This window comes from Amblyomma maculatum, chromosome 4, assembly GCF_055883805.1.
Source record: "Amblyomma maculatum isolate TAMU_Amacu chromosome 4, ASM5588380v1, whole genome shotgun sequence".
In the NCBI taxonomy this organism is placed as follows: domain Eukaryota; kingdom Metazoa; phylum Arthropoda; class Arachnida; order Ixodida; family Ixodidae; genus Amblyomma; species Amblyomma maculatum.
Genome location: NC_139347.1, coordinates 195,971,021 through 196,043,109, shown reverse-complemented (window position 1 = coordinate 196,043,109; position 72,089 = coordinate 195,971,021). Strand labels below are relative to the sequence as shown.

At 45.1% G+C, this 72,089-nt stretch overlaps 1 protein-coding gene, 1 long non-coding RNA gene and 1 pseudogene across 7 annotated transcripts; 2 read left to right on the top strand and 1 right to left on the bottom strand.

Annotated features, from left to right (window-relative positions):
* Window positions 1-399, top strand: part of LOC146193950 (uncharacterized) — a 2,349-nt pseudogene extending 1,950 nt beyond the window's left edge.
* Window positions 400-34,505: 34,106 nt separating this feature from the next.
* Window positions 34,506-52,056, bottom strand: LOC146193949 (uncharacterized). 5 transcript variants are annotated; one of them, XR_014706890.1, is made up of 6 exons: window positions 51,778-52,056; window positions 50,545-50,633; window positions 49,781-49,835; window positions 45,875-45,966; window positions 38,126-38,311; window positions 34,506-35,710 (listed from the first exon to the last, which is right to left on the bottom strand). It is a non-coding gene; the product is annotated as an uncharacterized LOC146193949 (long non-coding RNA). The 5 variants fall into 5 exon arrangements; XR_014706891.1 differs by having other exon boundaries at window positions 45,898-45,966; XR_014706889.1 differs by lacking the exon at window positions 38,126-38,311 and having other exon boundaries at window positions 51,778-52,055.
* Window positions 52,057-53,730: 1,674 nt separating this feature from the next.
* Window positions 53,731-63,548, top strand: LOC146193948 (uncharacterized). Of its 2 annotated transcripts, none has more exons than XM_084602905.1 (4): window positions 53,731-54,542; window positions 55,866-55,922; window positions 59,456-59,530; window positions 59,884-63,548. In XM_084602905.1, exons 1-4 carry the CDS (start codon window positions 54,331-54,333, stop codon window positions 59,888-59,890), a joined length of 351 nt encoding a protein of 116 aa, XP_084459031.1. In that variant the 5' UTR covers window positions 53,731-54,330; the 3' UTR covers window positions 59,891-63,548. The 2 variants fall into 2 exon arrangements, with proteins under 2 accessions (XP_084459031.1, XP_084459030.1); XM_084602904.1 differs by having other exon boundaries at window positions 53,752-54,542; window positions 59,453-59,530.
* Window positions 63,549-72,089: the final 8,541 nt, after the last annotated feature.

Below are 72,089 nucleotides of genomic sequence, written 5' to 3'. Positions count from 1 at the left end.
CCGGCTATAGACCTATTTTGCCTACATCTCCTGCTTCCTCTCGAGTAGCCTTTTTAGTTAGTCGCTCTGTCACCACCATCACACATCCCTTGGCGATTCCAGACATTGATAACCTTTTAATTGAACTTTTGCCAGAACACACTCGAGCGAAAAGTGTTTTTAGATTAAATGTGTACAGTCATCCTAAGTGCCATAAAAACAACTATGAACGGCTATTTACGCTTGCGAAGCGCGTAGCTAACAGGTGCCCGTTACTTATTGTTGGAGATATTAACGCTCCACATACAACCCGCATGACACACCGAAAGGACGTGGCGTGTGGTTATCCGCGCAACAAACCGGTCTCTCCCTTCTTACTGACCTTACCTTTCCTACCCGCACAGGAACCAGTGTCTGTAGAGATACTACACCAGACCTTACTTTTGCACATCGTCTTCCTCACGCGTCTTGGTGCAATACACACGAGAATCTAGGAAGTGATCACTTCATCATAGAAATTCTTCTAAACATTCAACTGCCCTGTAGGCCTCACAGAAGTTCAACGTTCACGAAGTGGGATTCTTTCCGAACGTGTAGAGCAGCCCGCGTCTACGCCCCCATTAATGATATCACCGAATGGACCAAACAAGTACAAATTGATGTCCAATCAGAATCTTGTCCCCTACCTGATGACTGCCCAAACGACATGGTCGACTCCCGCCTCCTACATTTATGGGAGGCTAAAGGCGGCCTAGAACGACGCTGGAAACGGCAGCGTTGGAATCGGACACTTGGACACCGCCTAGCCCGTCTTAACAAAGGGATAGAGACGCATGCAGCGGCTCTTTCACGACAGAATTAGGAATCTCTATATAACAATTTAGAGGGAAATTGAGTGTATCTCAGACTTGGAACCTTTTTAGGCACTTAATAGGACTATGCAACGAGACACCCTCACTAGACTAATACATGCTTGCGATACACCTCCACTGGAACGTCTCCAAGAACTACGAGATCACTACTTCCCCAAGTACCCTTCTATAACACACCCCGACTATTCAGGGCTCCTAACGACTTCTTCGACCAACCCATCACGTTTTCAGAGGTGCAGGCTGAGCTTCAGAGGCTAAACACATCTCCAGTCCTCGGTCCAGACGGAGTACATAATAAGGCACTCCGGAATCTCGATTCCCAATTTATTGCCGCCCTTACCGAATACTTTAACGAGTGCTGGCAACGGGGAACTCTCCCGCCGCATTGGAAAGAGGCCAAAGTTGTGTTTATACGGAAACCTGGGAAACCTCTGCTAATTTCAAACCTTAGGCCCATTTCTTCCACCTCTTCTGCCAAGAACTTAATGGAGCATGTACTCCAGACCAGAATTTGTCAATATCTAGAAGGCAAAAATCTCATGCCCACCTGCATGTTTGGATTTCGTCCTGGCCTTTCCACACAGGATGCCTTCTTACAGCTGAAATATCACATTCTCGACAGTCAAACCTATGACACCAAAGCCATCCTAGGCGTGGATCTGACCAAAGCATTTGATAATCAGCAATCCTTCAGAACCTTACAACCCTGGGAGTCGGCGTCAGGTTGTATAATTACGTCCGAGACTTCCTTAGGCAGCGCACAGCCACACTTACCTTTGGCGACCACTGCCTTTCGGAGATCATGCTAGGTGCACGAGGTCCGCCTCAGGGCGCCGTCCTCTCTCCTATACTATTCAACGTAGCACTTTTTCACCTACCCAAAAAATTGGCACAAATCACCGACATTCATTTCAGCATCTACGCCGACACCACTGTTCGGGCTAACCGCGGCAGGAACACATGCAAATGGCACTAAACACCATCGGCACCTATGTAAGGGAACGTGGCCTGACTTGTTCCCCTTCAAAATCAAAACTGTTTCTCTACCGCCCCAAGCAATACGATTCAGGCAGTCCGCCTATTTCCCACAAGCTGGACACCCATTCGATACCACTAATATCCAAAATCCGTGTACTGGGTCTAGTTCTTCACTCCCATGGTGCACACGGAGAAGTCATAAAGACTCTCCATACATAATATCAACAGACCACCTGACCGATTCGCCGCATAGCCAACCACCGGGCAGGCTCTCGCGAGCGAAACACAATTCGCCAGGCTTACGCGAGCGAAACACAATTCGCCTCACCCAGGCTTACGTTATAAGCCGCGCCACATATGCCCTCCCATACCTTCCCCTCAAACAAAAGGAGAGAGGCCGGGTGAATGCGCTCCTACGAAGTTGCACGGAAACGGCTCTACGACTTCCCCCAGCACATCTAATGCCCGACGCCTTAAACTCGGTGTACACAACACTTTCGAGGAACTTAGAGAGGCTACATTAACGGCACAAATATCCCGCCTATCCAACTCGGCGGCTGGCCGCACTTTATTATCCCACTTAAACCTTATCCCAGTTACACACCCCATTGACGTGTCCCCCTTTTTCCTAACCTCCGCTCTAAACTCATCATACCTCCCATCCCTAAAAACATGCACCCTGAGCGAGACCAGGGCCGCAGAATAGTCAGGGCTCACGCCCTTCACATATAATACAGCGACACCCAAGAGGTGGTCCACGTGGGCGCAGCGGAATATACGCCATGCTCCCGTATGGTCCTGGCTGTAGCCGACAAATAAGAAAAACTGCTTACTTCCAGCTCTATAATCCCCAATTCCACCACAGAGGCAGAGGAAGTAGCCATTGCGATTGCTCTCATCTCTACATCTGCCACAAAAATTATCTCTGACTCCAAATCTGCGATTCTAAATTATGCCAACGGCTATATGTCCCGCACCGTTGCTCGCATATTACGCTTCTGGCAGCCCCGGCACCCCATAACCCTCCTCTGGACGCCAGCACATGCTGGCCTCCCTGACAACGAGGAGGTTAATTCCCTAGCCCGTGGTCTTACTTTCCGGGCTAGAAGAATGGAGCCCCCTCTACAGGCCGAGGAGCGCCTGCTCTCCTTCCGCGACATTCTCTTGTACTACCAAGACAAACGAAGGGAATATACACCCCCAGCCCCCTATCTCACCATAGCGCAGGCCGTACACTGGCGAAGCTTGCAAACTTGGACGGCTCCATACCCTACACTTCTACATGCCAGATACCCAGACCAGTTTTCCTCATCATGCAGAGTCTGTGGCAAACCAGGACACTTCCTACACATCCTTCTTACATGCCACACCTTTCCTCATCCCCCATCACCGAACTTAGCAGAGTCCTACTGGGAGTCTCTCATGAAGTGCACCTCAAGTAAAGACCAAAGGAAGATCATTTCCAGTGCTATGAGGAGGATTGCTCTTCAAGGACTTTCTTTTGCCTTATGAGGGTGTCTCCCATGTAGTAAGGGAGCACCCAAGTGCCATGCAGGGGGCTTCGCCCCCAATATTTGTTCCAAATGGCAATAAAATGTTTCTACCACCACCACCTCCTTCAAAATGTAGAATAAATATTTTTTCACCACCGCCTCTCTGTTGAAGTTAGGTGAGTGGACGCCACTGAATCGTGGTCACCAGGTCGAGGTCATGTTTTGACATTTTTTCTTGTATAATGTATATTGGCTCGTGAGAAAGAAAGCGCAGAATCTGCCTTTGATCTTCATGGTTGTTCAAGGTAACATCGCACCCCCCCCCCCCCCCAAGCCAGGCCTGCCTCTCCATTTAAGTTAGGTGTTGGGAAAAGCATGGCGCGGTATACCTTTCGGTAAACACCACGAAATCGTGAACGCCCACGCTTAATTAGCTCAAGGTCACTTGAAGGACAAATTTAGCGTAGACTGTAATACCTAGGGTAGGGAGGGTTTCGCTCCCATTATAAATTGGTTTATAAGAAAGGAAAGGCGCTGTATCTCTTAAGGTCACCTGGAGGTGAGAACCAGGCATAGCCGAAGGCTGCAACTACCTGGCGTAGTGAAGCTTTCGCTTGAACAAATGAACAGCGATCGAAGCGCAGTGGCCGAACACTGTTCGAGACAGTGGTTCAGAAGATTGACTTCCACGGAACTATTGTACAGGACACCGAACAGCCCCCCCCCCCCCCTCCTGCACCGAAGGAGACTGTCCGCACACGTTCAGCAGACACGGGGGAACATTTGCGGTCTTTTAATTTTGTTTTGGGTTTGCAACTAAACTTCCTCTACCCACAAGAAAGACATGCGTCGAAAGTTTCCTTTTGAACCTCAACGAGCCTATTACGGAGGCAGCATGCGCTCCCCGCTCCCCCTTCATTTGTGCTCTCCCACCCTTTTCGCACTGTGCACTTTTCTCTTTCAGGCAATCAGATGAGTTACAGCTTGCACATGGAATGTGCGGTCCTCGTCGCACTTCCGCAGTTTTCGTCGCAATATATCCAACCTTTTCATGGCGTCCAAAATATGGCGGTAAGAGCATAGGAACATGCCTAATCCGCTTATCGTCAGGTGGTTATTGCGTACATAGGCACTGAAGATGGAGCCAGTGACATCATAAGTCGAAATGACTTCCCGACTGACTCTCCGCACATGTAATTAACATTTTGAAGTAGCGCAGGTACGCATGCGCGGTCTCCTCGGCCATCATTTTCGCCGTGATGTGACTCGAAAAGGGGGGGGGGGGGAGTTCACTGCAACTGCTTTTCCACGTAACAACGTCCTTCGCTTCATCGTTGCGAAGAACTGCTGTACAGACATTTCGTGCAGTGATAGCATCTTCTAGGCCTTCGGAATCTATGCATACAATGTCTCTGCCACATTAGTTACCTTGTCGAAGCGAGTAAATGTCACCACGCAGTAGCCTGAACAAACAAGGCTGTACATGTGTAGTTCGCGTAATCAATGCTGCCAGTCGCGCTGTAAAGGCTGTTGTTGTACCCTTTGATAAGGGCATGAACCACGTTGAGGATTGGCCGCCCATGTAATTCTCAGAAATAGGCATTATACTGTGTTTATATATATATGGTTTGGTTTGTTGGGGTTTAACGTCCCAAAGCAACTCAGGCTATGATAGACGCCGTAGTTGAGGACCCCGGAAATTTCGACCACCTGGGGTTCTTTAACGTGCGCTGACATCGCAGAGCACACGGACGCCACTTCGTTTCGCCTCCATCGAAACGCAGCCGCCGAGGTCGGGATTCGACCCCAGGAACTCCAGCACAGTAGTCGGGCGTCTTACCACTGCACCCCCCCCCCGGCGGAACTTATATATATATATATATATATATATATATATATATATTGTAAGGGTGCGTTGAAGCTCAGGTCGGTGTTCAGGTCGACCGTTTACCTAGCGCGTCAGTCTCTTGCGTCTTCGTCTTTTGTCTGCCGTCTTCTTTCTTTTGCACGCGCCTTTCGACGTACGCTCGTCGTCTTTGTCATCGTCGACAATCACCGAGCGTTGGTGTGACACTACATTATCCCCGGGAGAAAAAAGAGGCATCCTGCCGACTCATGGTGTGGACACAACAGGCGGGTCGTAACAGGGCTTGAGGCGGTCAACGTGCACTGTTTCACGCCCGCGGCGACGCATATCCGGTGTCGGTACAAGCGGTTCTATAACGTAGTTCACCGGAGAGGTCTGGCAAATAATCCGATATGGGCCATGATATTTGGAAGCAAGTTTGGTAGAGAGGCCGGAAGGGGTGGCAGGAACCCAAAGCCACACGAGGGAGTCTGCGGTGTATGAAGGAGCTGGACAAGACGGTGCGCGAAGGAACTGCTGGTGACCTTGGTTCTGGGTTGTAAATGAGCGGGCCAACTGGCGACATTCTTCTGCATATGCTGCTGCTTGAGAGACGGTGGTCGCTTCGGAGGTGTCAGGGCGATAAGGAAGTATCGTGTCCATAGTTGAGGTGGGTTCACGGCCGTATAGAAGAAAAAAGGGGGAGAAGCCGGTCGTGCTTTGTATGGCAGTATTATAAGCGTACGTGACGAATGGGAGAAGCCGGTCCCAGTTTGAGTGGTCGGACGCGACATACATGGCCAGCATGTCACTTAAGGTGCGGTTAAAACGTTCTGTCATGCCATTTGTCTGCGGATGGTAGGCCGAGGTAGAACGGTGGACAATGCGGCACTGCTGAAGAAGGGCTTCAATGGTCTCAGAAAGAAAAACACGGCCACGGTCACTGAGCAATTCTTTAGGTGAACCATGGCGCAGAACGAGATGATGCAGGACGAAAGACGCAACGTCTGGCGCCGACGCAGAAGGTAAGGAAGATGTTTCTGCGTAGCGGGTAAGGTGGTCAACAGCCACGATGACCCAACGGTTACCAGCTGGAGTGACTGGTAGTGGCCCGTAAAGATCAATACCAACACGATCGAATGGTCGGCTGGGGCAGGGCAAGGGCTGCATCGGAACGGTGGAGTGGTGTGGAGGGTTTTTGCGGCGTTGGCATTCCTGGCATGCGCGAACGTAATGACGCACGAAGCGGTACATACCCTGCCAGTAATAGCGGAGGCGAAGACGAGTGTAAGTTTTCAACACTCCGGCGTGGGCACACTGAGGATCGGCGTGAAAAGCGGCGCATATTTCCGAACGGAGATGCCGAGGAATGACAAGGAGCCACTTGCGTCCGTCGGAAAGGTAGTTTCGGCGGTAAAGCATGCCGTCGCGGATTGAAAAGTGACGAGCTTGGCGGTGAAGCGTTCGTGAAGCTGGGCGCAGAGAAGGTGTAGATAAAAGCGTGAGAAGAGAAGCGATCCAAGGGTCTTGCCTTTGTTCATTGGGCATGTCGGCAATTTCTAGCGAAAATGAGTCACTTATGGTGATAGCTGTCGAGTCAGAGCTACATTGAAGAGGTGACCTAGACAGGGCGTCGGCATCAGAATGCTTACGGCCTGACCGGTAGGTAACCTGAATGTCGTACTCTTGTAAGCGGAGGGCCCAACGAGCAAGACGGCCGGATGGGTCTTTAAGGGTGGACAACCAGCAGAGTGCGTGATGGTCCGTAACAACAGAAAAGGGACGACCGTAGAGATATGGGCGGAACTTCCCAATGGCCCAAATGATGGCCAAGCACTCCTTTTCGGTTACAGAATAATTCTTTTCGGCCTTTGTTAAGGTACGGCTGGCATAAGCAACAACGTACTCTGGGTTGCCGGGCTTTCGTTGTGCAAGGACAGCGCCGAGACCTACACCGCTGGCATCAGTGTGAATTTCGGTAGGCGCCGTAGGGTCAAAATGGCGGAGAATCGGAGGCGACACTAGAAGGCGCCGAAGTGTCGAAAAGGCCTCATCACAGTCGGATGTCCAAGACGAAAGAATGGCGTCACCGGCAAGGAGATCAGTCAGCGGCGAGATGATCGAAGCGAAATTGTGTACGAAGCGACGAAAATACGAGCACAGCCCGATAAAACTACGCAGCTCCTTTAGGGAAGTTGGGCGTGGAAACTCAGCTACTGCACGGAGTTTCGCAGGATCTGGACGAACACCGTCTTTCGAAACAACGTGTCCCAATATAGGAAGCTGGCGAGCCCCGAAGCAGCACTTTTTCAAATTTAGTTGCAGGCTGGCATCAGTCAAACACTTTAGCACACGCTCGAGACGGTCCAAATGTGACGTAAAATCTTTTGAAAACACGACAACATCGTCTAGGTAACAAAGACAGTCATGCCACTTGAGTCCGCACAGGATTGTGTCCATCATGCGCTCGAAGGTGGCCGGCGCGTTGCACAATCCAAACGGCATGACGTTAAATTCATAGAGACCATCAGGTGTCACAAAGGCGGTTTTTGGTCGATCGTCAGCTGCCATGGGTACTTGCCAGTAGCCCGAGCGAAGATCCAGAGATGAAAAGAATTCGGCACCTTGAAGGCAATCCAGAGCATCATCAATACGTGGAAGGGGGTAAACGTCTTTTCGCGTTATCTTGTTCAAACGCCTGTAATCAACACAGAACCGTATAGAGCCATCCTTTTTCCTCACGAGAACAACTGGAGAAGCCCAAGGGCTGTGCGAAGGCTGGATGACGCCACGCTGAAGCATGTCATTAACGTGCTCGGTGATGACTTGACGTTCAGCAGCCGATACCCGATAAGGGCGCTGGCGTACCGGGGCGTGCGTACCGGTGTCGATGCAGTGAGTGACTACGGATGTGCGCCCCAAAGATGTCCGAGGAAGGTCGAATGAGGAACGGAAGCGCTGCAGCAAGCTGACGAGCTGGTCGCGTTGATCTGCTGAAAGGCTGGCATCCAGACAGCCAGAAAAAGCTGCAGTGGAGTCGTCGTTCGGTACAGAAGCGGGCAAGTCAATAGTATCGAGTTGCAGTGGGGTTGGGTCTTCTGAGACGGCAGATGTCATAGCGTCATTAAAGGACTCGACATGACCAAGACGTTCTCCCCGAAGAAGCGTTGACGGACAAGGCGACGGGTTAGAGACGTATATGGCGCTGTAGCCACCACAGAAAGTCAGAAGGGCGAAAGGCAGGACTAAGCAATGGCGACGATTAGCTGCGTGAGTCGGAGTGAACAGAACTGTCGAATCAGAAAAGCCGGCGCAGGAAACGGGCACGAGGACGGTAGAGCAGGCGGGGATGTCAGTATCTTCGGCCACAGTTATCTTATCGATGTAGAGCGGTGTATCAGACGAGGCGGCCGGTGAAAGCGGAGACAATTCGATGCTGGCTCGGGCACAATCAATAATGGCATGATGACTAGTGAGAAAGTCGCAACCCAGAATCAGTTCGTGAGAGCAGTGAGGCAGCACAAAAAATTCGGCGACGTACAAAACACCCTGAATGACAATTCGAGCTGTGCACGCCGCAAGCGGTTGAATGCGATGTGAGGTGGCAGTTCGGAGAAAAAATTTCGAAACAGTCGTCGTAACTTTACGAAGTCGGCGGCAAAGGTTGGCACTTATAACAGACACAGCGGCGCCAGTGTCCACAAGAGCGAGAACTGCGACGCCATCAACAAACACTTCGATAACGTTGGTCGGGGAAGACGGAGGACTTTCACAAGTTGAGGAAAACGCAGTTCTTGCCTCCGGAACTGCGGCTGTTAGTTTTCCTCCGGGCCAGCAGGAGAGCGACGGCGCAGCGGCGAGAGGGAACGACGGCGGGGAGACGGCGATCGACGGGAGGAGTGGGAGGAGCGGTCAGGATAAGATGAGTCCGTAGAAGTGCCGGCAGGGACAGGGGGAGGGGAAGGTTCAAAGTTTGAACTGTAGTTGTAACTGTACAGGCGGGGGCCATTGCGGTATGACTGCGTGCGCTGGCGACAAAGCCGGGCGACGTGGCCAGGAACGCCACATGAATAACAGATTGGGCGGTTGTCGGAGGTCCGCCATGGATTGTTGACCGGACGTCGAGGAGGCAGATAAGGGCGGGGCGGAGGTGGTGGCGGTGGTAACGGCGCAGCATACGCGACAGGGCAGGGTGGTGGTCTGGCGGCGACAGCGGCGTACGTTAACGGGGCTGTCACAGGCGCAATTTGAGAACTTGGCGGTAAAACTTCTGCAACTTGCTCCTGGATGGTGCGTCGAAGTGCAGAATCTATCGATGGGGTGGTTGCGGCAGAAGCAGGGAGGAGCGATAGTTGACGAGCCACTTCCTCCCGTATAAAGGCCTTGATCTCAGGAAGGAGGGAAGGTGGTTCAGAAGTGAGACTGCATGCTGTCGGAGGTACGAATAACCGATCGTTCACGAGAGAACGCCGGGTAGAAGCTCGTTGCCTTTTGAGGACGTCGTAACTCTGACAGAGCTGAACTACCTCGACGACGGTTTGGGGGTTTCTGGCCGTCAACATGTGAAATGCATCGTCGGAGATTCCCTTCACGATTTTGGTGATCTTGTCAGCTTCGGACATGCAAGGATCAACACGTCTACAAAGATCCACAATGTCCTCTATGTAGCTGGTGAACGATTCATCGGGATTCTGGGCGCGGGCTTCGAGGCGTTGTTCGGCGCGCAGTTTGCGCACAGCGGGGCGGCCGAACACCTCGGAAAAGCTCGTTTTGAAGGCCGACCAGGTGGGTAGGTCGGGTTCGTGGTTGCGGAACCATAAATTTGCTACATCGGTCAGGTAAAAGAGGACGTTGGCTAACTTCGTGGTGTCGTCCCACTTGTTGTAGGCGCTTACGCGTTCGTAGGAGGATAGCCAGTCGTCTACATCTTGGTCGTCGGCGCCACTGAAAAAGCTGGGGTCACGCTGGCGAAGCCCACCGGAGCACAGGATGGTAGGGGAACCGGTGGGATCAGTCGAGTGTGGAGTGGCGGTCTGGCTTGTTGCCTCAGGCATAGCGGATGGCCGAGCTAGTGTGCGGCTGCGAAGCTCCAGCTTGAGAGGAGGGAACGAAGAGCAGCCTCCACCAAATGTAAGGGTGCGTTGAAGCTCAGGTCGGTGTTCAGGTCGACCGTTTACCTAGCGCGTCAGTCTCTTGCGTCTTCGTCTTTTGTCTGCCGTCTTCTTTCTTTTGCACGCGCCTTTCGACGTACGCTCGTCGTCTTTGTCATCGTCGACAATCACCGAGCGTTGGTGTGACACTACAATATATATATATATCCGGAGTCCTCCACTATGGCGTCTCTCATAGCCTGAGTTGCTTTGGGACGTTACACCCCAACAAACCGAACCATATATATATATATAAACACAGTATAATGCCTATTTCTGAGAATTGCATGGGCGGCCAAGCCTCAACGTAGATACATGTTGAGGATTGGCTGCCCATGTAATTCTCAGAAATAGGTATTATATATATATATATATATATATATATATATATATATATATATATATATATATATATATATATATATATATATATATATATATATATATATATATATATATATATATATATATAATATTCACACATATACAGGGTGGCCAAGATAACTTCAGCCAAAGGTTAAAATAACATATAGACCAGAGAAACAACTTGTATACAGCTGCCAGCCATCTGGCGCACCACGGGAAATTTTTATTTCGCAATTAGCTAATTACTAATTAGGCTTTTTTTCTAATTTACTAACCATTGCCTTTAGACAATAAATGTGATTCGCAAAGTTTGAAAGCACCTTCAGAAACTCCAATTTCATTTATTTCCGATAAAGAAAGACTCACGTGTACATTTTTTCCAAGCTCTAAAGGAAGCGTGCGAAGTACAAAATACAAAGTACAAAGTACAAAGGAAGCGCAAGAGCGGAGCGGAATGACACAGAAAACCGAGGGTCAGCGTAAGAAAGACCCCGAAAGGGGGGAACAGCGGAAGTGCCGTCGCAGTCGGGAAAACAGCAACATGTGGTTGCAATAAATTCTGCTGAACGTGAACAGAGAGGCCGATGAAGGCGTAAGAAAGAAATGACAGGAAGAAAGACAAGTACCTACAGTGGCGGTGGGAACTGAAGTTTTCTTTCACAAAGCGCAATGTGTGTTCCATGAAGCCGTTAACGCTTTTCGGTGAGAGTTAAGGCACACTCGCAAAGTAGAGCGACAAAAGAAAGGCGACGTATGAACTACGAACACGCAACCGGGACCGGGCGTTCCTGGACGCGCTTTCCTCTCATGCTCCTGGTTTTCGTCCCTGTTGCGCTGCCGAACTGACAAACTTTGCACACTAGGCGGTTCGTATGTCGGCTTCACTTTGAGTCAACGATGCGGCCTTGACAAGGTCTGAGCCCGTCGTAGTCGGCTAGCCGTCGTTCTAAACTGTACTTCAGCTTGCAGTGTTTGTTTTATGGGAATACATAAAAACGGCGCTAAGAAGATGGGCTGTTCGATAGCCCTCTGCATAGCAGCTTGCCAACTTGACTCCCTTGGTTCCTTACAGAAACAGTACAAGGCAAAAAAAGAAAGAATCAAAACGGAAAGGCAGAAAGGTTAACTAGACAAAAAAGTGCATAGCATCAGGAGCCTGTAGCCCCCAACTTGAGTCTGGCTTTTGGCAAGGCGGGAGTTAAACGGAAAAGAACAGAGCTGAACGTAGACGCGAAGAAATCTGTGAATACAAGCGGCAAAAGCCATCTCAGTCAATCCAAGCTGCGAGGGACTAGTATCGACAGCTCAGCTGTTTTCTCGCCTCAGGATAATCTCAAGCAGCTACTTAGCGGCTACTTTGCTCAGTGAAGAGGCCATTTTGAAAGTGGCGGTGAGTAGAGAATCAGACGCTGATTCATCGGCCAGTGAGGAGTTCGTGCTCGAAAGTTCGGCCAACACAAAGCCCAACATCACGGGTGTCATAGTAAGCGAGTCGCTTCAGACTGCACTAATATTTTTTAAGACTCAATGACAAGGATAATGCACTCAAAATTGCCGGTGTTCTGTGGAAGTTTGAGTCCAGTGCACACCGTTATGTACAAAAGCAGTCGTTAATTACAATCCTCTTTTCTCAATAAAATCTTTTTTGTTTTTATTCATGACTGGTTATTATGGATGACTCGCTTTATGGACAGTTTTGGTCGGAAACCAAAGTGTCCATATTAACGAGGCACGACTGTATATATATATATATATATATATATATATATATATATATATATATATATATATATATATATATATATATATATATATATATATATATATATATATATATATATATATATATATATATATATATGCCAGTGCGCGTGAGTTTGTTCGGGGCAAGAGAACGGGACGGACGTTCCTGAGCGTCGCTGGCGGTTGAGTTCATCGTTCTGGGCTTGGCGTACAAGGCCGGCTCGCCAGCACCTGCCGGGGTCTGGTGCCGCACAGCACGTCGCCAGCCTGTGAACAACTCCCGGAGGCAGCTCGACTGCTCCATCGTGCCTGCCCGCCGCACTGGAGTCGTTGCAGTACCCGGCATGACACACCGCAGTACCTGGTACCGATCACTGGTACGTCGTACGTGGCCTGTCGCGCGACCGTTTGCTCGGACGCCTGGGCGTGAACAGGGCCCGCGTCACACCCCCGCGGCCGCCGGTCTCTCCTCAACCGGACTCCGAGCATCATCGGACTCGCATGCACCGGTGCTGAGTCCACGAGCGGGCTACACAGAAGCAGGACGTTTTTTTGGACATGTCCCATTAGGTATTAGGCCAGGCTGTGTGCATGTGTGTTGCCCGTGATATGTAATGGTCAAGAAAAGAAAAGCGTGCGTGTGTCCGCATGCTGATCAGCGTGTGCTGATCTGTTACCTGCCCAGAGCTCCTGGACGGAGCTGGGCCCATAACATATCATCACATATATATTGCCACGTACCTAGCGCCGCAAGCCACGGGGAGCCGTGGCTTGCGTACACAGTAGCGTGAAGGTAAGACCCGATAGTAAGGTCGGCTTCTAGCTCTGATGACAGTGTCCAGCACCAGCGCGCCTCTCGAGCCAACAACCGCTTCCTAGTCGTCGGCACCAAGCACGGCGACCGCGCGGCGCTAGGCACGTGGCAATATATAGCTATCCTGAGAAAAACTCCGACCGGGCTTATTCGAGCGTACAAAGGAAAATTCCTACGAAAAAGATCACTATAGCGGAGCGGAATCCACTTCCTGTCTGCGAGCGCACAGGAAAAGCCTACACGCGAAGCATGGCTCCAATTCGCGCTGAACCTTTTTACGTGCGTCGCGTGTTTAGAAAAATCTTTATTGAACACTATACTTTGACATGTGTGATGACAAATGACCAAAATTGAAAACGTACATGGTTAATAACAGGAGACACTGCACATAACATACTTCATGTCGAGGAAATACATCAAAATTTACTATTTACATTCCGAAAAAAATAATTGGCTGCTCGTTATGATGGTATATACAGTTTTGAATGACAATGTAAATACAATTATTTTCCTCTGCAAGCGCAACTCGCTGCTGCGCAGGAAAAAACGAGGATGCTTATTCGCCTTTAATGCTGACATGATAGCGTGCGTTGTTACCTTTTTGGAGCAACGACGGAGCACAAGGGAAAGACTTGGCTCTTATTTGTATTTGTTATATATATTTGTAATGTATTGAAATGCTTTATTGTTGTTTAATTTACATTTTTGTACTTATTCTTTTATTATTTCTTTATTGTATTGATCAATTATATTTTCAATTTGCACCACCAGTCACCCAGCAGCTGCCGTTCAACTACAGGTCTCTGCTTTTGCTCCCAGTTTCCGAGCACTTCCGGCAATACCTATAAGCTCCCGAGCCGATTCTGGGGTACGACGTCGACGTTTAAACCGAAAGTGCTCTGGCGATCAGCTGGAGGCTTTTCAGCGCACGCAGAATGGTGTTGCCAAAAATTGTTAGAAAACAGAAATTTTGTTTGATTTAGGCTGCATTTCATGTTCCTTTTTTTACGAGCTGTATATGCCTCACGTAATATTGCCCGATGAGTAAGCTATTTTAAGGTGAAAGCCATTCTAGGCTCATGGAATGAAATCAAGTGCGCGAGAGTTGTGCGTGGGATCTGTGTGTCGGATCTGTGAGCTGATGTGTCACTTCCTAATAATTGATGTATGAGGAGGGATATTGGGAAATAAAACCATTGATGGTGATTGGCAATGAATACATATTATACGATAGGTATCAATAGAGTTATTGAATAGCCCCGCCGGGGTGGCGCAGTGGTTACGGCGCTCGACTACTGTTCCCAAGGACGCGGGATCGAATCCCGGCCTCGGCGGCCGCTTTTCGATGGAGGCGAAAAGCAAGGCGCCCGTGTGCTGTGCGATGTCAGTGCACGTTAAAGAACCCCAGGTGGTCGAAATTTCCGGAGTCCTCCACTACGGCGTCTCTCATAGCCTGAGTCGCTTTGGGACGTTAAACCTCACAAACCAACCAAACCAGAGTTATTGAATAATGATATTGACTAATAAATTATCTTAAAATGAATGCGGAATGACAATTATTTCAAGACATAACTGTAATGACCGCGACTGACTGAAAATGAGAGTAAACATGATTTTGTTTATGGGGTTTAACGTCCCCCCCAAAAAAAACTCAGGCTATGAGAGATGCCGTAGTGGAGGGCTCCGTTAATTTCAATCACCTGGGTTTTTTTTTTTAACGCGCACTGACATCGCATAGCACACGGGCGCCTTGCTTTTCGCTTGAATAGCAAAGCGGCCGCCACGGCCGGGATTCGATCCCGCGCTTTTGGGAACAGGAGTCGAGAGCCGTTAACAGTGCCGAGTAAATATGCTTAGCTTTGAGTGCTAATGATTACGCACGACTCAGTATGACTGCGGAACGACCAGTATTTCAATCGACTACTTATTATAGCCGCAACTGATTGGAAATGCCTAATATGCTTAGCTATGAGTGGTAATGACTACAATGACTGGGCATGACTGATTATGAGGATAACAGGCAAACGATGAGAGGCAAATGATAGGAGAGGAAGGGTAGGTCTTCATCGTTCTGCTAAAAAAATAACCTAAAAGACCCTCTAATATTTTGTACTTATGCGACCTGGGGTAAGAAGGTGCTTTAAAAACAGAAATTTTCTGTACATATCGCTGGCATGAATTATTAAAGCTTGTATGTCGCTATTAATTTAACGACCTCATTCGATTTAACCACCGCCATTTTTCCATCGACTTAAGTCGTTGAAGCAGATGAATTCATATTCTGCACAAGAAAAAAAAAAAGGTTTTCAACACCGCACCGGAACAAGCATCGTGTTTTGAATATGTAAGCGGGTCAAGCACTCTCCAAAGCCATGCTGTGTCTCCATGAAAACGATCAGTATGCGTTGTAATGTACCTAAAAATATGGCCGCATTCACTCCTGCTCCTGATGCGTGTGGTTCGATACCTTGAGCCTAACACAGGAGTGCGCGGCCTTCGCATTTCGCAATGTGCTTTCGTCAACAGAAGACGAGAATGGGTAGCACCAGTGGCATTGTCGGAAAGGGCAGCCCACCAAGCTTCCTCTGCAGGCAACTTTAGAGTAGATAACATATCGGTGACAGCGCTTTGCAAAGCGTGGAGATTACGCGCTTTCGTGTTCTCTCTCATACTGCTGGTAGCTTACAACACATGGGAAGGAGGAGCTTCCAAAGTATCGATTCCAAATGTAGAGCACTGGCAAGACTTTATGAAAGCGTCCACTCATCAAGAAATTCAATGACCAAATTTGTTCCCCCTCATTTGCATATCGACCTGAGTTTCGACGCAGTAGCTGCGACCTTGTTTTCCTATGCCGCATAAGGGAAGTCTCATCTCACTGTATACAAGTGGAAATTCAGCAAAGGTGCTCTAGAACGCCATGCTTATTCCATTAACACGAAACGAAAATCTTTTTCGCGGGTTTCTACAGACTTAGAGAGAGTTCCGAATTGCGCGCGCGCCATATGCAAAGCGTATGGAATAATTTTCATCTTTTTCATCACCATTTGTCATCGATATGAGTTGTTTCAAAAATAGGCTTTAATATGCATTGTCCTGGTGGCAACACAGGTGTTCCGGCTCCTGGGACAAGCAAGCGTCACCAACCGCTCAAAAGCGTTCTCATAGTGCGAACGAGTTTCAGCTGTGTACTATATGTTGTAAACATAGACAGTGGTAGTCGCAACGCCACAGCTAAGAGCGGGAGAAAACTACACCTATCGCTTAGAAAACAGAATTTTACGCCAGTGGAAACTCCATCAGATAGTTAAGTCGTTAAACCTTGCCCGAAATTAGACACTGCTACGGAAGTTTATTTATGGCCTCACGAAACATACTGAGGATGGTTTGGATTTCTGTTGGATTGGTGCCCGTCTTTCCTCTATTTCCTGCTACAGTAGATGACAACCATACAATGCTACTTAGTGTCATGGCTGCCTCAAACTCTGTATCATCTCAGCCAATCGTGATGTACGATTCATTTGATAAGAAAAACCTTCCTGCCATTATAAGAAAGTTCCCAATATCCGTAAAGTTTGTCAACATAAACAGCCCAGGAATAGAGTGCGAGTTCTACTTGCTCTACGGTGTAAACTGCGATCGATGGAAACTACAAAAGCGCCCTTTTATAGCCACAGAAAAGATAGTCTTCGTGCTTCATTTCTCAGGAATGAGCATGATAAACAAGGAACGTATCGATGAATTATCCATTGTACCCAAGTATCGATTTTTCATTTTTTCTCTATCGAGCCACGAAGAAACCTTGCGTGTATTCTCGTCAACGCTTTGTCAGGTTATAATAATCACCCCTAGAGACATCAATGCTCCAGCTGACCGGTTTCGGAATTGCGGAACCAGACGGATAATGCCCGCTGCCTGGCATTTTGATGATGATCACGGTTCTGATGGGTTTTTCCCCCGTGGACACAGGTACTATGCATCTGTCTATCCCTACTCATCACGATGGTTCCCTTCACAGGATCTCAGGAAAAGCCCCGAGGCATTAACCTTGCTTGACGCCTATAGAGCTTTGAACAACACTTTTGAATTTTTCGAAGGAAAGAGACTTGGAGAAGTTGCTGCCAAGACTGTAGACATTGTCATTATGCCGATTCAGAGCACCGCCCTAAAATCTAGACACTTTTTTGAATATGCGCAGTACTTGCCCTCACGGTTCTGCTTCTTTACAAGCCGCCGAACAGCTGTTCACATAAGGTTCATGGACTCCTGGCAGTCACTTGTGTCGATGTCGGTCTCCTTGATGGCGTCTGGAACTATGGTGATGCTACACCTGCGCATTCGCAGGCGCTTCACCTACAAGCGAAGGACAAACGAACAACATCCTGGGATGCTATTTCTGGTAAGAACCTTTCTTGGAAGATGTCCTTCCGTAACTTCTAAAAATGCTCCTGCCTACCGCAGCTTGATGACAGCTTTCTGGTCCCTTTCAATGATGGGCCTGGGATGTTACCTGCAAAGAAGTATAACGGCCATTCGATCTCGATCTGTACCAAGCGTCTCCCGTCACCTTAAGACCTTTGAGGAACTTGAATCTTACATGAGGAAATGTGCAATAGTACCCTGTATTACACGTGACTTGTCATATCGTATGCACTCTATGCAGCAGTCTGAAGGACAATTCCTAGACTACCTTAACAAAATTCAAGAAGCTGTAGCACGGTGCACAAAGACGCTCACTATACGACGAACCGTCATATTGCTATGACGAAGCTGAATAAGGAGCGCACGTGGCCTTCTCAGCAGACTGTAGCGACGAAGAGGTGGCCTCAGCTTCGCAGTTGGATCTCGCGGCCAGCGATAACATCTGCAGCATTGCCCAAGTAGCTGCCATTCACATTTCACATCCGCTGAGGTACGTACGCATTTCGATTCTTCGTAGACAGAACGTTTACACCTGTGTGTTCCAGGTTAATCATGCTAGCTTTTTGTGATCATCAGGTACAGGTGCGGACATAAGTAAACGGAGCACGATTTTCCGTTCAAATTATAATCAAGCCTTCTTCACTGGACATAAGAAAACAATACTTGTCGAAGTGAAAGGGCACTGACGTCTATCCGTTTCGCATACTCTACGACTGTCAGTGGATGTATCCATAATTTATTATTGCGAAAGCAATACTACTTTCACTTTTCAGCCCTTCGCGTAGCGAGGCGGTAGCTACCATTGACCTTTAGCGTGACCTTTGGCGCGCCGCCAAGCACAGCTGCGCAAAAACAGGGGCCCCAACTCGCGCCGTCAACTCGCGAGGCGGTAGCTACCAAACGCGGCCTTACTCTCGCTCCCTGAGGGAGCGCTACAGCCGGATTGACGTCTGAAAGTGTAATAATGGAGGCTGAGCCCCCAAAAATGGCAAAGAGTAGGTCGATAAAGAAAAGTACAAAAAAAAAAAATTTAACACTAGGATCAGCTACATAAACATGCAAGGAGGTAGGAAAAGAGCGAAATGGCTAGAGATAGAACAGCAGTTGAAGGATGACAAAATAGGTGTGTACGCTCTTTGCGAGACTCATCTCAGGGATCTAGACGATCCGCCGATTATAGAAGGCTACGTCTGGGAAGGGTGCAACAGAACGAGAACGGAAAAAAAGGGTGGAGGGTTAGGTATGTTGATACACCAGGGAACAAATTGGCAAATAATTAAATCATCTTGTAAAGAGCATATCTGTGTTTCAGGAAAAATTGCCGGCATAAGGACATGGATAGGGTAGTTTATTTAGGAACAGGACATCAATGTAGGCAAGAAAACAGGGATCTTGTTGAATGTCTCAGTGACGATATAAGCCAGTTTGGAAACGGGGCCAATATTATTCTACTGGGGGACATGAACGGCCACATCGACGATCTGGATGGATACACGGATTGTAACGGCAAGCTAATGCTAGATTTCTGTGAGCGGCACGATGTAGTTATAGTAAATAGAGAAACAAAATGAGAAGGCCAAATCACGTGGGAATTCCGCAACAGGCAGACGACCATTGACTATTGTCTAATGTCGCAGGAAATTTATAGCAAGGTCACAAAAATGGATATGGACGAAGAAGGGGAGTGTAGTCTGGGAAGTGATCATAAATGTATTAGTCTGCAGATGGGGCCCTTGATGAAAACAGAAATGGAACTTAGACAAAACGTAAAAGCAAAATTAACTACTCATAAGGAGGAAAATTCAGGAGGTTAAAGTAGCAAACCGCTGGAATGGAAAGAGGAAGCCACGGAGCTGGTGGAATAAGGAAATCAGGGAAGCTATTGAACAACGACGGGCTGCTTCAAGGGAACACCGAATGGCAAAGAAAGCACAGGCATCTCAGGAGGAAATCGACCAAAAATGGGAATTATATCGACAAAAGATACTTCAGGTGCAGGCCCTCGTCCAAAGAAAAATAAGACAGTCCACCGATCGCTGGATCACTGATATACAGGATGCCTCTAGAGGCGGAGCAAGAAAATTCTGGAACCATATAAGCTGGCTAGGGAAGAAGAATCAAAGAAAGCAGGATCGGATTCAAGATAACGAGGGAAATTGTTTAAAGAGAGATAAGGCAGTGAACTACATTACATCAGTTGTAGCCGAGTCATTTAAGAGCGACGATAGGGTAATCTCCGCAAATCAGGAAGCAACACAAGGTAGCAGAATACAAAGCAGCTTAGAACTGACCAATCTAAACTGGAAAAAGGTAGAAAAAAATATTCCTAGAAACACATCTACAGAAATAGATGGAATTCCGATCAAGCTGATATATGAACTCGGTCCAAAAAGTAAGGAAACGTTGTTGAAAGCTCTGGAAACAGTCATAACGAATAAGAAAATTCCGGGCAGCTGGCGGCAGAGTAAAATGAATTTGATTTATAAAGGGAAAAGAGAAAGGATGCACATAAAATCCTACAGGTCGATTACCATAACATCTGTTATGTACAGGTTGGCCATGCAGGCGGTGAAATTAAAGGTGCAAGCATAGGTTGAAAGTAACAAGATACTCGGGGAACTTCAGAACGGTTTTAGAAATTGTAGGTGCTTAGATGATAGCCTGTTCGTGCTTACCCAATGCATCGAAATATCTAGAGTGGAAAATAGACCTTTGTATTTGGCCTTCCTGGACATAAACGGGGCTTATGGAAACGTAAACAGGGAACTCCTGTGCAACATATTAAAAGAAGGTATCGGTTATGAGTTAACAGAGTTCTGCAGGAAATATACCGGGATAACAAAGTAGAAATTACATGGGAAAGGATAAGAAGTACGGAAGATGTCAAAGTATGCAAAGGATTAAGACAAGGCTGTCCTCTATCACCGCTGCTGTTCATGCGTTATATGATAAATCTGTAACGGAGGATACAAGACAGTAACCTAGGTTTTAACCTGTCATATAGATTAGGTGGAAAGGCGGTACAGCAATGCCTCCCCGGTTTGATGTATGCAGACGATATTGTGCTGCTAGCTGAAAGTCTGGAAGAATTGCAATCTCTAGTTAAGTGTTGCGGAGACGAAGGGGACGCTCTAGGCTTCAGTTTCAGCGCAGTTAAGTCGGGTCTGATGATTTTCAACGGCTCAACTGATCACGGTCTTAAAATACATGGCCTTGAAATACCTAGAGTAGCAGAGTATAAATATCGGGGGGTATGGGTAAACGAAGGATTGGCATACATTGGAAAGCATGAGCAATCACTTAAGGCCAAAGGGCGAAGGAATGCCGGGATAATGAAGCATAAGGCATTGTGGGGATACAATAGGTATGAGGTTTTGAGGGGTATTTGTAAAGGAATTATGGTGCCCGAACTTACTTTCGGAAATGCGGTTTTGTGCCTAAAATCAGAGGTACAGTCGACATTAGAAACAAATCAGAGATCCGTTGGACGGTTAGCACTAGGTGCCCACGGCAAAACTACAAATGAGGCGGTACAGGGAGATATGGGGCTGGGCATCTTTCGAAGTGCGGAAAGCTCAGAGTAAAATATTATATGAGGAACGCCTGAGGAAATTGGACAGTAACAGATGGGCAGCTAAAGTATTTAAATACCTGTACCTAAAAAGCGTTGACTCACAATGGAGGAAAAGAACTAGGAAACTAACTAGTAAGTATGCTAGTAACAAGGACGGAGAAATAAAGAGCATTAAGCAACAGGTGAAAAACACAGAAGGGTAAAAATTGAATAAATTCGGTGGAAAAGAAACAGAGTGTGGAATTATACCGAAAGTGGAAAATGCAGATCAGGAAGGAAGATTTCTTTGATAACTCAAGAGGCAGTGCCCTACTTTTTGAAGCTAGATCAGGGTGCCTTAGAACACGCAGCTAAAAAAGGAAATTTAACAATGGAGATGACGCATGTGCTGCATGTGGAAACTTCAGTGAAAAAAATTGCTCATATTATACTCGAATGTAATGGTATCCATCCGGAAGTTGGTGCAGGCGCAATCACTGTTCCTGAAGCTCTGGGGTTTAGAGATAACAGTGGCCGGGTGAATAAACCGGCGGTGGAAACTAGCAAAAAACGACTGGAAGATTGGTGGCTTAAAAGCAGAGAAGTGACATAATGTTAGTAATGTAGGAACAAAATTTAATAAATAGAATGATGGTTTAGTTAACCATTTTAAATCAATAACTAAGATATAGGGAGAAAAATGAGCATGATAGCTACTGCTACCACACCGTTTCAAGGGGACGCTCCTATATTCCATCCATCCATCCGTCATTCCATCTGCCGCAAAAACAGGGGCCCCAACTCGCGCCATCAACTTGCGAGGCGGTAGCTACCAACCGCGGCCTAACTCCCGCGCCTACCGCAGCTACCGCCGGGGGTGCAACGTTAGATACTACAGGAGGTGGCCTAGCGGCAGGTGGAACCAACGCAGTCTCCGGGGATGATTTCATTTATGCTGGCGTAAAGAATGCCGTTGCCGCCGGTGCCGGAGCGGTAGTTGTACATTCTGCCTTAACCTCATCCACAACCAAGTATATCGTTGCAGCCACGGCACTCCTTGCCTCGCTACTAGTTATACGAATAACCAGGTAACACCCCGAAATAAACAATAGTTGAAACATATGCCGTGGCCACAGCTGAGCCTAGACGTAGTCATAGCTATTGCTTTCGCAATTACCAAGCTTAACCAAGCTAAGCCGCTGGCAATTTTTTTATTTTTATTTTATTTTTATTTATCCATACTTTTAACCCTCTATATGAGGGTTATTACAGGGAGGGAAACATGCAAATACAAGTGCAATTCTCTTCGCTAAAGTAAACTTAACAGAATTACAAATTTGTACAGTAATGCTCCAAGAACGTGTTAACACCTATCTCACATTTTTCTACTTCTACTTGATCCACAACGTCGTTTGGCAGTTGGTTCCAGGTTTCTACTGCATTGGGAAACAAGTAGTAGCGATAGGCATCAGTGCATGTAAGAGTAGGTTGGAATACATTACTGTGATTATTTCGTGGGAAACGCTTCAGAGGACGTGTAACATAGTGTTGTTTATTAGCTTTTACTATATCATTCATTATCAGAAAAAAAAAGTGAATTTCTACTTTGTTCTTCTTATTTCTAGTGATTCTAACTGACACTGTTTTAACATTTCTGTGACTTAGTCAGTGCGGCGGTATTTAGAATACATAAAACATGCCGAACTCCTTTGCAAGCTTTCCAGTTTTCGTTTTAAACCAATTTTGATCTGGAGTGTACACTGCACTTGCGTACTGTATGTTTGGCCGCACAAACGTTTTGTACGCAATCAATTTAATTTCTCTAGTCGCATTCGGCAACTTCCTCCACATTAAACAAAGCTTCTGATAGGCTTTTAAATAGATATTTTCAATATGGGGGCGCCAATCAAGATTATGTGTTAGTGTCACTGCTAAGTATCTGAAACACTTTACTTCATATAAAGAATTTTCACCGATATTATATTGAAACGGCATAACGTTCTGCTTCCTTGTTACATGCATGTAAGTAGATTTTTGGTAATTTATTTCCATGCCCAATTTCAGGCACCACGAGTTTAACGACTGAAGATAGTTATCTATATCCATCTGATCTGTCGGGAAAGCCCCAGGAGAGTAAATTGAAGAGTCATCAGCAAAACGTTTCATTTTTACAGGCGATTCAATTATAGCAGAAATATCATTTATAAATAACAAAAACAGAAGTGGACCTAAAACGAAGCCCTGTGGCACCCCCGACAGAACTTCACGCTTATCTGATACTGTGCTTTCTATTTAACTTGACAGCGGTTACCTAGATATGCCTGAATCCATAGCACTGTATTTTCACTGATTATTAATTTGCGCAGTTTAAAAAGAAGTATATGATGCAAAACTTAATCGAAAGCCTTCGCGAAGTCCACACAGATCCCACCTACCTGCTGACGTTCGACTATAACCTTGCAAAAATCGTTCACTGTTTCAATCAACTGCGTCACTGTCGAAAGGCCGGCCCGAAAACCATGCTGGAATGGAAACAATAGGTCATTCATTTCCGAAAAATGAAGGCTGTGTGTTTAGCTACTATGCGTTAAAAAAACTTTGCAACATTCGGAAGTGAGTTAAACCGGTCTATAATCCTTTACAAGCAGTCGATTACCGCCTTAAAAACTCAGAACTACTATTGCGCTGCGCCAGTCATTAGGTAAAGCATGATCCCCGCAATGACTTTTCAAAGAAATAATAGGACCACCACTCATCATACCTTTTAAGGCATTCCGTCGGTATTTCATCAGGGCCGCACGTGGGTGATGACACGTGGCGTAAAGCATAATGTGGACAATTTTTCTATGTTTGGATTTGTTTTTCCTGTGTTTTCAATACGAGGTTTTGAAACCAGTGTCCATATTTGCATATTGATGCGACAGAATTAGAAGCCCTCCCCGCAGGGAGCATCCGCTAAAGCAAAAGTTTGGTTGTACACTGTGCAACAGCACGGACACCGAGCACCCACGCTTTTGCGTGCGTTGCATTGCAACATCTGTTGACAATGGGTTGCTGGTGTTTGAGCTTATGTCGAGTGCTTGAACTTTTAAGGCCCTTCAACGGAGACAACTTTGGCCCACGCTTCCCATAGGCGGCACCTCCGGGCTGACCCACCTGGGAAAATTCGGTAGTCGCCTTTTCCTACCGGTGGTAGGACTGACGGCTTCCTGCCTCGTTCCCTTGTTAGGCTTCGTGGTGGGTGTTTCATAATTTTTTATCGCAAACTCCGCAATACCACGCCATCACCTTAACAAAAAAATAAAATAAAAAGGGGGACCGATGTAGCAGCTCAGTTCTTTTCTTCGAAACATGAAATCTTCCCGAAATACCATGGGACCCACCGTGAAACCTATTGAAGATTTGAGTCTGATGGTAGAGAAGGACAAAAATGCAGAGGAAGCGTGAGGGCATGGCGCTCGAGGAGCAGCGTGAGCGCCATGTTGGGACCTGAGTAAAGAACGGCTAGCAACGGCTGGTGTGCCTTTCTTCGTCTACAATTTATGGTGCCGAAACCCGGGAGGCTATCGCGAGCTCCGTCATCAATATTTCCTGGAGGTTACCAGGAACAACTAATCCACCCTCCAGGAAGGCTAGTGGGAGGTCTTCCAGCGAACCGCCAAGAGAAAAGGAACGCCTTTCGGACACCAGCCGCCGCTCTGACTTCAGATGGGGCGCTTCAAAACCAATCGTACCGCCCAGCATGTTTATATACCCTACTGCGGAATGAAGTTGCTCAACTCAACTAATCGAGCATTGGCACTCTGCTTGCCTTTAGGCAGTTCCAAGAGCGACTCAGAGTGGGCAACGATGGCCTGCGATCCCTCAACGAAGAGCTCGAGATATTTCTTTCAGACGAGGAGATGGAAGAAGATTTTGCATTAGTTTTACGGTACGAAGACTCAGCCGCACAAACTTTGACTCTACTCCGTCACCACATCGAGGGTTTGCAAGCGCCATCTACTGTTGTCCATGCTCCTAGTCATTCTACCGACTCTGCTGGTAAGATCTCGACGGCACAGTTAACCTGCAATGGGTGCTGCTGAAAAACCACGCCGAGCTGGGTCTCGCCTGCCAAAGCTCGACTTGCTCCGCTTCGACGGCAACGTGTCCCACTGACCAGCCTTTTCAGACATGTGCCACCATGCCGTGTACACTAACGCAGACCTGAGCAATATAAATCGCTTCCAATACTTGAAGAGCCTGCTCAGTAGAATGGCGGCGCAAGCAATTGAGGGAATTCGAGTTTCCGAAACATCATACGGCGACGCCGTCAACATACTAAAGACTCGCTTCGGAAATCAAGATTATCCAACGGTGCTTGGCCAACCTCCGGACACTCAAGTCTGTCAGGTCTCCTGCCGACGTGGTTGCGTTACGCAGTCTTTTGGACTACGTCAACATCAACATCAGAGGGTTACATGCACTCGGTGTGCCTGAGATATCTTACTCAGCCATGCTGGTTGAGAACCTTGTAAAAGTACGTAATACCGAGTGAAGTCGTGATAGACTACTACAAGCGGCAAAGCATCGAACCAAACGGTAATGCACAGCCGGCGGCAGAAGCGGAACTTCAACAGTTTCTAGAGCACCTACGCATCGAGGTGGAAGCTCGAGAACCAACTGTATCCATTGGACGATCGAGCAGTCAAGAGGTGGATCACGGCTCGCCGGTCGTGACCGCATGTAGTGGTAACGACAAAGCATGCAGTTGGCCTCAGAGCTCCTCGCCTTCGGCTTCTGTTCTACACAGCGTCAGGTGTAGTTAAGGCGGTGAGTGCTTCTTCTGCCGTTCGACGATGCACTCAACACAATGTTGTAATTGCGACATGAGTCTGCCAGAGCGGAGAAGCTACTTAGCCAGATCCTATTGTTACTTTCGATGCACCAATCCAGGGCATAGATTAAAACATTGCCGTCGTAACATTAGCTGTTTGCAGTGCAGTGGCAGGCATGCGATTTCAATCTGCAATTATTCTCAGCATTCACGTCTGACAGCTACCACTGTTAACAACTTCAACTTGCATGTCGTGGCTAAAGCTGCAACGACAAGTAACTTGCAGACACAAGTTCTATTGCAAACGTTTAGAGCGTGGTTGATCACACAGAGCCAGTCGATGCATATCAGAGGTTTGTTTGATAACGGCAGCCAACGGAATTTCATTAGAGCCGACGTCTCAAGAAAATTAGGACTACGACACCTGAATACTACCGATTTGACCATCAAAGCGTTCGGGACAGCTACGAAGTCACCGCTACGCAAGTTCGCTTTGGTGCGGCTACATTTACAAAGCGAATATGACACTATCAAAAACGAAATCGAGACCGTCGAAGTTCCGTTTATTTGCGACGCACTGGCTGAATTTCCTAATACACATGTGTTCGTTAAACAGTTGTAATTGGGGCAAAAAAATACCTTGCTGACGCGATGGTTTTCCCAGGCTTGAGTGGCGGCAAATAAATCGATTTGCTTATCGGGGCAGACCAAATTTCAAAGTTTATTTGTAATGAAATCTGTTTCAAAACCCGGAAAATAGCCTCGCAGCCATCAGTACAACACTTGGACTTTGTAAGACCCTGTTGCATGTAATGGTAGCAATGTATCTCATGTCGGGACAGTCTGCGTTTTTCGAACGAGCTCTGTCGGCACAGAAGTTTCGAATACATTCCACCGTTTCTGAAAGCTGGACTGCATTGGCATATGTGACCCTTCAACGAGCGCTTGCCAAGACAGCTTAGGTTTAGAGAATTTTCCCGAGAACATCCAGCTGCAAAACGTGCGGTATGAAGTCACACTTCAGAAGAACTTGGATGTTAGCCTAGGTGAAATTCGTTCAGTGGCGCCCACTCTGCAGTACAGTCTGGTTCAACGCCTTGGCATTGGTACCGACTTGCTCCAACAGTACGACGCAGCAGTCAGGCAATATGAAGTGGACGGGTATACAGGAAAAGTGCCTTGCGGGCAGTATCTCAGCGAGGAGATTTATTACATGCCTCACAAAGCTGCAATTTCAGAATCATCTGTAACAAAGCGGCTGCGCGTCGTCTTGAATGCGTCGTCGCACCCGAACGGTTTCTCATCAGTGAACGACCACCTGAGGAAAGTCACTTACCTCGGGTACCTTAGGGACGGTATGGTGACGATGCTAGTGTTTTCTTACTGGATTCGATAGGCCTCACCGCTGATGTGCCAGAGGGTTTTCTGCAATTCGCTTTTCAGCGGCGTAACCAAGATGATCTGCTTTTCTTAAGGCTTCAGCACATACCACTGCCCGAGAGTCATTTGCCGGCCATTCAGGAGCACAAAATGACGCGTGTGCCCTTCGGGACGATTGCAAGTCCGTTTCTTTTGAGCTCATCATTACGTCCCCATTTACAACACGTTGAAGCGTCTTTACAACGTACAGCTGCTCTCCTCTCGACTTGTTTCTGCGTCGATGACCTCGTCACTGGTTTTTCGAGTTCCGACCAAGCCTTTGAAGTAATATGAAGAGGCATACAGTATCCTCAGCGGTGCTTGCACGACGCTAGAAAAGTGGGCTACGAATGATCTCGCACAACCCGAAAACACATCGATAAATATACATCAACAGATTCACCTTGTGCGCTCACGAAGGTGCTCGGCCTCTTCTGAAACACCGCTTCTTACTGGCTTCTGAAGGCTCCAGTGACGTCCATTGAAGTAGCGCCTGTGTTGCTCCCTGTGGAAGACCCGTCAACACGCTTTGCGGTGTCGCAGATATATCGCAGTGTTCTCCATGGCGGTGTGGGCGACACACTAATCAAGCTGTGAGGAAGGATCCTGATGACACGAGCTCGTCAGTGTGTTAAATGTGTCCAGGCAAAATATGTGGTTTGTGCGCGTTTTCAGCTGAAAGCAGGTGCTACTCCGACAGAATCTTTTCTATGTGAAAAGCTGCAGAACGCTCGACCATTCGAAATCATAGCTGTTGACTTTTCTGAGCGGTCAAAAGACCATCTAGGGACGTAGCAAAATTTCAAATATCTATTAGACAGTAATATGTGAAAGACTACCATGCTAGTGATAGTAGAACGTGGAAGTTTATTGTCGAAGGAGCTGCTTCGTGGGGAGGGGGAAATATTGATCGGAGTCGTAAGGATATGCCCGCGGAAAACATTTAGAAAAGCAAATTTTGATGCGCCGCAGCTGGGAACATTGCTATCTGAAACTGAAGCTGTTAATCCAAGATCAATCCCCTTCATTTACCCTAGTCCTAATGAGCCAGGTGTCCGTCACATTTCTTGTTGGAATTTCGTCTCCTGTCTACGCTAGAAAGTAATGATGAACCGTAACAAACAGATGTTCCTGGTGTTATCGTGGAATGTATAATGGGTAAGTACGGGATAGTCTGCTCGTACAGAATTCGTTTACAGCAAGAATGGGAGGTAGCTAGGCCTTTTTGACATCCCTATCCATGTGTGGTTGACACCTCCGGGACGGGAGTGTATTGAAGCGTTGAGCCTGATGGTAGAGAAGGACGAAAAGGAAGAGGAAGCGTGAGGACATGGCGCTCGAGGAACAGTGTGAGCGCCATGTTGGGACCTGAATAAAGAACGGCTAGCAACGGCTGGTGTGCCTACCTTCCTTCTACGAATCTCCAGTCAAATAAGCCCGCTTAATATAACGTTATGTAGTGTCCACGTCCTTCGCAAGCATACTAAGTACTGGGTACAAAGTAAACTGACTAGCGCGGATCTACTGCTTGAGCTCTAAAGAAAATATCAGTACAGCAGCCTTCAGAAACTAGCCACATTTGTGAACATCCCAATAACATTTAGTGCCACACATTTTTGAACACTGTCCAAGGCGTAATCTCAAAGAATGAATTCCTGTCATTCACCGAAGAACTACTAGAAGGACTTTCCGAGTAAAATTTAATCAGTTGGCTCAGGATCAAAATCAAACAGAAGAACAAAGAAGTACTAATAAAGCATATAGTCCCAACTTTCGAATCTAGCAAGCTTCTCGATTCTGTAGAAGTAGGTCAGTTGGCTCAGGATCAAAATCCGACAGAAGAACAAAGAAGTACCAATAAAGCATATAGTCCCAACTTTCGAATCTAGCAAGCTTCCCGATTCTGTAGAAGTAGGTTATATCAAAGTAGAAATCCGACCATACAGGCCGAACTCCCGGCGTTGCTTCAACTGCCAAAACTCGGTCATTGCTCCCAAGGCTGCCGTGGCCGACGTGTACAAAATATGCTTCCAATGACCATAAATTTGACGAGTGTGAAGGTGCACTACACTACATATACTGTGCAGGTCAACACACTGCATACTAATGGTGATGTCCTTCTTGGAAGAAGGAAAGGTAATCATCACATTAAAAATAAAGGAAAACAGTGTAGTCGACACGGTCGTCAAAAACAAAACAACGGAACAGATGTATTGTCCCTTCGTTTGCAACACTCGCTCGCATGGCGTACAGAACACACACTCCCCGAAAAGGGTCCGTTTCGGTGGCGGCACGGTCCACTCGGTCCCTCTAAGCACACCCTCTCCCACCAGATGTCCGGGGTCGGAATGCCCGAATACCCGAGAGTTACTTCGCAGCGTGGAGCAGAGCACCTCCCGTCGAGTCCGAGGCGGGACCCCGGAGAGGGTCTGCGCGCATTCCGTCCGTGGGCCGAAAGTGCGTGGCGTCTCTGTCGACAACACAAGACTGAAAGAGGCCTGACAGCGATACCGTGTTGAAAAGGGCACTTTTGTGTTCAAGGTTATACCAAACTATGCCGTAGTGGTGGAGCATGGGGGCGACACCCAACAGCAAGGTTCGGTCTCTGCCAGGCAGGACCTTCTCCGTCCCAGCTAGAAAAAGAGGAAGCCGCCCTACCACTGCAGAAACTGGGCACTGGCCCCGCAGCCAGAAGCCCAAAAGGTTTTTTTCCCATAGAAGAATCCTGCAACCCACAAACCTACATCTCCCCAAACGTCTAAGGCCTCCCAGGAGGCATGCACGAACGCCTTCTTCACCACCGCTGCAGCGGCGGCAAGAAACCAGATTGCGAGTACTCGTATTATTAGACCAGAAAAAACCCAAAACCTAAGTTCGGACAGATTCTTATAAATAAAATGGCGTTCTTTATACACTGGAATTGCCGTGGTTTAATAAATAAATCCATCGGCATAAAAGAGTTTCTTCTTTGGTCAAATAACTGCAGGAAACATAGGGCGTCATCAAAAGAACATTTTAAAAGGTAACAGTCATTTTCTGCGACAGAAAGGAGGCAAATAGGCTGTCTTGAAGTGTTGGCATTGTATTGCATACCGAGGAGGCAACACTTGAAATAAGCCTTAGAACCAAGTACGAAGCAGTTCCCTTCTCCATTCCCAATTCTAAAACACCAACATTATACCATTACGGCGCTCGACTACTGTTCCCAAGGACGCGGGATCGAATCCCGGCCTCGGCGGCAGCTTTTCAATGGAGGCGAAAAGCAAGGCGCCCGTGTGCTGTGCGATGTCAGTGCACGTTAAAGAACCCCAGGTGGTCACCGCGTACCGTTGTCGCATTCCTCACTGAAGCGCCCAACATAGAGACAACGCTCCTGCAACGAGCCCGGCAATACAATCCGGATGTAAGTACGCTTGGGACCGCTCTTTCTTCGATGCCGCTAAGAAGCGATGTGGCCGTTTTCCGAGACCTAATCAGGTCAATCGTTAGAGAGGAATTACAAGCCCTGCAGCTGCCTTCCAACACGTTTTCTATTACATCGCTGTCTGAAGTCGTCCAGGACGAGGTGCGCCTGGCAGCGCAGCAGCAACAACTCTCTGAGGTTTCTAGCAAGATTGAGGTCAGACTTATGTACGCATCTGTACTCTGCCGTGCACAGCAACTCAAGAAGTGCGGCAGTCTAGTCTTGCCAGTGTACTTGCTCCACCAGTCTATCAGCGGCCACGGAAATGTGAAGTGTGGCGTGCACCGGACCGGCGGCCCCTCTTCTACCATTGTGGTGAGGCGGGTCGTCTTTACAGGGCCTGCCTGTATCCGCCAAGTCGGTCTGCGTAGTTATGCGTCCAACGACCCTTGCCCACGGAACAATGAAGGACCACTCGAAATCGAAGCTCATCTATCGGCCAGTCAGAGGTCTGGGACATACGGCCGCTATGACTTTAGATTTCGTATCCTCTGATTTACCATTCCCCCAGCCCTCATCGAGACTCCAGCTATTCTGAGCGGCGTTCTCCCAGTCCACAGTGGGAAAACTAATTCCAGCGGTCCCCGGAGGCAAGGCCGCCGCTCTCGGAAAAACTGAAGGTTCTCCGCCGCCGATACGTCGCTACGCTAATTTCTCACAGGGACATGGTAGCGACAGCATCCAACGCGCTACGTCTGATTTGTGTGTGACAATGGACGGAACTGACGCGATCAGTTTACTTGATACTAGTGCAGACTATTCAGTGATGAGCCAAGCCCTCGCCCAGGAACTGAACAACGTTTTGACGCCATAGTTGCGCCCTAGCATTAACGCGGCTGGAGGTCACCTCATTAGCCCAGCCGGAAGGTGCAGAGCCCAAATCGTTATCCGCGGTTTCGTCTCAACGGTGAATTTGACGTCGTGTGCGAGTATTCGAGGAATTTGATCATGGATCTCGCCTTTCTGCAGGGGAACGGTCCTACACGAGGTGCGAGTCAATTTTCAACGAAGCAAGCCGTGGCAAGCCGTGGCGCACAGTGACACAGAGGATCCAGGAGTCAACGCTCTGCGTATTGTCAAAGATGACGTAATGCCGCCACCATGGTCCAGTGTGCTGGTGTTAGTGAGAAACAAATCGTTTCACGACTATGAAAGCATTCAGGTCAGTCACCCTTCGCTTTTGTTCGAGAAGAGAGTGGCTATAGCACGCGGTCTTGTCGAAGTGAATGACGGCTGTGCGACTGTTTTCCTGACGAATTTCATCAATGAAGTTCAGCACCTCGCCAAGGGAACGGCTCTCGCCTTCCTCCACGACGTGGATGGGTTGCCGAATCTGTGCTCTGTGGAGATGAATCTTCGCAACGATTCCGCATAACGTAATGTCCTCCAGAAGGTTGAAACCAACTCGGGCATGTCATCTTATCAGGAGGACAATTGAAAGTTGAGTTTAAAGATTGCTTTGCGACGAATTCCAAGGCCAAACGTACGCCTATAGCAAGCATCGCATCGTCACCGATTCGGCCATACCCCCCTTTTGCCAGCATCCTACCACGTTTCGCCTAAAGAGCGACAGGCTATTAGAACCCAAGTCGACGAAATGCTAGCAAACGATGTTATACAGCCATAAAGTTTGTGGGCATCGCCAGTGGTCCTGGTGAAAAAGAAAAACAAAACGATGTGGTTCTGGGTTGACTACAGAAAATTGAATGTTACTAAAAGGACGTAACCCAGCACCTCCGCCAGGTATGTGAAAGTTGTTACACTGAATAACTGCTGCAGCAGCTCAACGAGGGCACCGAGTGAACTAAGCTTTTGGAAGAGAGCACCAGGAACGGGTCCATACTTTAACGTCCTCTACTTCTTCCGACTGCGGTTTTTCTTCAACCTCCAACGCACGTGTCAGTACTGTGAGCCTTCCACTCATCTTCTTTCATTTGTACATACCATCATCATCATTCCGCGGTGCCGCCTCTGGCACGCGCCTGGGTTCGCCATCAGAATAAACGACAAAAGACAAACACAGCATACCTTGCTGCGCGATGCAATTTCGCGGGATTGCCTTCGCCAGACCGACAATAGCTCCAGCTGAGAAAAATTGCCCTATTATAAAGCAGGAATGTCTTCCTATCGTCTGAGCTGTACAGAAATTTCGTCCTTACCTATACGGTCGCCACTTACAGTTGTTAACGATCACCAGGCCTTTGCTGGAAAATTTGACAGGCCGACTTCGCCACTTACAGTTGTTACCGATCACCAGGCCTTTGCTGGTTCTCTTTGCTGAAAAATTTGACAGGCCGACTTAGCCGTTGGATTCTACGCCTGCAAGAGTGCCACTTCGACTTCATTTATACATCGGGTCGCCAACACCAGGATGCCGATACTCCTTATCGCTGTTCCCTTTGGAAATCAGCTTGCTGTTTTTCTACGCAATGCATTTCCACCTCTGACCAAAGCCGACAATCTCTCCCCCGATGCATATCACAAGTTTCTTTTCACGAAAAAGATTACGGGCAAGCTCTCCGCTTGCAGCTACTAGCCAACGCCCATTGCAGTCCCATCACTGACGACGTTATCGGCCCTTCAAACCCACCCAGTGCTAGGCGGCAGCTCTACACATTTAAGATCGATGGCATCCTACGCTGCTACATGTATTGCCCTGATGGGACTCGCTGGATCGCAGTCGTACCGCGTGTGCTTCGCTCCCATATATTGGTGGCTCTCTATGATGGCGCTACTGGAGGTCACTTAGGTTTTAAAAAAGCCTACAACTGCGTGAAGAGGCGATTCTTTTGGCCTGGCCTATCATAAAGCCTACCTAAATTCGTCGCTTCCTGCCCCCTGTGCCAACGTCGCAAATGGAAAACTTTTCCACTCGCTGGCATCCTACAACACTTTCCCTGTCCCGCTACGCCATTCGACGTAGTCAACATCGAATTATGTGGCCCCTGCCTCTCTCAGATTAGGGTAACTATTGGATTATCAAAGCTGTCGACCACCTTGCACGCTACGCTGAGGCAACACCCGTGCCCACTGGCTCCGTTCAAAAGGTTATTTTTTTTCCTATCTATTGTATTGCATCATGGGGCTCCTCGGATGCTCCTAAGGGACCGCGCGACGAACTTCTTATCCAGAGTAGTTGCCGAAGTTCTTCACGCATCATCCACCTGACATAAGACAAGCTCAAGTTACCATCCCCAGGCTAACGGTCTGTCTGAGCAATTTCATCGCACCCTATCGGATATTATATCCATGTGCATCACGCCGGATCATGGAAATTGAAACACTATTCTACCGTTCGTCACATTCGCCTATAATACAGAAGTACAACGGACTACCGGTTACTCTCCATGCTTCCTCGTTTACGGCCGTCATCCCACCCCATTTCTCGATACTTCCTTCTTCTCTATGCCGGACTACTCCTCCACATCAGTAGCTGTCAAGTTTGTATCCCCTGTGGCCAGATGCCCTCATCTTTCCCGCCTCAACACAGAAGCGTGACAGGAAAACCGCTAGAGCCACTCCGGTTCTAAGGTCTCCTTTCTTCCTGGTGACGATGTACTACCCCTTAGCAAAAAACAGGCACATTAAAAATGTACTTCAAACGCATTGTATTTATTTCGTATTAATTTCGCATTTTTTTGTCCCAATGCCATACAAATATGTTATAAATATACTAGGAGTACAACACTGCATATCTTAATATAAATATGTTTAAAATATGCTTTTCGCCTATTGAGCATATTTCTAACATACTGAAAATGTACTTTCTTCAGCTTGGCAGGGTTCACAAAATCTTCCACCAATAGACTGACAATGTACTTTGAAAGTATTACTAATGTACTTGACCAATTTTTCATGCTGGGAGAAAGTACCCTTGGAATGGATTAAAAATATATGAAAAATAGGATGCGCTCATATTTTTTGGAGCATTACAAATATGTTGCAGTTATATTTTCCAAACCAAGAAAAATATACTAATAATATACTAAAAGCATAAATTTATACCATTCTCGGAATGCACTAAAAATACATGAAAAATGTGATGCGCTCATATTTTTGATGCATTACAAAAATGTTGCAAAAATGCACCAAAAATATAGCTGCCAAATGCTGAAAATACGTCCGACATTTTGAAAACTAGCTACCGAGAAACATAAATGAAGGGCAATACCGACAAACACTTCAATGCGACATTTGTGTCCATTGACATGACCCTTTTTCATGCTCCTTGGTTGACAGTTTTCAAAAGTCAATGTTACTTAAGCTAACTTACCGTTATTTCCGTCCGTATTTTACCAACCCAGTCTGAATATATGTGACACAACTTCCTTTATATCTTTATTTGAAGCATTTGAGTACAATGACCCACCGTGGTGGTGCTGTGGTTAGGGTGCAAGACTTCTGTGCCCGAGGATGTGGGATCGAATCCTGGCCGCAGCAGCAACTTTTCGATGGAGGTGGAAAGCAAGGCGCCTGAGTGCTGTGCAATGTCAGTGCACATTAAAGAACCCCAGGTGGTCGAAATTTCCAAAGCCCTCCACTATGGGGTCTTTCATAGTACTCGCAGCAAACAATTTCGGCCATATCATATCACACATTAAATCACAATACAGTCCATGGAAAAGAAATACGCCTATGCCACTCAATATCTATTTACAGAGTTTAATTTTCAAGAAACAGTGCTACAATACACCAATATATAGAGTAACAAAACACTGATCCCGTGCTAAACGAAAGCAAGTAGAAAGTCCGGACCACAGATCTGGATAGGTTCCAAACTTTGGACGCAACGTGGACTGAAAAGGAAGAAAACAAGACACAAATTAAAGTAGGCTTTTTAACATTCCAATTAACAATCATATACTGCTACAAGAACTAGCTTTAGAAACCAGATGGTTCGTTCCTTCTTAACATGGTTATGAATGATGACAAAACAAAAGTCAAAAAGCTGAGCTGGAGTTGGAAACCGCAATGTCTGAAACGCCGTATTTGAAATGTAGACTATGGCAAAGCCACCAACCTGTAATGGAAACCACAATGGGGCATTCTGTTTTTTTATCTGATCCTGACATGAATATAATAGTTCCATTTTTCAGAATAAAGGAGTGCGGGTTAGAATCTTGGAAGCATATTTTTTTTTTTTTTTTATCAGAGAATGAGAAATGAAACATACTTCCCGTTTATGCATGAGGTTCCATAGCGTGCATCAAAGAAAGGACCGAACACGAGCGCTCGTGTTCTGTCCCTTCTTTAATGTGCACTATGGAACCTCATGTAGATTACCCACTAGCCCGAACCCTGACCCTTCCTGTTTATGATTCTTTACTTGCTTTCTTCAATGCATTCGCTGCATTGTTGAATTTGTGACGCAAAAAACTCTGGACCATAGAGTAAGGTAGGTGGGGAAATTTTGACATCGCATGAACTGAAGAGGAAGGAAACAAGACACAAATTAAAGCCCTCTTTTTAACATTTAAAACAATCAAATACTGTAACAAAATAATAAATACTGTAAGCTGTAACAAATATGGTAGCCCCTATTTACGCAAAATAAGTGAATAAAATTCTCAAATGCAGCCCGAATCTGGCCAGGTTAGATATACCAGTACCGCCTTTCTAAAAGCCGGTGTCATGATCACAGCTGACCGCATGCTTTCGTTGATTTATAAATGCAAGAATGGACAACTCTCGCAAAAAAAAAAAAAAAAAAGATAAATGTGCCGCTTCTTAACATTCGCATCCACCATAGCTTATACTACTCCGCACGTTCAGACGACAAGGACGGTCGACTCTAACAAAAAAAACAAAAAAAAAAAAAAAAAATCTCCGCTTCTTAACGTCCGCCCTAATCCATCCTAATTTACAACGAAATTTTGTTTTTACACAGCAGCATTTATATAAAAAAAAAACTCTGTTATATTACGAACTTCACTGCATGAACAGTTTGTCTTTTAGCGGTGTAGAAAATACAAAACCCAAGTTTTCAAACCCTTCCCTTTCCGCTTAATCTTGAATGCATGCATTTGTGACTATAGTACAAGCGAATTTGGAAGAAACAGCAAACGAAACAAGTAAAGCTTTGGTAACATACAATTGCATACCTCAAAATATCAGTACAGTTGAAATTTTCTGTGGAGCCAAGCTGCTCCAAACAGGTGCTCTACCATTAATTTTACCCACAGAAAACCTTTTGACCAAACTTGGGACATCTCAATTAAAATCCTGACTGACGGCTGGAGGTACAAACATTGCCATCAAAAATTATCATGAGCTTCATGTGTTGATACAACTGCCATGAAATGGGTGCTCCCACTCAATACGAAACCAATTGGCGCTGTGAATGTTTTAACAGTACCTGAAAGCCTGCAACTGCATTGCAGGTATAATAGGAATGGGATGTGCAAACTGAAAGTCTCAGCAATATAGACCACCAAGTTCAGTTTGATTCTTGTACTATAAGTTCTCAATGGTTTTCTCACATGAATGCAAACTAGCGCCCATATTGTAAACGTGCCTCGACTCGATGCTCTACCACGAGTGCTTGGAGTGGAGAAAACAGCCACTCCTCCACTTCAGGGCCAATTAGGATTCATGAATCCAACTCGGCATTTCCTCTGACAAGTTCTCTCTCTACTCGAAGCAACGCAAATGGCATATGGGGATGAAATTAAGGCGTACTTTTGGCCCGAAAACTGTGTGCTAAAGTAGCACGCTTAGTTTTTCATGTTGAGTCTTCAACAACCTTCGCAAGCAAGTTCGATGTTAAGAGCATAGTGGAACTTGTTTTGCGGGCTAGATGAAAAGGGTGGCTGTGAAAAACTACCAAAAATGCTTTTGCGCCTGGCAACAGTCGCTGCTGGTGACAGAGTTTTATTTGTTTGGTGTGAGATGTTCTCGCCCTTTGCTGCTTTGCCTTTTTTTTTTTTATTGCCATGCTTTGACAGACATCAAAATACATTTAAAAAAAAAAAAAAGTAAAAGCCGGCACTTTCTATGAACATGGCTTTGGCCTTCAGAGGGCTCGGGAGCAAATGGTGAAAACCTGCATGCTGCTTCACAGTGCGTTTCAGCGCATACACACTGAATTCGGAGCCCTAACTGAAAATGTGCTTGAAGAGAATGCCTTCGCTGGCAGCGAATATCCTTCCGTAGGACAAGCACACCAATGCACTCCCTCGACAGCGCCGCGCGTCTGAAGACGCACTACGTACCCTCAGGTGACAGGCAAGCCATTGATGCGTGGGGTGCAGCACAGATGTCCACACAGCCCCACCGCGCCTTCGGTGCACCCCAGCTTACTGCATGTGACATGCTGTTCCCCCACGACAAGTTTGCCGCCGTTCATCAGACAAGGCGAGCTATGGAAGGAGTGCGCCTCCCCCACAGCTCGAGTCCACCTGCAAGCAAGCTCACCATTAACCGTGAAATGCGCGCCTCAACTCTGCACTCAGTAGGCTCCGAAAAGTTGTTCGCTTCATCGGCAACGACTTGAAATGTACCCACACCACAGACGCATAATGCGATAATCAATTACAGTACTGGTACCGGCGGCTGATCACAGTTATAGACCTCCTTCACTCCGGCTACGTCACGAAAATGCGGTGGCGCTGTCGTCGTTAGTGACTTTCGCCTGGTAGGCAAAACAACGCTTCAGTCGCCTTGCATCCCGTGATTGTGAGATGGCTTGTTGCTGCCGGGAAATGCAGAGTACCATGCCGACTAATCGCTTCACTATGACATGTGCTGAAAGGCACACAAGAGGAAGTTTAGTAAGCTTGCAAAGGCTTCTTGCCAACAATGGTCGCCGTAAACAGTTGTGGGCCGCCGCGGTGAAGCGCCAAGGCTGAATACCGACGCCTGCTCATCGAATATGCGGCAAACACTTCGTTACGGCTAAGCTGGAGCTTATTCACCTTTACGCCAGAGCGGTCCATCGGATCAAAGGTCGCGAATCACTCGAGTTTGGCCTTTTTACGACGCGTGATGGGATCTTGGTGTGCGGGCGCGGATGCGCTGGTAACATACATAGACGAGGCAGTCATATATATGTTGTATTGCGTAGGCCTGTTTCTTTGTTGGAGCATGCATAGATGTTTACCTATGTGAACTGTTCCTCGTTTTTTCACTTTGGTAATTGTATGTATGCGCAGTGAGCTGCTACTCGAAAGATCTGTGTTGCACTCCTCGATCTGTGATATATATGTTGCATGGCTAACCTTCGCCACGTTCATGTCAAATTATTTTTATTACTTCCAGATGAAGACTCCCACTTCACGTTAACAGCTAGTGATTTGGATCGGAGCTGCATTTCTTTATTTATGCCGAGCGCTTATATTTGTATTCACAGCGGCTGATTGTTAATGAGAGTTGTGGGGTTTATCCTACATTACCGCGGCCACAGTGGCGAGACCGAACTGGGCCACCCTAACTACGGAACCACGGGTGAAGGTAAAAACGGCCCCTGAAAAGAGGTCCCCAGAAGATACAGCCACGAAACAAAGGCCCCTGGACTATATGGCTCCGGAAAAAATGTCCAGAAAGGTCCCCTCAGGAAGCGGCCCCTAGGAAAAAATGTCACCGAAGAAATTGACTGAAATCTGCCCGGAACTCACTTCGCGAAAAATTAAACATCTTATGATGCTTTTTTTTCTTTTTCTTTCTTTTTAGAATAGATGTAACCATTGTTTGTGTACTGGGTCCTCTGGGTGCTTTACGCTTTTACAGAAACTGGAGAAGACTTAGCATGAAAGAATATCGAAAAAAAAAAAAGCCCCACCACTACATAATATCCAGCGAGTATTATGCGGTGCATAGTTTCCAGTTTCCAAGCTGGGAAATATCGCTCTTTAATATAGGTCTAATCACCCGGCTAATATTACACATTCGAGAGACGTGCTTGTCCTCCACCGCACAAATTTCGGTGCCATAATGGTTTCCTTCTTCTTCTTCTTCTTTTTTTTTTTTTTTTGCGAACGCACAGCATCAGTACCATGTTTTGCAAATTTCTAGCGGACGGGTAGAAAGAAGCACTGTAGCCTACATTACTGCGGCTAGACTCGAGGAAACTCAGTATAGGCTTTTAGTAAAAGAACTACAGGACGTGAAAAAAAAAAAAAAAAACGGCGGGGTTCAAAATATACTGTTCAAGCTAAAACCATAAACACAGATGGCAGATAAAAACAGTAAAAGTTGATTACAATGAGCGAAATTTATCGCTGATAAATCAATCACCGGGCAAGGCGAAAGCTCGACTTTGTAGTGCGTTTAATTGCATCTATTTGGGGACATTTTATCCGAGGCCATTTTTTCCGGGACCACTTTTTCCTGGGACGTTTTTACCGGAACCCACGTAACCACATTGGCCGCTGCAGCTCGTAATTGTAATGCAAGCTAACAGCGTGACTACCCGTGATAAAATTGCTACCATTAACGACGACAGCCGCCCACGAACAGAGCAGATATAACAGACGCACAGCGTTGTGATTTCAGTGAATAACGAAATGATACGCAAGTCCGTGCAGTGTTAAGGCTACTGTTGCCATGCTGACCTAAATCACCTTACCCATACAGCCGCTCGACGCTAGCGAGGTGCTTCGTGCTTACCAAGAACACTCATTTGCCGCTCGGTGTGAAGAATCATCCGATAACACAATGATGCTTTTAGCGGACTACATAGTACGCGGTTTGCGGCGCTATATATGAGCGAAAAAAATCACCGTCAGCGTACTTGACTCAAAGTAGTTGTAAGCATCCGAAGCTTTGTAATTCTCTATGCGTTCCGCGCTTAATTTTCTCGGAGAAAACAGCAAATAGATGTCAACGTCGCTCATTTTTCCTGGCGGCAGCAACGCTTCTCTTGTGCGCCTTGAACCGAATCTCCATCGGTACGGCGTGCGGGCTCGTACGCTGCACGCCGTGTAGCTAGAGTTTTTCAATGTATCGTTTCTGTCCTCACCGCTGAGGCTCACGAATACTAGCACATGGTCATTTCGTCTGCCAAGAAGGCGCCTACAAATCACAATAACACGGCCTTAACAAGCTTGGCCACAGTGCCGCGGCCGCGTTCGTGCTTTTTGCCTACCATGGGATCGCTGACGATAGCAGCGCCACCTCGATCATCTTGTTTGTTTGCAAACATGAAGGAGGTCTATAAAAGCTCGGCACGGGCAGCAAGAGGCTACGGCCACACCTGTAAAACTATAACGTGCCAGATGTCCTGGGTCGCTGTCACTTTCAGCCAATGCTTTAGAGAAAGGTTTGGTGCATCCTCGTCATATCCACTTTCGTGAAGTTTGGTATACCGGTAGAACAAAGTCCACACAGCGAGCAAACGATGTGATGTCCTCAGTGTTTACAAGTGGAGTGGTCGAGGAGCAGTGCCAAGGCAGCGGCACTGCGGACTAGATTCTTGAGAAAACTCGAGTTCTCTCTGCCACTGTTGGGAGTTATTCGAGTGGAGGTTGTTTTCTGAAACGAAAAACGGGCCTCGGGGGCCGCTTGGAGTAGAAGTTAGAGTGAAGGCGCAGTCGTGAATATGGCGGTAAGACTAACTGCCACATTCACGACATGCCTTCACTGCAACTTCTACTCCAGGCCGCTTGGGGCGGCAGATCTGTTTTTTTTTTTTCTTTTTTTTTGCCAGAGTCGACCATCCTTATAGTCTGAATGTGCGGCGTAGCATAAGCTTTGATAACTCTGATCAGCTGCTGGTACCAGTACTGTAATTGATCATCGCATTACACTTTTGTGGCATGGGCACATTTCGAGTCGTCACTGGTAAGCGAAAGTTTCGTGGCTTGCCCTGCGCGATGGCTTCCCCAGACGACGGTGGACTTGCAGGGGAGCAGTGTATTACATGCAGTAAATTGGGGGAACTGGAGGTGCGGAGAAGCTGTGCGGACATCTGTGCTGCACCCCACGCATCAGTGCCTTGCCCATCGCAGTCGAAGAAGCGCATTCATTTACTCATCCTACAGAGCGATATTTGCAGTCAGCAAAGGGCATGGCTTTTCAAGCAGGTTTTCAATTATGGCTCCGAACTTGTCCGAAAGAGACTGGGCAATCAATGAACAGAAGGGTAAATGAACATCGGGCAGACACAGGCAAAAACCTCCCAAAAGCAGCTTCCCAGCATTTCAATCAGATGGGCCGTAAGGTTATTGAAATTTCAGTAAAACAAGCTTTTGGGCGAGTTGGTAGCTTACATTCGACATAGCGTTGGTCCTTGTGTACGTGTCTTCCTTCTGTGATTGTGTTTTTTTCGCTGCGGCTATGTCTTATTGAAATTTATTTATTTATTCTCCATGTTGGGCTTTAAATCTTCAAGGGACACAAAATATAGGGTGGCATATCTAATCCATAAATTTAGAAGATTGGAACCAACAGGAGCAAATATTGTTACGTGGAAACTATGTATTTACAGTATATTTACAACAGCCTCAACAAGCATAGCCGCGAGCAGCAACATGGAACCAGGCCCACTTTGTTGTCATCTCCTTGTCCCTTCCAAGAGGCAAGTGAAGGAAACACTTCGTTGTCGTTATCTTGCAACAATATCTTGAAAGAAGCAGTAGTATTCCTTAAATATATTTCCTCTCTGCCACAACTAGTCATGACAACAATCCCATAAAGTGTAAATAGTACACTTTATTCATAGCATATGTACCGTCTTTGCCAAAAGTAACCCGGCTGTTCCGAAGGCTGGCGGAGCAAGCGCGCGGCCGTGTGGCGGCGTTGCGCTCCCTGTGGCTTATTGGCGCTCGTCTGCTCCAAGGGTACAACAGCTGACGTAACTTCGTACCCTCACTCTCGCCCGTTGGATGATAAAAACTAGGCGCGTATGATGTGTGGGCTGCGGTTTCACGCGTGCGAAGCCTGGTTGTGCCCAGCGAGGGCGCTCAGTATAGCGACGGGGCTATTATCTCTTCTCGGCAACTGCAGAAAACAGAAAAGCAGGTGATAGTAGACACGGTGAGCTCTTGTTCGTTTCTAGGACGAATATGTGCTAGACAATGCTGCTCTGAAATAAGGGTTCCGCGAACGAGAAAGCAGTCATGTGCATATAATGGCTAAGCGTGAGGAAGCTTTCATTATCGTTTGTTACCTATACCAAAACTTACCTACAAGCAAATGCTAGAATTTGTTAGAATCAAACATTGATCTTATTTATACACAGCCTCCCCAAGGGACTAGCACAATTTTGCAAGCCTAAAAGAGAGATAAGGTGGCTTGGAAGGGTTCACAAGCTTTCCCTTAACTTTATACCGGAGTTACGGTCCGTAAAATTGCAGTACGCAAGGCACCTCTGAGAAAGCATGTTGAAATTTCAAGGTGCGTTATCATTCTTTGTGTACAGGCGCATCAAACACGCAGGAAAGCGCAATTCTGCTAGTGTGTTTCAGTAGCGGATTGGAGAACACAACCACGTATAATTATATAGCGAGAAACGCGACATCTGCTTCAGGGCAGTTGCCGAGAAGAGCGAATAGCCCCGTCGCTATACTGAGCGCCCTCGCTGGGCATAACCAAGCTTCGCTCACGTGAAACCGCAGCCCGCACATCATACGCGCCTAGTTTTTATCATCCAACGAGCGAGAGTGAGGGTGCGAAGTTACGCCAGCTGTGGTAGCCTCGGAGCTGACGAGCACCGATAAGCCACAGGGAGCGCAACGCCGCCACACGGCCGCGCACTTGCTCCGCCAGCCTTCGCAGCAGCCTGGTTAGTTTTGGCAAAGACGGTACATACTCTGTATCCCCGCCCCCCTCCTGTAATAGCAAAAGCTCCAAGTGTTTTTTCAAACATGTTCGTTTCTCATTACTTCTTACTTTGGTTCCCCCTTGAATCGTTTCAGATAATGCCATGCTTGGCAGGTATAATATACTCTGATTTGTTGTTATTTTAATTTTTTTTGTCCTTCTCTCCCCTTTCCAAAACCTCTTGATAGCTGTTCCCATGCAGCTAGCTGTATTGCTCATCAGGTCCCTTTGGAATGCTTGTCCCTTTCAATGTATGAAGGAGCACTGAACAAGGGTAAAAGGGGTACAAGAATGCTGAATTGGGTGAGTTGGTGCGTTTGCATTTGTCCTTGTCTTCTTTGCGCTACGTTTCCTAAAATGTAAAAGGGGTACATCTCAGTTTGCAGGTCGAGCCAACGTTTCGACAAGTGGACTTGTCTTCGTCTGGGCAATGCGATCATCAGTGGCAGGGGTTTAAATACGCTGTTGCTTCCAAAGAAGAAAAGCTGTGGAGGTGAAAGTGGGTGAGAATAAAGCAGGTGAAGGAGTGGGGAGGGGAGGATGGGTGAGAAGATGAGAAGAAAGTAGGTCATGGAGTGAACAAAAAAAAAAAACATCTTCAGTATGTATTTCTCAGCCTGGAACCAGGGATCCTGTGGCCAGCAAAAGAAGTAAAACAGCATACCAGGAAAAACTACAATACCGGGTAGATGATTAGTCACCACTTAAGAGAATCCCTTAAGTATATTCCCTATGCAATATAACTATTCGGGGAAACAATCCCACATAGCGTTAATTGTACAGTTTATTCACAACGCATGTACACTCTATTCCCTTCTGCAATAGCATAAGCTGTACATGCTTCTCCAAACATATTTCCCCCTTATCACTTGTTGCTTGAGTTTGTCCTCAAACTTTTTCTTTTGCATGTCATTTGTGGTTCACTGTGCAGTTATTATCCTGTGACTTTGTACTAACCTCCCCCCCCCCCCCCCCCCGCCCACCACCACCATCTTTGCAGAAAGTTTTAAGAATTGGCCCCTTTAGATATATTCCTTATCAGGGCCCTTTGCAAAGCCTGTCCCTTTGTCAGGTGTATCTGCACCAAACCCTCTTAAGTGGTGACAAATCATCTACCCGGTATTTTAGTTTTTCCTGGTATGCTGCTTTTACTTCTTTTGCAGGCCACCACAAGATCCCTGGTTCCAGGCTGAGAAATACATACTGAAGATTTATTTATTTTTTCACTTCATGACCTACTTCCTTCTCACCCATCCTCCCCTCCACACTCCTTCACCTACTTTCTTCTCATCCAATTTCCCCTCCTAATCTTTTCTTCTTCGAAAGCAAAAGAATATTTAAACCCTTGCCAGTGATAATCACTTTGCCCAGACGAAAACAAGTCCACTTGTCGAAACGTTGGCTCGACCTGTGAACTGAGGCGCACCCCTTTTACCCTTGTTCAGAACTTCTTCGTACCGGGTAAACCATCTTCCTTTCGTTCTACCTGTACCCTTTCAAGAAACACGTGTCAGCATCGAACCTGCTTTAGGTGCTGACAATCGTTTACTTTGCATATTAAATTTTCTTGCTGCTGCTGCTTTTCTTTCTTTTTTTTTTTTTTTTTTTCATGTGATGATGAAGCACTGGTTCCATGCTCATAGAAATTCATACCCAAGGAAACATTCTTTCACTTCTCGCCCTGCCTCTTTCTCCCCCCCCCCCCCCCCCCCCTCCCTAGATTGTCTTCTTCGGAAGCAAAACCGTATTTAAAACCTCCACCAGTAATTGTGCTGCCCAGACGAAGACAAGTCCCCTTGTCGAAATGTTGGCTCGGCTTGCTAACTGAGGCTCCCCCTCTACACTTGTTCAGTGCTCTTTCATCCTACAAGCGAATTCCCTACTTTGATCTAATAGATGTGCCACCTTCATGGTCCCAACAGCGCAACAAACATTGTTTAGACTTGATGTTAAACTCTTCTGTTCATAGTAAAACTGAAGGTGTATCTGGGATGATTAGATTCCTTACTGCTTAGACTGTGCAGCTCTGTCAGGTCAATTTTCAGTGCCCCAATGAGGCATTTACACTACCCAACTTGACACACAGTACTTTCTGAGAGAATCATGCTTAGCAACGGGTATAAAAAAATAATGCAGAATAGGTGCCTCTTATAAAGGGCTACAGGTTAACTTAATTTTCATTGCATCAGTTGATCAACACTTACAGGACAGCCAAAACACTCAGTACCTCCAGTATTTCCTGCTGCTGCACCAGCCATCCCAGAAGTATTGAAGACGTCAACAAGTTCTGGCAACTCTATAAAACAACAGAACATTACAGAAAGAAAACATGAGCAACACTGCACATTGGAGCTTCAGATGGGTGAAGTTTAAATTTCGCAAACTTATTTAGCTACCGACAGCACAGAGCAACACAAAGATGCTACTCAGCTAGAAATAATTTGCACTATGTCGTGCAGCAACCAACAATGCTACTGAGTAAAACTTATTTGCCTTTGTCTGGGCATTAGAAAATAACCTTTTTTTTTTTTTTCATTTGCTCCTGCACAAGGTCTACAGACATAATCAGAAAGGTATCACTTGCAGAGTTTAGAAATCGTCCTTGAGGTGGCACCACAAAAGGCAGCTATGTATTGTACAACCAACGCCGATTGAGCTACCACTGCACAGCACCAACTATAAGATTGGAATGCAAGGAGGCAGTGTCCATATTCCAGTGTACATAAAGCAATACCTACAGGAAGAAGGTGTGCCTACATACGCACCCGCCAGCTGCTCGGTTAAATGGACTCACTTGCTCAAAATAATGCGCAATGGTCTCAACTGCATCAGATGAAACAGACAAAGCGAGCACTCAGATTAAAATATTCAAGGTGCATTCTGAATGAGTGAGCCCAAGAAAATTTGCACTTTTCTTTCTAGATGCAAGATTTCTGGTTCCCAATTCAACGAAAATGTTTGTACTCTAAAAAAGTAGTCGCATACAGTGCTAAGTCTGAACGACAAGCACTGTATCGCAACAGTGCTCAGATAACAACATTTTAGCGCACATTATTTGGATTACATAACTGGTATCAAAGCCTCCCTTGACCTTCACCCACTGGAAATTCCAACGGAAAATTGCACAACGTTGCCCTCATTGACCAAACTTGCTCTTAGAGTTGCCACTAGGCACTTCTTGTTGCCATTATAATTCAATGAGCGTCCAGCGTCTTCATGGTCACACTGATGCTTTCAACAGGTCCTTTTTTCTAGACCAATTGCAGCATGGAATAAATTATCCGAATCAATAGCCTCCAAGCATGACATTTAAATTTACGACTATACTTGCTGCCGATCTAAACGAACAACTACAATGGTTTCCTTTCTGTGCAATTTTTATTCTTTCGAGTTTATGTGATTGTGGTCTATGTTACATTTGTTTTTGCTCTTATACTGCCATAGTCTGTTTTAGGAGTTTTTGAATTGTGCTCAGGTACAATTTATGGTATTCTTGTATTGCTGTTGTATTACTGCATTGTAGTGCCTGTTCTCGTTTTTCATTTCCTGACCGCTGATACATATGTTATCGATCCCCCCCCCCCCCCCCCAATGTAATACCCCACTTGGGGCCTTTAAGGGATAGAAAAGGATGATGATAATGATGATGAGACAGACTATTTGGCTGGCAGAAAATGTCTGCTCCTTTCCAGCTCTTCAACACAGTAAAGGTTATGTGAACGCATAACTTTTTCTATCACGCAAACAAGACAGGCAGTCTTGTGCTCGTGCCAATAACTTTGGCATGTAATTATGCGACATAGTACAGCTAGAAGCAATATAAGAGAGAACACAGGAGCACGTGGCCTCCACACTTTGCAAAGTGCTGCCACCGACATGTGATCAGAATCAGCAGTAAAGGCGCACGCAAAGTAAGCTTGGACGGCTCCTTTTTCCGAGGATGCCCTTTACATTATTTCTTTAAGCAAAGAAATAAGTGGTCAGTGGTACCATATACTCATGGATTGACCCATAATTTGATGAAGATTGGACACAGACATGGCATCCGGATTGTGTCCTGCGACATAAAACAGAGCCAAAGGCAAGTTTGCTCGAGTGAATAACCAGGAGTTTAAGTCTAGATGCCAAACTGCGCACCAGACAAGGTACTCCGATTGTATCCAGGGGATTGTCTACCAGATTCCCTTACATTGTGGGAAGCAATACATTGATTAAAACTTCCTGCTGGGCGAGTTGGTAGTTCATCTTGATGTAGGGTTTTTTTTTTTTTTTAGCGCAAACGTCTCGCCTTTGTCTTTGTTTGCGCTAAAAAAAAAAAAAACCTACATCAAGCAGTACATTGGACAAACAGGAAGATTCATTAATGACAAAATTAGAGAGCACGCTGCAGCAATATCGGAGAAGTCAGACACCAACCTCGCAGTGCACTGCAGAGGCTGCTTTATTTGTATTTGCAAAGACCAAAAATGTCCAGCTGACCTTCACAATGTGAAGGTTTTGAGAAGGAATAAGGACAGGTTAACAAGGGAAATTTTCGAAGCACGTGCAATCAGGAGCTCGGAAGACCAGTGTGTTACCACGCCTTCAGTGGTAATGTTGAAAAAGGAATCAGATTACGCTTGTTGGCAGGATGTTAAAGATAAGGAATAAGTTAGCTGCAGAGGTAAAGTGAAGGGAGAAAAGATGCGCGGGTTCAGATCAATATAGTTGTCAGTGCAGCGTTGTCCTTGTGTCTGTGTGCGTTTCTTCGGTTTTGTTCCCCTGCTCTGCTGCCTCCTTCCAAGATGTTACACCAATTAGCTCAACATTCTACTCTATTATTGTTCAACTGAGTGATTTCATGTGAAAACCAAAGCCTTGAATGTACACGGCATTGCGCTCCACTGTTTAGGGCATTTAAAAGGCAATAGATGAGAAATGTATGTGACAGTCAAGCACAGCAAAACTGAACATGCCGCGCCTACATTTCTTGCCATCACTCCCTTGTGTTTCGCCCTGCAGCTCGGAAATTTCTTTCTTTCCCTACTTCTTGCTACGCTTTTCCTCTCTTTTACTTCTGAGTGAACTGCACCACCTTCCTTCCATATTCATAGCCAGCTTTACTTTTTTATCCTATGCACTGCATTCTTTCCTTCACGGTTCTAAGGCTTATGTAAAGTTGGCTCCTTAGTGTTGGTGAGCCTGATGATAAAGCCATTAAAAAAGCAGTTTTGCATTTTTTGTTTTTTTTTTTTATATCTGCCCTTCGATTCTAAGTAGTGCGTGTGCAGTGATGTAATTTCAAGGGAAGTACATCCCCGTGGCCAGGTGCACTTTACGACAACTGATTGTTACCAAAAATGTTTTTACCATTTAGGCAAAAGATGTCACTTATGGAAGAGGAACTGGGACTTCAGTTTCATTTTACTATATCCGAGTTTACTATAGTGGGGTTCCACTGTATTAGCACTGCGCTGCGTGTTCATTTATTGTCAGTTTCGCTGAGCTAAGACAGTGCACTCTTAGACAGGCCCTCCAATGGTTAACCGGCTTCAAGACATAGCAATAAATGAACCAGCTGTGAATGGACCCCTTTCTAAGTCAAGCCAGAGCTTTGAAATCAATACTGGGTTGCAGGCAGTCACAAATTTGCAGTGATGGCAGATAGGACTGGGACAGGCATTGAAAAACATTCCTCATCATATGTCTAATTCTGCACATGCACCATGCCAATCATTTATAGTGCCAGAGAGTGCCATGTAATGATTGATCACAGGCCTTTAATTGCGACACTCAATTGTACCGTGAAAATCCTTCCCCATTTACAAAAGTAATCATTAGCTGTAACATGACCTGTAGAAATTGACACAGAGAGCTGAGGCTGTGTGATCACTACATGCATAATATGATGCTGCATTCCCAGGCCATTAAAATTGCAAACAAGCCATTCATTTCTCCAGTAGACACAATATGAAAAATTTTTGACTGATTTTAACTCTTATTTATGTGGAGGATCATAATATTGCAAAAGTGTATTTAAATTGCCAATGACAATTTTTTATTCAATATGAGTTATGCATAGATAAGCCTTCTAACTACTTCAACATAGCCAAAAACATGTAGTTGCTTACCTTTTGATCTAATTCCAGCCTAAGATGCTGTGTCCCCCTTTCGTTTTCCTGGCTTCTATTATACAAAAAAGAAACACCATAATTTTTTTTTCAAAAATGAGGTTTAACTGCTTAAACACAAACAATTTAGAACTGATTCCTAGCTTTTAACAAGCAGCAGTCATTCATCAATAAGAGGCCTGGAGGAATGTAAGAGACTAATGGTATAATGAAGAATGCAATTTGAACATTATTTTCAATAGCAATCTGTGGTACTTAAGAGAATAGTGAAAGCTTAGCATCAACACTAAGGCAACAGGTGATGCCACCAAGCTGCCCATTAAGGCTCAGAAAAATAATTTATTTTGCCAATGTACTGCATGTTAAACTCGCTGAAATTGGTGTGCCAGACTTACTGAATAACATAAAAAGCTTTCTGCTGAATAATTTGACAATCTACCAGCTCCAAGATGCTGTGGAGCTGGCCGATACACATGGGGTTCACGACCACCCTGTACAGGATTTCTGGCTCAAACAGGCTTCTGCAGCACACTGGTAACTCGAATAAGGAAGTTGCTACATGATGATCTTAAAACATACCTTAATGGCCTGCAGATCTATTTAATTTCTGACTCTGTCTCAGGGATTAGATTGCAAACGTAAGCATTTTATGCTGTTGTCAAAGAAGGAAAACAATACATTTTTACAGAAATCTAAAAAGCAATACAAAACATTTTCTCATTATGGCCTATAACACACGAATGGAAGGTACAGAAGACAGAAACCTTGCTGGTCTTCAGTCGATGGGCATCACCATATCCCTCCTCTTCCTCAAGCATTGCATTCAGTAATATTTCCAGATTGCTGCGCACAGCTAGGAAGAAGAAAACCTATTAGCATACATTCTCATACCCGTCTTTGCTTCACTCTATATTATGGCTTGTGAATGACATCACTTGCCTTAACATACAAATGGCACAGTTCAAAATTGAGCTCTTGCTCTGAAAAAGCAATGACTATGTTCATATTTGTTTTTACATATCGAACACCCTGGGCGGGGACACTTATATCCCCACCCACGGTGTTTGATATGCAAGAACAAAAATGTTGAAGCAGACATTCACCACTTGCTGTGGGACTGCCCAGCACTGAAATTGACACGAATCCGGCACTTGGCGATAGCTAGCCTACCAGCAAACAATCCGGCCTCGTATATCACCTGGACGGAGGGACATCATTGCTCACTCCTTGACTTCATAAAATCACCCAACCTTTTTCCATTAATTTAATCATTTCTTCATTCTTCATCTCATACCCTACTGATGCCCTTCGGCAGTAAATATCGTTAAAAAAAAACAAAAAAAAAAAAAAAAAACAGACGGCACAAGCAGGCAATGTACTTTCCGGTTCTAACCAAAAAACATTGATAAACATTCGCCGGTAAAAAAATTACGGCATCTGAAAAACCCAATAACGCCGGTTTTTGGTATCTAGGACCAGTTCTTGACGAAAAACTTTCCTCTTCCGTCCCTTCAGAGTACAGAAACAAGCATAAAGTATTTTAACCATGGCTCCACTTGTTTACGACACTGCAAAATCCGGACACTGCGATATGTGCCAAAAGTCTTTCTGTGGCGTGACATCGTATTTTTTTCTCCCTTAATACCAACGTTGGGGAAAAAAAATTACTGCACTGTCAACATGTTGAGTACTACGTGCATGCCCCTTCTCCCCAAGGAGGGCCGTAAATATAAATAACCAAAGAACCTGGGAGACCCTGCACAGCTCTGACCCTGAGACCCAGCTGGGCGCGATCAACCTGACCGAAGAACAACGCGCACCAGCCAGCATCCGAGGCGAAGCGCCAGACGCGGGTGGAGGAGATACGCGAAGTCTATTCCTCCTTCTTGATAAACATGCATGCATACCGCCACAGCGAAATAGCAACGCTATCTGGCTCAATGCAAGGGCGCCAGTTCTACATCTGCAAAAAATACGATAACAGTCTGTATACTTACGGCTGAACTTGACAGCTTGCGCAACGAGCAGCTTTGATGAGCCAGTTGCCCGCCGTTTTTTATCCTCTCGGGCCAGGCAACGTTTATCCGATTGACCTTCTGTGAAGGGCCGCTGAACGTCGGCAAGGTTTTTGAGTTACGTTTGACGACTGCGTCGTGCCCCTGAATTACATTAACATACTCTACAGCAAAAGACTCATCGGGAAATTGGAACAGCGCGAACTTGAACAAGGTATCACATGTCACCAATGGATCCCTAAATGGCCAAATCGCACGTGTGTCGCACCCGCCACCTATAAGGAGTAAATAATGTTTCTGTCTCTTCTTTTAGTAGTAACTCACACCATTTAGCCCAAATATAGCCTTTGTTATTCTATTTTAACGATATTTTTCCTCATTTATTTTTTTTTCACTTATGACATCTTTTTACCATGTATACAAGCATGGCCTCCGAGATCACCGTTTGGTGATCTCGGAGGCCGTAATACAAGCAACCTTTTTATATATTTATTTTCCAAATTTTATAGGCCTACACGACACATTTTTGTCTCGCTTGACATTGACACATACAATGTTCTTACACAGCTCCTTCTGCATCTGCTTTTGTGTCTGCTTAGGTTTTGTAACGCACCATAATGTGTACAGCTTCATATACAAAGGCGTAGCAATTTCATTATCAACTCCATTCTTATTTTATTTTTATTTTTTTGTCAATTAGCGGTCGCCGTCGTCAGACAAGTACTGCATGTTGCTCCTTTTGCCCGGAAGTTAACGAAGAACTCGTCCGCAGTGTTATGAGGACGATTGTTCGAGAGGATAACAATTCGGCGTTCTCGCTGTCTCGGCATCATTTCACTAGAACTGCTAGCTGAGAGGCGCACACGACCACAAAACATCAGTCATGATGTATGTGCACCCCTCGAATGTATTCAGGAAAACAAAAGGGACGCAGGAGGTTTAGGAGGTATGATCTAGTCCTGAAAGTGGTATACGTGAGTCCCTCTTAATCACTTGAGTAAGAGACAGAGAAGATCGGCATCGTGGCCATCGTGGCCACGGACGTTCCGCCACGCTATGCTCTGTGGCCATTTCAACGTGTTAGCAAGCACATCGCAAGACATCGTCGCTGCCGTATTCAGCTGATTGTAGTACATATGTGAAAGAGCATATGTGTGATCCGTACTAAGCTCGCCATACGTGTCTGACACGACGTCCCGTATATTTGCTTGTGTTATATACGTGATCGGGATTGGGGCAGGGGGTCGGTAGAACACTGCATGGGAACGGGCCGCGGGCCGGGGCTTTCTGTGTATACAGCTTCTTTCGGAAATGAAGGAAACCTGCCGCTGAATTTGGTCCAGTGATTTATTTGACGCCGAATAAAAGAAAGCGTATTGTAGACAAAGGAGTAAAATGTCTTTCCAAAACTCTCTCGACGAAACCTTTGCTTCTACAGATACTACTGCCCTTAATTCTCTGTTGAGAATATTATTACTGTAAGCTTTTTTTTTTTTTTTGTCTCATCTTGGCTTATTTTTATGTACTGGCGGTAAGCAGTACATTTTTAAGGCGTCTGCGCATGCAGACTTTGTCGGGCCTGGGGCGGGCCAAGTGGAAACGCGGGCCAGGTACGCGCTAGCTGGTTCATGTGTGCATGGGCCAGGCCCAGTCCCGGGCTTGGAGTTATGGGCCCGGGCTGGGCTCGGCCTTTAAACGGTGGGCATGGGCCGGGCCCGGACCGGAAAATCAGGTGCAGTGCTCTAGTCATGGGGTCGAGCGTGTGTTAATGCTGGAAGCACGTAGAGCATGAAAGCTTGCAGCGCGAACCCAGGACCCTTTTTGTAAGAAATTTCTATAAGCCATCCAGATATATCAACTGGGAATTAAGTTCTATAAACAAATTAGACCATGCAATTTACCATGGGCAGTATCAAATAACTATATATGGTCCTCGAAGAAAAAAACTATGGCAATTAGACCATAATCGTTCAGCGGTTCAATTGTGCAAGTGCGTTACTGCAGGAAAGCCAAATTCAATTTCGAGCGACCCGGGAATTAATCTTGTGCCCTGAACGTCCGTTTCAACTTGGATACCGCGGCTGCGCTCATGTACCCATGCATGCATGTTCAAAGGACAGTCCTTCATGCTCTTCAGCGTTTGAATTGTTATCCCGAGAATGAAAACAAGTGAATTAAAACGATGTAGGCCAAGGATTCTGTGGCTTAAAGGCTACTGTTGCAAGGTAGTTTTCACAAAATACAAAAGGCAGGTGGCGCATAGTACCACTTAATTTCAGTGGTATGTACATTTACGTTCATGATCTACACTATATTCACCAGATATGTGGCAGTTATCTATTTAATCACCACACCAACCACGCCAAACCATAGATCCATAGAGTTAATCGACAAACACACACCGCTTTGCCAAGGGAAGGCCTAGGCCTAGCTGTAAAGGCAGGACGATTTCTGGATACGTTTTATTGGACTGATTCGTCGATGTGCGTTCTGTGACAAAAGGGGGACTGTGGAACCTGTGGAACGACGCGCGCTATGCCTTTAAGGTGCAAACGCCACCTTGAGCAAGATATGTGCTCATGCACAGAAAAACAGAAAATCGGCGGTTCAGAATGCACATGGCTGCCGAGACCTCTCATGCCTCTTCGAGCGGTGGAGCTTCTGACTTCGACGCCCCCAGTTTGGCGAGATCTACGACGACGACAGTTCTACCGACAACTCTGCAGTAGTACAAGGCGGCCGGAGAGGTAAATATATACGTTCGAACTCGGTTGGCTAAAGACGCGCGGACTTTACTCAAATCTGGGCTTGCTTTCATGGTGTTAATTCATTTCATTTGAAAACATAGAGCCGAGTCTAATAATTGTTCTGGGGTCGGAAAGCGCGATCTTTGAGGAGCGTCTCATTTGCATAAGTGTGTGCGCAGTCGAGATCTCTCGTAAAAAAAAAAAAAAAAAAAAGAAAAAAAAATTGGCGGAGGGGGGGGGGGGGGGGTTATAAGTACGCCAAACATCCCGGAAGTTGCTACTTTGAATCTCTCACTGCCTGGGCGCTGGACATTACACTGACGCCATGTTTACTGACCTTTTACAGTAATTGGCACGGTATTCCGTACAGCACCTTCATAGACTAAGTGTCATCTTAAATAAGCTCTCTGCTCCCAGTGGGCTGCAACCTATGAGAGTAGGAGGAGGGGGAGGGAGGGGGGGGGGCCTCCGGCTTTGTCAAGCTGTCGCTTGTGACAGCTTTTACTGCGGGTCTCCCGCGCCATGTATTCATTTGGCGCAAATAAAACCATTATTATTATTATTATTATTATTATTATTATCATATATGCAATCACAAATAATGGAGCTTCCAGCAACAGGCACTTAGAGAGAAAACCAGAACCCCGCATAATCTTTGTTTAGCTGTTGAGAGACCTTGTCGAGATGCAAAAACAGGATTTCTAGGAGGTCCCTTTTTGTGAGGTGATCTGCACGTGACTGGAGAAGTGATTTTAATGGTTTACTGTGAATCTCACAGTCCTGTGGTGATAGACAACATTGAAAAAATGGAACTGCACAATAAATGAGATAATGAGGAAAATATTTTTCTGCCACCACCGTCACAATTACCCTACATCTCTCAAATAGTTCCATCAATGTTTTTCTGCCGCTTTGGAGGAGGAAAACAGGCCATATCAGTGTGAGTCCAGGACTAGTCTTTTATGCATTACCTCCACGTCTGATTGTTAAATAGCTTGTGCTTGGATTCTGTGAGCTGAAATTAAACTAATGCATCACCCTTGCCCTAACTCTACTATTTTAGTTCCATGCGGTTAACATATGAACCAGGATATATTATTTACATTATTAGATATATAGCATAGTAGGAAGGGCCGCTGTGTGTGTGTGCGTGTGTGTGCGCGTGTGTGTGTGTGTAAGGGGGGGGGGGGGGGCACATGCACTTCAGCACGTTGCATAGAACTCTACATTCGAAGCTTTACTTGAATGTATGTTAACGGTGTGCCCGATGTTTCATGAAAGTCGGCTGATTTAATGTCTAACATCTATGCTCTTTGTTACCAGGTTACACAGAGCATTGATGAAGACGAGGATAGAGAGGTGCCCCTGGATTGATGCCAGGTATGAAAAAGGCTTTTGGCAGAGAAAGAGAATGCTCATGGCACAAAGTTGTCAGTGTTTAATTACATATTTGTTTCAGTTGCCCCCACTACAAGGAACTTCATATTCGCACAGTACGAAGTTTCTCGATTTATAATCTGGTATCTAATTTTCAGCACAGTTCAAACTAAGCACAGTTAGCATAGTTTACACATGACATCTCACACTGCATTCTTTCCTTGATGGTCTTTATTTTGAGATGTTTCAAAATACCTTTTATTTCTCTGTTGAGAAACTTGGTGTCCTATTAGAGCTGCCACTAAAAAGTGATAAATGTGATAACCAATAACCCTGCCTTTCTTACACCAGGCCAAAGCAAGATATTGCTTGCCAGTAGGCACAGATGTGCATGACACTCTCCTGGAGCAGCCGGCAACAGCGCATGTAAAATTGTAACATTTTAGTTTGGCCTGTCCCAGAATTTGTTATGGAAACGTTACAGTAGCTCTTGTGCTTGTTTTTTTTTTTTTGTAACCTATTGTGCTGCAAGTAGAAAAAAAAAAAGAAGATTGAGGTCTAAAGATCCAAACTAAAACTGCAACCAGGGTCCAAGATTTCAATTTTTTTTTTGTCAAGTTTCAAGTTTATTGCACTTCATATATGATAGCATTACATACATAATAAATAAATACAAAAGGAGTCCCATAGTGAAATATACTGTACTGGGACCTCCTCAGCTAATTAAAACGAGTTATGAAAGGGAGCAGTGGTTACAGCAAATGTACAAAGTAAAAATATAGTATGTTATAACAATAATAATTTTTTCCCTTGCCTCTATAACAAATGAATGTTATAGAGGCAAGGAAGAAAAATTCATTCTGAAATTATAGAATACCCCACAAAGAAGTAGCCGTAGACAGAACGACAAGTAGTATCATATCATAAAAAAAAATGAAAGGAAGAACAGCAGCATAGCGTAAAGTAATACAAGAAAATACAAGTATCCATTATTCAAATATTAATACAAACAAGTGAACATGTGCAAGAAAACAAGTTTTAAAAGTAACTTTTTATGAAGTGTGTATGAAGTATTTCATTAGTTGGTGGCACTGAATGATTGAAGAATTGAAGAACAAAATGAGCGCCATTAAACAAATGTAGCAAAAGTCTTGATTTGATGTCCGGAGGTATGTTATTCCATGCTTTGACTGATGTGAATCCAACTACGGTAATTAGTGCACACTCTTGGCAGGAGAAAATTACTTCTTGATGAAAATCTAATGGTATTGGGGTCAGTAAGATCTTGACGATATATAAACTAGAGAAGATTGTTGTTACTAACAAAACAATATGTGAAAGTGCCTAAGTTATACGTGAGTAAGGCAGAGATGGGAAGAATGTTAAGTTGCTGAAAAAAACTTGGGAATATTGGCACGGTATGGGCTGAATGTAAATATACGTAAAGCTTGGTTTTGTACGTGTTGTAGTGGTGTGATGTCACGTGTGAAGGATATGTGAAATCCCAAGTCGTAATGCAGTAATTAAGATGATTATATATGAAAGCATAGTATTATGCTCATATTCATGGAGAAAGGACCAGGTTTGCAGGTTTGAAATCCATTTATCGCTCTGAACACTGATAGCCTCAGGCAAGAAACAGGAATTAGTGGCTGAGTTGCTGCTAACGCAAGGAAATGGCTTGACAAAAGCTGAAAAATGAGAGCACCTGTAGGAGGACAGGGTTTCCAATGTCACCAAGTTGCAGTTTCCAAAATACACAGTGTTATCAAGTGTGTTTACCATGCTTAGGGGACACCCTATCTGAGGTTGGTCATCAATAAATATAAGGTCACTCACTAAAGTCTGTTAATTTGCTTCTGTCAAGCTTTATTGATGACTTTAAAATCATAATTTTAATGCCAATGACACCTATAGTTGTATGGATGTACTGAAAAGTCAGTGGCTCTTCAGATACTTTTTATTTTTTTCTTTCCCATCTTTTAATACCTGACCCATATCACAAAACAGCACTTTAAGCCCTGGTCACATTGTTGCATAAACAGGGATGTGGCTTTGATATGCACCACGCTGAAGGTTTTTTAGTTTTCTTTCAGCTTGAGTGTCACTCGCGCTACCAAGAGTGAGATTCTGTGATCGGTAATGCCTGCGATAATTATGCAAAAAGCAGTTCAGTGACTTGGAGAGGTATGTCACTGTGATTTTGGAGGGAAGTGGATAAACAAAAATATGCTTCAAGGCTTAGTCAGGGCTTTGTCACCTTCTATGCATCAAGATTGGTAGGGCCTGAATTACTCTTTTCTCCTCTAATTTAGCAGCTGCGCAAGGTGTAAGCAAAGAATTGCTAAATATATACTTAAATATTGTTTAGCAGAATCAGATCTATGTACGTATCTAGCCTGACCATTAGGAGGAGCCATGTGTGGCTCTGGAAGAAGCAAAATCATGGTCAGTCAGTGCTACCACGTGCATCTTCACGTTTTTGCTGCAACAAGAGCACGCCATAATTACCCCTCGCAGCACACAATTACTCGTGTCTGCCATAGGATGCCGCAATGTTAGGAGACTCAGGTTATCATAAAAGACATAAAAGATGAGTGCTTGACCTATGGCAATGTAGTTGCTTAAGATTTACACTTTTCCAATGTACATTTAGTTATTTAAATGTTTAGTTCTGGAGAATTGCTGATTTTAACTCTAATGCCACTAAGACTACTAAAAAAGGTGCTCTTCCTGGCTGAATATCGTTCCAGATACTGAAATTACGAACACTTTTTGGCTTGCAGTTGGCAAGCGGCCATGTAGCAAACTTGGCCTTCCAGCGTTCACCATGTAGCATTTCTCCTTTTCCTTCCATTGACTCCCCTTAACATCCAAAGTGTTTACATATACGGCTTTAGGTGGGCGTTTCAATCAATTTCAGTTATAACAGTTGCTTTTAAAATTATAATTGCCATATGAGCACTTAAGCCTTTCACATGCAAGTGAGAACTCCAGCAATTTCTGCCGGAGTAACTAAAAAACTTATTTTGAGCTGTCACGGCAGCTCGAGCTCTCCAGTTCCAACCTGTTGGAAATTTTTTGCTGTGTCGATGCCGCTCACCACTGAGTTCACTCAATTGCTTGCATGTGAACCAGCCTTTATGTGAAGATTTAAAAAGTAATTGAACAAATTTTAGTTAAATAGGAAACTAGCAGGGATAGCTATTGTCTCTTTAAACGTTTATTGAGCCTCATAAACTGATTATAAAAATGAATTGCATGTAGTGGCCATCTTCTCTTTTTTTAAAGAATTGGTTCTGTTGTGTCCACTTTTCTGCTCCCCCTCCTTGGTTTAATGAAACTGCCATGCAACATTGATTAATATGCTACTGTCATATAATAGTTGTAAGTGGCGTGCAGTGCTGTTCATGAAGCTTACCATGATATGAATATTTTAAGCCTCTAGTAATTTCAGAAAGGAAAGCTGGGCTAAGTTCTTATTGAGTGAGGCAAGATTTTCTCCTCTGGACTCACATTTTTTTTTATCAAAGCAGGAAGAAGTGCCAGTACCTTATCCTGTGCCAAGTGATGCAGACAGCTCAGGTTCTGATGAAGACTGAGGTCCTCAAGTGAGCATGTTTCTTTTTTTCTGAAATGCTGAAGATTTAAATGCCAGATAATTCCATCTTGACACCAAAAGCGTTGAATGAAGTGCAAATGTTAAGCATTTTGGGCAGATAACCTTTCTCTGGCTTGCATGTTCAGTACATGCTCACCTTTATGCTGACCCTAACAAATGTAAAAAAATGGAATTTATCATGCAAGGAACCATATCGCACTGTTTGTCAGTAAAATACACCTGTCATTGTATCAGTTAGACTCTGCTATTTGGCACTTATGTATAAGTGGACTGTAGGAAAATTTGATGTGAACTAACATTTTCCTCCAATTAATATTTGTGGAATATCTCATTTATTTTAAGATGCTGACTGCAGAGCTCAACAAAGTACTCTGCAAGTTGCTGATGAGAGGACACAAGTTGCAGCCCTTCTCATGTCCTATGTGATGCGTCATAAAGTCAGCGACCAGGGGGATGACAGACCCGCTGGACCTGCTGAATATCATCTAGTACCCAGGAAAAGCTCAAAAAATTGAAATATACTTGCTTTTCAAAGCTTTGGGTGTACACATTCCTGAAGCTGAGAACCACTTCTATTGTCTTGATTGTACCAGGTACTTGGGTAGTACAGCTCAGATTGAGATTCACTGCGAGAACTGTGAATGGGATATTGACATAGCCTTTTGCTCTTCCTTCCTTGTAATTCCTTTGAAAGAGCAGCTTCAACGAATTCTTGGGCAGCAAAACTTGAAGTTGCTTCCGCAAAGAATCAGAGGAAGTGTGATGACGTAGTGGATGGCATAGAACATGCCAGGCTGTCGGCTGATTTTTCAACTCACAATATTTCACTATTGTGGAATACAGATAGAATTAAAGTGTTTTAAAAATTAACGTTTGACATCTGGCCAGTTCAGTGTGATATTCTTGAGCTGGACCTTGCAGTCTGAAAGCAGAACAGGCTTATGCCTGCTATTTGTTTTGGTTTTTCAAAGCCAAACATGACCACTCTTTTTACACTCTTTGCAAAGGAGCTACAGAAGCTTTCCTTAGGATTTCCATTAGTTAAACATGGAGAACAGGTCCAAATAAGGGTATTTGCAGCTGCATATTCAGTGGATGCCATTCGTTCAGCAGTCGGAAACTATAAACAATTTAATGGTTTTTTATGGGTGTGGCTGGTGTTACTACCCCGGGGGCTCTTCGTACGAATATTGAGATCCTGCTCCAGTGTGCAGGACTGCTGTGAAGCATATTGAAGTGGCTAGAAAAGGCACATCTTAAGTGCCTGTTTATTAATAGAGTCAAGGGACCTTGCCTTGCCTTGACCTCGTTTTGATGTGGTGGATGGTTTCATCCCCGATTACCAACATTGTGCCTGCTTTGGTGTCATGTGACAATTACTCAAACTGTGGCTAGAAAGCGAGTATGACTGCCCTTAGTAGAAAAGAAACAAATTGACTCAGCTAAATAGCCTGGTGTTGACCATCTCACCTCCAATAGAGATCACCTGCACACCAATGAGGTTTGAAGACTGAGCTAGGTAATTGGAAGGTGTCAGACCCCCTGCAGACCCCCTACCATGCTCTGTACAGAGGAGGGCTCCTGCTTCTTTGTCGAGCAAATAGGTACTTTGGGCATACCACTTCTTTCTTTTTATTATTATTTCTTTTATTTTTTATTATTATCATTTTTTTGCTGGAGGTGCTGCGATGTGCAGGTCTGAGTTACTCCTTTAGACTGAACCAGCTCTGCTAGATGCTTTAACAATAGTTACACGAGTTGTGTCGATACATTTCATAACTCCTCTGTGGTGCACTGTTATTCACTGAAGCTTGAGCTCCAGAAGCCTGCAGTATTGGTGCAATAGGCATTACCTTTAGTAAGTGTCGGTTTCCTCTTTCACTCCTTGTTTCCACTTGTGCAGCTTTATCCATTTTGGAAGTTTTCCAGTCATGGATGCTTACTGAGTTTTTTATTGCCTTTACTTCTACATTTGTCATTTTTGCTCATTCTTTTTCCAATTGTATACATACATATATATATGTACATTTTCCTTCTCCCTGCTAAGTGTTTTGCCATTGTTACAAGTAAGCTTGTTTTTTTTTCCTGTCATGTGGCTTCTATGAGGTATGTATTTATAGTTGTGCTTCATTTACCCTTTCATACATCTTTCCTAATTTTGCCTGCTTGGCGAGTATTTGGGTACAGTTTAAACCTGATGTAGTGAAGGATGTGTTCTCTGTGCATCTTCTTTTTCCCATTATTTTTTGTCTCTATGTTTTTTTTTTTTTTTTTTCACTTTCTGGCCTTTCATTTTTTTTTTCTTTTGCACCTCTTACAATTGTAGTCTAACGGGCCTGGAGGAAAGTGGTGGCACATGGAGCACTGAACGCAGGGCTCCACTTGGGAAGAAAGAGATAAATGAAATAAAAGTTGTTCCTCCCCCTAAATCTGCTACTAATATATCTTTGTCAGTTAATGAGAGTGGGCACGTTCCAGATATCTTGTCTTTGGTGAAGTGAATTCTTCGCTGCTGGCTTACTCAGGCACATTGACAAGATCTTGCCTTTATAAGAAAAAGCTGCTTGCCGAACTGCACTATAAGCACTTGCTTCCACTCTGATCAGCTTTTGAAATGGTAATGAAGGCTTGGAGCATCATGCTTTGAAAGGGTGATATAAAACGGGAGAGAGGGGGGCAAGTGATCTGAAAAGGCAAGCTGTTGGGTATACTTATGTTCATCTTGACATCTATTCATTAATAGCTTTCTGTTGCCATTGAAAGTCACAATCAAGGAGTCCAGCAAGGTCATATAACATTCACTGCTCTTGTGAATGCTTGAGGCAGCGAGGCTTGCCGATTCTGAAAGTCGACAGTTGGAACTTGCATGTTCTGTGCAGGGTCGGTGCCAAAGTTGGCTAGAGCTGTTGTGTCAGTGACAGAGTGGCAGGGTCAGTTGGCGGCAATATCAGTAAGAATATTGTAGATTATTTTGTCTTCATAACAATATTGTTCAGCGATTACGAAGCCAGCGGCTTCCTCCCATTTGTTGAGTGTTATGGCAGCAGTAATGGGGCAAAGGGGGCAGGTGGGCATCAGCTTCTTAGGCTTTGACTGTCTAGGCTTTTGGCAAATATGGTCAGCTACGAATGGGCAGGATGCTTTGAAGTTAGTGTCTTTTATTGTGCCTTATGTGAGCATGAGTGTATTTAGCACTAATCCAGCGGTTCAGGGCATAGCCAAATTGTCTAATGCTTGTGTGTCTGCTTGTAGTGCTTTCACACTAAAAAGAAACAATGGGGACATAGTGGATTCAAACCCAGGAATTACTCATGGGAAGCAAATATGAAGTGCTGTAGCTATAACTGCAGTGGATCCCCCCATGTGCAGAGTGCAACACACTCTTGCACTGTGCACTGGATGTCCTCGTCTCCATCAACTGCCACCTGTGCACAAAAGCTTTCGCACGTCTTACTCGATTGTTAATTTTTTTTTTTTTGATGCTCAAACAACTGGGTTACAGGGAACTACATAGGATGGCTAAAACAAAGGCTCATAACGCAAGATGAAGCCGTGGTTGTCTCTGGCTTCGTGAATGGGCTAAGCTTATTGTTTTGACTCCATTGCCCTTCGGGTGTCACTTGGCTGATTCTAATGGATGGCTCGTATTCTCACTCATTTCATTTTGTAGAACAAGTGCTGTTATATTTTGATTCTATTATTTTCTTTGTGCAGTCACCATTCTTTGTTGGTTTAAAATGTGTAATAAATTTTTTGAATGTCTTGCAACCTTTGTGATTATTGTCCTACAATGATACATACATCACTGAGCAGCTCATAAGTTGCAAAGGGACACATGAGTCATGATTTCCACTTTTTCTGTGCTTCCATATATCCGTAAAGTTTCAACACATTGTTTAAATATGATTTCAGCCATGCCTACTTGATGAAGCAGCGAGTCTAGAGCTCGAAACTTCATAGCTTTTTGCAGATTCATTAAAATAAAGATGCCAGATAAGGGATTTCCTTTTTTTTTTGCACAGAAAGGAACAACTATAGATTGCAACAAACACTTGTTTGGAAAGTTAGAGGGCATAAAGAAAAGCTGTTTTCTTTTACCATGATGAAAATAACCACATTTTGCTCAGCCTGACTGGATTTTGAGTGTTAATTTTCTGTCTTTTGCAGAGTTAAAAAATAGCCCTGGGCTAAAGCGCTTACCTAAACACCCCCCCCCCCCCCCCCCCCCCCCTTTTTTTTTTGTCCTTACTCACTTTTATCCTACACTTCTGCAATATGCCCCATTTTATTCTATATATATTAAATTTAAGAAGGACAAGATGTGATTATTGCAATTGGTGCGAGAGTGATGCATTAGTTTGGCACCACACAGAACAGAAGCAAAGCCATTAACAGTCAGACATGACTAGTCCGGCACTCACTCTGACATAGCCCATTTTCCTCTCCTAAAGAAGCAGAAAAGAACAGACAGAACTATTTGAGAGATGAAGGGCGATAGTGATAGGGATGAAGGTGGCGGTGTAAAAAAAAATTACTTGCATCAGCTCTTTCAATTACATTTTTTTATGTAGTCCACTGTCACAGGATGGAAGCCCGTTATACTTTGTGGCACGGGCAGAGGCTCTTTATTTTTCTTTCCTTTTGCATGCCTCAACATAATATATGTCACAGGATGGAGGGGAAACTATTAAAACTTCTGTGATAATATAAGCAGGTGCAGATCACCTCACATGAAAGGGGCCTCCGAGAATGGTGGGGAATCCCTGCTTTTGCAGCTCGACAAGGTCTCTCCTGTTGCTAAACAAATCAGTCGGATTAGGCAGGGACCCCGTCTCATTCTTAGTTTTCCTCTTTATACCTGTTGCTAAGTTACGTTATTTGCCGTCCTATATATGAAGCAGGTTAGAATAAATTGGCCCTCTCCTCCTATCTTCGGAGATAAGACCCTGGGCCGCAGCCTCCTTAGCCCACATCTTAATTCAGCGCTGCTTGGCCACCAGCTCATTAATGGCCAGAGATTAAGACCCGCAGTAGCAAGAAGTCCCTTTTAAATGAAAAAATATTGGGAAAGATGGTCAGCTTGATGAATGTAGCTCAGTTTGACATTATCAATATTTAAAACCATGCAAAAGTTGGAAAAAAAGTGTGTTCCAGAATGAGTAAAAAGCCCGACCTGCTCGGTCTCACTTTGTGCAAGAACTTTTTGGCAGTTTCTTGGAACAGGAGCTTGTGGGTAAATGCAACATTGAATGGAAGGAAGGAACAGCTCAAACGGACCGGACGTAGGAAGGCGAGACAGGCGCATGAGCAGCTCATGTGTCTGTCTCGCCTTCCTACACGTCCCGTCCGTTTGAGCTTTTCCTTCCTTCCATTCAACATGAACCAGCCAGCCCGACAAAGCTCTCTTCTTGAAATGCAACATTATGTCTTTTGCTTGTCACCATACAGTGCAATAGCGCCTATGTGTGTGTCAATTTTTCTACTGGATTAAAATTTCAGAAATTGTTGAGCACTCTTTCTGTGAATGTAGCTTTGTTGCATATGCAAAAAATATATCTTTCATTACCTTTGAAATAATCCACAGAAGGAATTAAGGGTTGAGCAATGAATATGGGTTCTGCACACTATTCGAAGCACTGTTTTATGTGTTTAAAAAAGCTCGCGCGGTAATAGGTAGTGTAATGTCTGTGATATTGTTAGTGGCCCCGGGTCCAGCAGGAGCCAGAGACAGCTTGAACACACATGGCAATGTAGTGGACCCACGGACGGCAACGAAAATGACAGGAAAACAATAAAACAAAAAGAGCATCCTACATGAATGGCATTGTTTAATGCCAATGGCTGGCAGCGAGGTGTGGGACAGCAGCGTGCGTTGCCTGCATGTGGCTTGGAGCGCTGAGTGCTTGCGTCAGATAACATACGGGCTGGCGGCTGGCAGGGTACCATGATGCATTGCCGAATGCCAGTCTCACGCGGCCACGTTACCTGACCGTTCCAGCTAACAACGGCATCACTGTTCGGATGCGCACGTGTGGCCAGTCCGCACGAGCTGTCATCCACATCTACATCATTACAATGCATTTTTATTTGCACAAGGTTTAATGATCATTAAATTTAGTCCCCAGTGTCCGTTTATTAAAATTGTACTTTTGACAAATTAAATACACATTTGCAGAAATACATTTTTAGTTCATTGCCAATATGCTACCCCAAATATGATTTTGAGCACTGATCTTTGAAGGCAGCTTGAAGTGTGCTTGAAATATATTTTCAAGGAATATCCATTTTCATAATTGAGGTATACTTTAGGCACATTGCTTTCACATTTACAAAAGTACATTTTAAATTCATTTTCAAGATGCTGCCCCAAATATAATTTTAAGCATGGTTTTTCTAAGGATGCTTGAAGGGTGCTGCAAATATATCTTCAAGGGCCACCCATTTACTATACCTGAAGTGTACTTCAGACAAATTTATTTCATATTTGCAAAAGTACATATTTAATTCATTTTAAGTATGTAAAAAATGCCTACATATTTTTTCACCTATTTGATCTATACTCGAAATGTACTTTCAGATACGATATTTTTGACACATTTTAAAAATACATTTTGAATATTCAGCAAGGAATTTGATGAACATATTTCAGACATATTTTGAGCACATTCGTGAATACGAATTACATTTAAAATGCGTAAAAAATATGCCGCTGTGTATTCCAAACGTACTTCTTTTTGCTAAGGGACTTTATGCACCACTGCACACCCCTGGCCTTGGTGACAAATTTCACCACCTCTGCCTTGTTCCCTACAAGGTCATCGACCAAACTTCCCCAGTGAACTACAAAGTCACACTTGTTGATCCCCCAGCCGACCTATACGCCACCGTGGTACTGAAATTGTTCATATTTCTCGTTTGAAGTCATTTGTGCGCCGCGGTACACCGGTGTCCTAGGAGCGACAAGGCTAGCCGCTTCCGACCCTTCGGGCCAATTTTGTGTCTTTCATGGATGTTCTTCATTTATAGATACATCGTCATCATCCCGCGGCACTGATTCCTGCACGCGCCTGGGTTCGCCATCGGAATAAACGCCAGGCACGGAATACATTGCCTTGCTTTCACGGCCTTGCCGTGTCGACCTCAATATCATCAATAAACAGTCCAGTCACATCTATAGAATATGGGAGCTGGTTAATAAACTGAATGATAACTTCTCCCCTTTCATAATCCCATTTCTATCATCTTCTGGCACTAGAAGAAACGAACAGGAACACTAGACATTTTAATCGAACATTTTTCTACACTCTTAGGTTCTGTGCACAACACAAACGTTTTCTTAAAATACAAAAACATGGCCGAAAAAAGACGTTTAACAAGTGGGAGCACGAAGGAAGATTATAACAATCTATTAACCTTTCAAGAAGTAAACAGGGTGCTAACTCCGGCAAAACGACAGCATCTGGCCTGTATTAAATACACCAGGAAATGCTCGCATATCTTTCTACACCCACTGTATGAGGCTAGGAGCACTTGCGAGATGTTCCTGTCTCAGGAATATTCCTGAGAATATTCCTGAGACCTAGACGAAGCTATTATTGTACCTTTCCTGAAACAATGAAAGCCACCAACCGCTCCTGGCAGTTGTACACCCACAACTCTCACAAGTGGTCTTGCAAAGTATTTTTAAAATGCTCTTAATACCAGATTAGCATTTGTCCTTCACTCCCGAGAACTTCTATACATTCCCTAGTGTGATTTTAAAAGCAGTGTTCTACAACGGACTGCCCATTCTGCCTGGAAAAACTTCTCCGTGAAGTATTTATACATAAACAGCTCTGCCTTGTCGTCTTCTTCGATATGGAGAAGGCACACGATACTACATAAAGGTTCGGCATTCTTCGTGACCTAGTAGATTTAGGCATCCGCGGCAGGATGTTAAACTGTCTGAAAGGCCTCATGTCGATCCGATCATTTCGTATGCGCCTGGTCCCACCGTTTTCAAAGACCTTCCCTCATAAGAACGACGTGCCTCAGGGTTGTATTTTAGGTACAACTCTCTTTAGAGTAAAAAATAAATTACATTAGCAAAATTACACTGAAATCCATATGTATTCAGCTTATGTTGATAATGTACACGTCCTCTAATGTATCGCCGTGTTAGAGACAAGTGCAATTGACCATCGAAAAACTAGCATCATGGGCAGACACAAATTAACTCGTTTTCTTCACAAAATCAAGAGCTGTTCAATTCTCTTGCAAACGGGGGTTACAGACAGACCCTACGCTACACTTAAACGGAGTGAATTACTGGTAAAACGAACAACAAATTTATAGGCCTAACTTCTGACAAAAAGCTCAATTTTCTGCCTCACATAAACAATCTGAGAAAAAAACAGCTTCCAAATCTCCAAATATACCAAACGTTCCTTCACTAAAGTACTGGGGTGCTGACATGGTGCGGCTTCTAAAAATTCACTGACCTATTGTGCGCTCCTCCTGAGACTACGGCTGCATAGTGTATGGCTAAGTTAGAGCATGATATTTAAATTATACCCGGTTGATAACTAAGAAGTGCGTCTTTCGGAATATCTACAGGACATCACCTATATACAGTCTACATTTAGAAACAAAATGTTGAAATGAGAAAAAATGCACTTAACGGGTCTATATACTTAAAATAAGATCTCTGTCAAAGCACATATGTTATTCCATTGTAACAGAGTGCCTTTCCTGAACGATATTCACCAACAAACCTCATGCCGGGAGACCACTACACCTGAAATTTGAACAAATATGTTACGTAAAGATGCCGACCTACTGAATCTTTTACCTGGCATTGCCAAAAGACCTAACCCTCTACCTCTATGGTATATTTTTTATCCTATTTGTGACCTCAGTTTAACACAGTTTCAAAAACACTTAATTTCACTTATCTCTTAGAAGAAGGCAGCAGAGCAGGTAACCGCACAAAAGATAAGAAGCACACACAAACAGAAGAGATTAATTATTTCAAGTCAAAGGAACATACAGTAGATTCAATGACGCTTGCCCGGACGGTTCAAAAAGAGCTGTTTAGGTCGCCAGCGCAGTGGAGTAGAATGGGAGAAAAAAATTAAGATTTCCGCAGTGTGCATTTATGTTTACAGCAGAAGGCTATGCTATCTTTGTCGCCATAGAGAAAATAATGAATGACAACGTCACAAACAGTATTATCTACACAGATCCCTTAAGTATAGCCACACCACTTCACTCAAAAATACTTGTTATACCACAGACTGGGAGACATCTTGCACAATATAACAACACACACTGATGCAGGACGAAACGTAAAAGCCTGCCGGGTCTCCTGTCCTTTTGATCGAATCAAAGTTAATGAGAGAAACGACGTGTGTGCTGCTCATGCTAAAGACAGAAAAAAATAATAGTCGAAATGCGATTTAATGCTTGCTTGAAGTTGGTTTACATAATACATTGCTGCAAAATTGGCAATTAACTTGGAACACTTAAGTAAATAACAAACTACACCATATAAAGCCCGTGGTAGAAGTTTGGAAGTCGAGTGCCCACCACAAACGCTCCAAGAAAGAGACTTTAAGGATTCTCCACAAGGACACACACATTTAACACATAATTTAATACTAGTAAAACAGGACAAGCCTCTATGTGATGCATATGGACCTGAGCTAACCATCATCCTCATTTCACTGTCATGCAGACAGCTTGAAACACTAAGGAGAAAAAAGTTTGCACTGTTTTACAAGGAACATATTGCTCTTCGCCCAGCATTGCTTTTAGGTGAAAATCCTCTTGCTGATTTGTCCTGCATTTTTAGATTTTTCACGGAAGAAAACGCTCTAAACGAAATATAGGATTTAATAACTACATTCCATCAATGCAATATACCTTTAGTCTTGCGGTTGGCGCATTGTAGCTTCAGTTGCTTATGCGCCGCTAAGCACAACAAAACGCACAACACTTTAAATGCCCTCTTCACCGAAACTGCCCCATTGGCGTTGTGAGCGAAACATGAGGAGCCTTTGGGAGCTGGGCTGGTGGTAGGTGGTAATTGACATGGCCGTACACTAACTGAGCGTAGGATATGCTGGCATTGCGTTAGCAAGGGCTGAAACCTCGGGCCTTTGTTTTCATGTGGAAGGGTGATATCAGGATCAGCCTGCCACGACCATTGCATTGACGTTACCCCTAGGCACGCAGGCATGTTCGTACGGCTTGGTTAAAGCAGGGCTTTATACTTGGGCAAGTAGTCTACGCTATCGTGTCATGCCCTTAAATGCGGATGTATTGTTTCTTAGGCAAGCGGATAGCAAACTCATGGCAACGGGCCCTTGTAAGAGTGCTGTCCCCTTTTGTTCTTTCTTTGTATGTTGATATGAGCGCACTGCATTCTGCGTTACGCGGGTAGTTGTTGGCCAGCGGGACACGTGGCTGGATCACAATAAGCCATGTGTCTGCACGACTGCTGTGTCGGTCGAGCAGGCATGAAAGTGGGTTCTCCACAGAGCGCCGGTGACCTTCGATGAGTGGAACGGAACGCTGGGTTAAATACGCACTGCTGCTGCAGAGTCGCACATGTCAGCGTTAAGTGGCCGGATCAGCGGAGAAACCTGCGTTTTCTTTGTGAGCGAAACTTCCGAGCTTTCTTGTAGCCTGCAGTAGTCGCCACGAGACAGGTATTGGGATGTAAATTGGCCACCGAACTGTTCGAAATCCACAGACCGCTTGACATGGCGTAGTCAGCAGCAGCCGCCAACTCAGGTTACACCTTTGATATTGGAGGTGTTTTAGTTACGTTTACTTTCTCTTCCTTCTTCCTAGTCAATGTGTCACTATCTAGCGAACGCCACGGAACGAAGCTAACTGGGCCGCACTACGATTCCCTTTTAGTGTGCGTGGGATTCTGCTGGGCGGCAGTGCGCTCACAGGAGCCTCAAAAGAAGGCAACTCAAACGATGGGTTTCACTTTGAGACTGACCGTCTATTTAAAAGAGTGGAGCAGCATTTTAGACAAGGGACACACATGAAATGAGAAAACTGGGAGAAGGAGAGCAGGAAACGTGTCCCGAAAGGTGATCGGTCTTCGCAGGGAGGTAGAGAGCCGCCTGCAGCTTCGGCCCGTTCACGGGTGTTTTGGGGTTTCGATGCGCGGACATCTCCAATTTTCTACGGGAGGTGGTAATCAAATCCTTCAGGACCCTTGTATCTCGAGGCACACCCACGGCCGTTATATAACATACAGGCGCGTTAGTACGGGCTGTTTCAAGTGGAGCGCTACTTTTATGTCGGGTGGTCCTTTATACAATGTGGTAGTTACGTATGTACGCTAATGAGTATGTGGGAGACAATATGGCGCAAATTAAGGACTCGTGAATAGGTGGGTAAAAACATGCACTTGCACAAACCTGATCCACAGTCGAAGCCGCAAAGAGGGCATTAGAGAAATACATCGTAGCGTGATCCGTCACTGTGACCTGCTAACGCGCGCCGTCAGTGCCCGCGCTGAATCAGGGGAGGCGCTTATTGGCCCCAGAGCGGCAGATTCGCGTACTGACTTATAAAGTCCCTGTAACTGGGAAAGTACCGCAACTGCTGGAGTGGCGCCGCCATATTTGTTCCAGTTCAGCCGACGTGCCCATAGCTCTCACAGCTTCGGAACCTGACGCTCTGATTGGGCGCATTTCATCAATTTTTTGGGACAGAGGTTTACGAAGTCGGGCTTAGATTGTCGGCAAAGAAGTAAGAGACAGAATTTGGCTTTTGTGCGAATAGCATAGGTTGTGAAATGAAACAGTGTAACGCAGGCAGGGCTAGCTAAATGCATCGACTGTGTGCATTTTATGATTGAAAATAATATCCGAGCTGGTAAGGAAATTATTCCGGGTTAGCAAACATGCATGAGCCAAAGATTTAGCGTGCACTTAGTCAATTTTGGCACTGTGACTTTTAAAAATAAAAGATTATTAAATTATTATTGTAGAAACTCCGCGAGTTTTTCTCGTATTAGTTTTGCAGCTACTGCTCACATTTCGATGCTCTTAGAATCACGTTTGTTTGGCACTGAACCCCTTTAGCATGGCAAGATATACATTCGGCAAGCTGGATTGTTAGTTTTCGTCTGCATTATGAAGCGAAGCTATTGTTAAGGTTTATTCACAGAGCACAGCCTGCTGCGCTCTGTTATGGAGAGCCTCTTTTTCACTTGCTTGTCTTCTTCTGTGCGCATGCCTGACATTTCCCCCTTCGCAGACGAAGCCCCTGGGCTGTCAGTCAGAGTCCCGAGAGTGGCAGCGCTTCATTCTTGCGACATGGACTACTTGTGTTTTCCGAAAGGGGTGGTCTTAAGAACATCGGCGAGAGACGACGCAATTAAACTTGTAGCGCAATAAATGGGCCTGTGTAGCGCGACAACAGCTTTTGGGACAAACCACGCTTGCGAGGAGGTGTTCAGAGCCACACTTAGTCGCAGGGAAGGTAGTAGACATCCTGATGCCGACGATCTTAGCGTAGCGTAGAGCAGTCCTGCGAGGCCA

Excerpts from the sequence above, each read along its gene's own strand:
- LOC146193948 (XM_084602904.1), top strand. The coding sequence starts at position 54,331 with ATGCCTTTAAGGTGCAAACGCCACCTTGAGCAAGATATGTGCTCATGC. Across the intron at positions 54,543-55,865 it reads AGTACAAGGCGGCCGGAGAG|GTTACACAGAGCATTGATGA; the intron begins GTAAATATATAC and ends CTTTGTTACCAG. Across the intron at positions 55,923-59,452 it reads TGCCCCTGGATTGATGCCAG|CAGGAAGAAGTGCCAGTACC; the intron begins GTATGAAAAAGG and ends TTTTTATCAAAG.